The sequence below is a fragment of the Orbicella faveolata genome, unplaced genomic scaffold, assembly GCF_042242905.1.
Source record: "Orbicella faveolata isolate gen_17 unplaced genomic scaffold, um_ofav_v1 contig_13, whole genome shotgun sequence".
NCBI lineage: Eukaryota > Metazoa > Cnidaria > Anthozoa > Scleractinia > Merulinidae > Orbicella > Orbicella faveolata.
In genome coordinates this window covers 5,142,091-5,211,901 of record NW_028301540.1, presented here as the reverse complement: position 1 = coordinate 5,211,901, position 69,811 = coordinate 5,142,091, and the positions used below count along the sequence as shown (strand labels likewise).

At 38.7% G+C, this 69,811-nt stretch overlaps 6 protein-coding genes across 11 annotated transcripts in view; 2 read left to right on the top strand and 4 right to left on the bottom strand.

Annotated features, from left to right (window-relative positions):
* LOC110039900 (KAT8 regulatory NSL complex subunit 1-like) overlaps positions 1–8,144 on the bottom strand; it is a 13,809-nt gene extending 5,665 nt beyond the window's left edge. The window contains exons 1-4 of the mRNA XM_089284213.1: positions 7,901–8,144; positions 4,000–5,776; positions 1,365–2,089; positions 114–219 (exon numbers count right to left, since the gene is read on the bottom strand). Of these exons, the coding sequence (XP_089140339.1) occupies positions 114–219; positions 1,365–2,089; positions 4,000–5,063 (1,895 nt within the window). The 5' untranslated portion in view covers positions 5,064–5,776; positions 7,901–8,144. The remainder of the gene's footprint in view (positions 1–113; positions 220–1,364; positions 2,090–3,999; positions 5,777–7,900) is intronic.
* Positions 8,145–10,718: 2,574 nt separating this feature from the next.
* LOC110040611 (GDP-fucose protein O-fucosyltransferase 2-like) lies at positions 10,719–15,816 on the bottom strand. 2 transcript variants are annotated; one of them, XM_089284211.1, is made up of 4 exons: positions 15,108–15,816; positions 13,900–13,966; positions 12,719–13,025; positions 10,719–11,127 (listed from the first exon to the last, which is right to left on the bottom strand). In XM_089284211.1, exons 1-4 carry the CDS (start codon positions 15,782–15,784, stop codon positions 10,850–10,852), a joined length of 1,329 nt encoding a protein of 442 aa, XP_089140337.1. In that variant the 5' UTR covers positions 15,785–15,816; the 3' UTR covers positions 10,719–10,849. The 2 variants fall into 2 exon arrangements, with proteins under 2 accessions (XP_089140337.1, XP_089140338.1); XM_089284212.1 differs by lacking the exon at positions 13,900–13,966 and adding an exon at positions 13,787–13,853.
* A 236-nt stretch (positions 15,817–16,052) lies between these two features.
* On the top strand, positions 16,053–18,510 carry LOC110040612 (LITAF domain-containing protein-like). Its single transcript, XM_020745871.2, has 2 exons — positions 16,053–16,665; positions 17,817–18,510. The coding sequence occupies exons 1-2, from the start codon at positions 16,352–16,354 to the stop codon at positions 17,923–17,925; spliced, it is 423 nt and encodes a 140-aa protein (XP_020601530.2). The 5' UTR covers positions 16,053–16,351; the 3' UTR covers positions 17,926–18,510.
* A 2,677-nt stretch (positions 18,511–21,187) lies between these two features.
* Positions 21,188–31,599, bottom strand: LOC110040572 (disks large-associated protein 1-like). Of its 3 annotated transcripts, none has more exons than XM_020745817.2 (6): positions 31,335–31,599; positions 30,205–30,787; positions 26,220–26,311; positions 25,702–25,776; positions 24,931–25,014; positions 21,188–24,162 (listed from the first exon to the last, which is right to left on the bottom strand). In XM_020745817.2, the coding sequence occupies exons 2-6, from the start codon at positions 30,497–30,499 to the stop codon at positions 23,923–23,925; spliced, it is 786 nt and encodes a 261-aa protein (XP_020601476.1). In that variant the 5' UTR covers positions 30,500–30,787; positions 31,335–31,599; the 3' UTR covers positions 21,188–23,922. The 3 variants fall into 3 exon arrangements, with proteins under 3 accessions (XP_020601476.1, XP_020601478.1, XP_020601477.1); XM_020745819.2 differs by lacking the exon at positions 31,335–31,599 and adding an exon at positions 31,231–31,301; XM_020745818.2 differs by lacking the exon at positions 31,335–31,599 and adding an exon at positions 31,113–31,186.
* A 56-nt stretch (positions 31,600–31,655) lies between these two features.
* LOC110039892 (serine hydroxymethyltransferase, mitochondrial-like) lies at positions 31,656–43,706 on the top strand. The gene is made up of 16 exons (XM_089284210.1): positions 31,656–31,856; positions 33,531–33,710; positions 34,106–34,185; positions 34,455–34,570; positions 35,191–35,275; positions 35,826–35,907; positions 36,394–36,516; positions 37,073–37,141; positions 37,822–37,892; positions 38,378–38,437; positions 38,863–38,968; positions 39,531–39,630; positions 40,058–40,101; positions 41,024–41,135; positions 41,887–41,994; positions 42,752–43,706. Exons 1-16 carry the CDS (start codon positions 31,671–31,673, stop codon positions 42,880–42,882), a joined length of 1,653 nt encoding a protein of 550 aa, XP_089140336.1. The 5' UTR covers positions 31,656–31,670; the 3' UTR covers positions 42,883–43,706.
* A 538-nt stretch (positions 43,707–44,244) lies between these two features.
* On the bottom strand, positions 44,245–68,830 carry LOC110040598 (E3 ubiquitin-protein ligase TRIM45-like). 3 transcript variants are annotated; one of them, XM_089284208.1, is made up of 16 exons: positions 68,547–68,830; positions 67,264–67,677; positions 66,741–66,851; positions 65,949–66,029; positions 61,026–61,127; positions 54,738–54,974; positions 53,834–54,043; positions 52,878–52,972; positions 52,140–52,540; positions 51,303–51,576; positions 50,644–50,797; positions 49,759–49,824; positions 48,852–49,184; positions 47,959–48,100; positions 47,567–47,688; positions 44,245–46,855 (listed from the first exon to the last, which is right to left on the bottom strand). In XM_089284208.1, the coding sequence occupies exons 1-16, from the start codon at positions 68,748–68,750 to the stop codon at positions 46,553–46,555; spliced, it is 3,249 nt and encodes a 1,082-aa protein (XP_089140334.1). In that variant the 5' UTR covers positions 68,751–68,830; the 3' UTR covers positions 44,245–46,552. The 3 variants fall into 3 exon arrangements, with proteins under 3 accessions (XP_089140334.1, XP_089140335.1, XP_020601511.1); XM_089284209.1 differs by having other exon boundaries at positions 50,710–50,797; XM_020745852.2 differs by lacking the exons at positions 61,026–61,127; positions 65,949–66,029; positions 66,741–66,851; positions 67,264–67,677; positions 68,547–68,830 and adding an exon at positions 55,285–55,808.
* Between the last annotated feature and the right edge of the window lie 981 nt (positions 68,831–69,811).

Here is a 69,811-nt window from a genome sequence, read left to right as displayed (position 1 = left end):
TTTTTCCATACCCAACAAAACTGACCGTGGTTTCCACAATTGCTTAAGAATAGACTGTCTGTTGAATAATGAGAAAAAACAAAAATGACGGTAACCAAGGATAATTGACTTACTTCTTCTCTACTATCTGTGATGTAGTTCTCAATGCTTGTGGTTTGGTCCTCTTCTCAAAGCCACCCCTTTTCAACAATGCACCAAAATGCAACTGGAGAGGAATGTCTAAAAGCACACCAGAGGACACATCAGTCACAATTCAGTTCACTGATTATTCAGCTTTTTTATTCCCTTGAGGAAATAGAGCACTAAGGTTTGCAGTCATCTGATTTTGATAATGGCATTTATGGTTACAAGCCTGAACGCAGCCCCGGTCTGTCTCGCTACAAATTAATCAAATTATCAGCTATATCTAAGGCTTGCTCTTTGATGTTAGTTTGCTATAATAGACTTGCTCCTGTTTTGATGAAGGTTTGGTGTTGGTATCATGAATCTCCTAAGGCCTGTGTCATGCTTGGAACAAACTTGAGACGAACATAATTTGATAACCAAAAAGCACTATCAAATTCTAGTCATCAGTTGACCATCAAAATGGCGACCTTATTGTTTCATGTGTATAACATGTCTACACAGGAAAATCTTCAACAGGCCCATTGGTGATAAAATTGTCAATCAATTGTAGTGAGCTTAAAAAATGTAATTGCTTCACATTTCAATTTTCATTGGGTGTGTTGCAATGTTATGTCCACTACATAATTTAGATTTTCAATCAAATTTTTGGAACAATGGCTTTGGCCAAAATAACTCATACAAGGCAGTATAGGCCAAAGCTGCCTTTAGAATGCAGATGCACCAAAGCCTTGGTCTTATATTGTCACCTATGGTGGAAATCTCAGTTGTGGCTCCCATTTGCATTTGTACAACTGAACTTCCCCATCCTTAGCAGTACTCACATTTAAAGGGGCATAGAAATACAAAAGTTAAGAACAGGGCAATTTGGAGTTAAGTCAGAGAGACATGTTCTGCTCATGTTTTGAATAATAACAACAATAAAAAAAAAATTGGAAAACTAAAACTATATTGAGAAATTCAACAAGATTGTGTCACACACCAGCGCATTTCAATTGCTTAAGACAAATTGTCCATGACATCTCATAAGAATTGACACTTTGGTCTCAAGTATGACACAGAATGTTTTCACACTTTGAAAGAATGACACAGCTGTGTTGTAGTTTGGGAATGAAAGTCTCCAAAATAACACCAACATGCTACTCCCAGTTAATAAAACGTTTTGCAGCAGATCATATGAAAGTTCTAACCTTTCCCTCAGAATAAACGGTTCTATTATGGCTAAATGTTTCTGCCTTTACCTGTACAAAAAGAAAGCACAGGATGGAATGAACCATCCAGGGACGCCACCTTCTCTGCCGTCGTCTGACTGGAACTAACCACCGGTAATGTCCTTGACGAATTAGAACAAATCAAACAAGGTGTGGAAGGAGTTACACAGCCACAGTACAATGAATGAGGTTTGGGCTTATGTCGAATGTGCGATAAGTGTACTAAACGCCGCTTCCTGACTGTATAAACTCCTCTAGTTCTTGCACATTGAGGAAACACATCGTTTGAAGTGGATGGCAAAGAGCCACAGAGCTTGCTGTCTGTAGAATCATTTGGAAGGACTGTTCGATACCGCTTGAGTGGAACATCCTCATCATTCAACAAGGAACTTTCAAGGAGGTTACGCTTGACTCCATTTGGTACATGGTTATCAGACTCTTTTGATGAATCCTTCTTACTGTGATCAACATAGTGTTTAGACTTGGCAATGTCTAAAGCAGACACTGACACAGCATTGTTCTTAATGCCCTTTATAATTCCATTACCATCAATGTCGTTGCTGCCTCGTGCTAAGTTAGCATTTGAGGAACAAGCTTGAAGTTTTACTGTTCCTTTCCTCAACCTTCCTCCTTTGTAAAGATCATCATATCGCCTGATCTGTCTTTCAACGTTTATGATCTGAGACTGGAGCCACGACCAATGGGAAGCTATTATGCCTTCTTCCAGGCGATACTGCCTCCTGAAAATCTTCGCCCTGTTTGCAACAATACAATTAACTAAATATCAATGGTTTACAACAAAATATCGTCGTTGTTCAAGTTGAACAACAATAGTTTGAAGTGGAGGCTAATACTGAGAATGTTCTCAAATACAAATGCATTTAAGCCATTCTTAATTTAAAGCCCATCTTCATTAACCTCCTTTGTAAGTTACACATAAAGAGAATAGCTACTATGCCATTGTCTTAAGATACAACAGTGAAAAGTAGGTACTCAAATTTCAAATCTGCATGATTGCATAACAACATTGTTGAATCGATATAGCAATACCATATAATTTTACAAAGTAAACAGGAATGTCAAAGTTTCTCAACAAGAAATCTCTCTTGCAGGCCTCACTCATGATTTAATTTAACTATTATGGCACAGGATACAACTGAAAATAAAATGTGATAATTCCAAGATCTCAGAACATCTTTCACTATTCACTTAACTTAGCATGTCAATTAATAGTTTAAGTGACTCAATATGAAACAATAATGAAACGAAGCAAATTATCTGACTTTACACTAACACACACCATAGCGATGTTAACTTAAAAATAATGCGACATTCACACACGCAAATACTGTTATATGATAAGAACTTGCTAGAACAACATCTACTATAGGTGCAATAACAAGTACATTTTAAAAACAATTTTTGTGTGTGAACGATGCTTGAGAAGAACACCATTCTTACAATCAACTGGCAGGGTTTATATAGTGTACATGTACCCTTGCATACGATCTTGAGATTTAAGTGAAAAATCCTATAACATGTTTACAAACAAAAGGCATGCAAAGGTGCTGATTTGAATCCAGACAAGTGAATGATTTACACAAACCTACTGAGAAATATTTGCATTGACAATTTTATAAGGTTATACTTGCTGGTCATCAAAAATGTAAATATATAAATAATTTATTTTTCTGTCGTATACACCAAGATTTCAAATATTTACCAGGTACAAAGAAAAGCCCTGATGAGAATAATTCATTCAAAACAAGTACAAACTAGAAAACAAAAAATTTATCTTCTGTAGTAGAAAACAAAAAAGATAGCGTGATACTACAGCTTCCTGAAAATTCACAAAATCAGTTGTAAACATAAAACTGTAAATTTGGAATACATCTCAAATAAAATTAGGATTGGGAAAAAGCCATTCTGAAAAATTAAAAATTTCCTTATATAGCATCGACGACATAATATGCAAATTTTCTTAAAACAGGACAGAAGATGGAAAATAAACAAAATACAACCGAGAAACAACATCTAAAGGCACATTTAAACGTTCACTCCTCAACATTTATCGCGAATTAGCCTAAGTCACTGGTCAATATGAAGTTTTGCGAAGGCCTTGATGTCAGACCAAAACAGAGAAATTGGAATGCAATGTCAGGAAAATACGATAGGCAAACGAATCGCCCAACAGCATTAAAATTCCCAACATAGAAAAACAGCGAAACATTGTTTCAAAAGCTTGTGATCGCTCAGTTTGCGGTAATAATTTGAGTGTTTTCATTGAAAAGGGGAATGAAGATGAAAATGGTAGCTATTTCCCGCTTCAGATCGCGTTATTTCGTTGTTGTAAATTTCGTGCGAGGGAAATTTAAAATGTCATCCACATTGCTTACAGATTTCGAACAGAACTCGACTTTTACGTGAAAAAAGTCTCCCGTTAACCTTAGAAGTTGAATATAACCTGACAAAAGTTCAAAAACAGGCAGAAATCCATAATCCTCCATTAAATAAATTTGGAAAAGTCTCGCTGCGGATAAATTTCGCGGCACAGTTCCGCTCCCACGCTTTTTCTTGATAATAAGCAAGATGCGAAAAGATATTTCTTTTTCGCTTCCAAAGGCGATCATACATACTTTCGACAAGATAATAAAATTGTACTCACCGTTTGCTCCGTAGTTTCGTTTTTTTCGATTCACCTTCTTCGTCGCTTTCTTCTCCGGAACTCGCTTCGGTGGCATCTGAATCATCAATGCTCTCCAGAAATTCAACTTGCGAACTCCAGCTTTCCACTGAATTTACAGCATCGAAATTTTGTTTTAAATCAGTCAAGATGCTCCCTTCGGAGTTGTAAGATTCAGCTGAAATACGCTCCAGTTCTTTCAATACGCTGTCGACACTCGTTGCGTTGTTGTTTTTCGCCCGGCTTGCAAGATTTCCAGGCACAGCTTTGATGTCAACTCGATCTGCTCTTATTCCCGTTGAAATATTCGACGCGCTTTTAGTTTCGGGAATAATCCCGACCCCTGAATTTCCAACTGGTTCGAAATTAGCGGAGAAGGAATCGCGAGATTCACCACGCTTTTCCGCCAAATTTTCCAATTGTTGAAGCACATGGTCACTCAGTTGCCGCGCTTGAAGTTTGCGAAGGCGCGTTTCGATTCGTCTCGCTCGGCCATCCAGTTTTCCTTGCCGTCGAAAAGCCTGTGTAGTCCTTTGAGGAATTAAGGCCTTCCCAAATTCTAAGTTAGCTACCGGATGCTCCGAAACTCGACTCTTCTCTTCATTTTCACAAACAGTATTGCATGTACCAGCCGAAGTCTTCGCCGTTGAAGCACATGTCTTTCGCGGAAGATCAAGGCACGAATTTCGCTTTTCCTCTGTAGCAGCGGAATTACTTGCCATATCTGCGGCACTCTCTTGCAGTTGTTCATCACAATGTCCGTTTGGCATCTCACTTTTCCCTCTCAAATCTCCGGTGAGTCTTGAAACTATGGGTGTGTTCTGCTCCGAAGGCTTGATAGTATTTGTAATGTCTGCAATGTTATTGTCACTTATCAATCGTACAAGTCCGTTCGGAGAAACCAGCTTTAAGTCCAGTGCTCGACCAGTATTCTCTTGCTTAAGTTCCCCTTGTACCGTTGATGAATAGTGACGATCCACAGAATTCTTCCTCGAGGACTCTGGAGACGCGGTCGCCTCGGTCAGTGCGGGAGCCATTTGAGCCATCTACCATACTTCACTTCACAATGACTGCCGATGGCAACGAGGCCCCGTTGAAAGCATTTTCGCGGCTGCTTACAACAGGGAATTATGGCCAAAATATTAAGCACAAGACTAAGTTCACCTCAAAATTTAAAGTTTCTAAAGTCCATTCAAGGGGAGTAGAGAAAACGTTTTTTTAGCGCGACGAGCACGTGACCGCCACGTCTTGGTGGTGCGTGTTCTAATCTCGCAAAAGAACACACCAAACTTGATATATGCAAAAAACACCAAATTTTCGTCTTCTATTTTCCGCGCTGACTCTCGTCGAAACCACACCAGAACACCAAAGAGTCAGGATGGGAGTATTTGAAACCTTCAGGATGATATTGCAGTCCGTTTCACCTCCAAACAGACCACCCTAGAAGCGAGTTGAAATTCCTTTCCCGCTAATCAAAATGGCGGCGTAAGAATCCACTCCGAGCTTCTTGTATCAGCAAAACCCTCGTGCAAATATCACATGCTCTAGGCGATTGCATCAATGCTAAGACCACCCTATACGATGAATTGTGTGATTGGTCGATAAAACAATGAGCGCCATCATCAGACAAAGCCAACCAAGGAGAATTGATTGTCTCATCAGAGAAAAGTGAAGAATAGGATTTCCTGTGCGTGTTTCGAACACACCTCCTTCGCGAGCGATATCGCGCACGGCGCGAAATTCTTCATCGTCATGAAATCTGGAAGAAAAAGAAAAGGAGAAAGCGTAAATTCGAAGAAATTAAGGATTACGTAGTAGCTGATATGAAAACGATTCATGGGAAAATTAGGAGAATTGTGCTCTCGCAACGATAAACGAAGCTGGAACGGACTTCGATCAGTGAATTCACAACCTCAGAAAAGAGAGATCGAAGAAAACAACTATTTTATTAAGAATTTACATTTAAAGCGCTGTTTATACTTAGTATCACACCTTCCACAAGTCGAGAATCGAGCATCGAACGATAAAATAACGGATATTGAGTTCGTTCGATGAATTTTCCTGGTACAAAGCTTGCGTAATTCAGTGCTAAGCTGATATTGTCTTTTTCAAAAGCGATATTAAAGAACCAGGGTGATTATGATATTAATTGTCACTCGGTGTCAAACGCTCATCAGCAAGTGGTTTTATTTTGGCACCAAAGTACAGTTCTTGTTTTTCATGGTTTGCATAGTTGACCTACAAACCGGAAGTAGCTCAGCAAGGAGTATGCTATGCTGTAACGTGTCTCAATTCCTAACCAAACGTTCTCTCTGTTTTCGTGGGAGAAGATACTTATATATAAATCTTAAAAATATATATACATGTCTGAATACTTCCTAGATAAAATGAAAATCTACTGCCCTTCAGTAGAAATTAATGACATACCTCGATCAAAAGAGGAACTATTTAATTAACACTTATATGGCAAGCTCAAGGTTGCTACTTTAAACCGAGAGTTACTCACATCAAACAAAGCGAAAACTTTCTTCAAAAACTTCACCAGAACGAGAAGTTGAATTCATTTTTAAAGACTGACTGGATAGGGCTGCATCTTGCCTGCCACTTTATAATTTACACAAACTGCAGGCAAATCCTTGGCACAAATTGCATTTAATTGGAACTTGAAAATAGGTACATGTATTATGAAGGAAAGACTGTAATCTGTTAACACATCCCTGATCAGTGAATTGGTGAAATTAATACCTATGGTATGTCAAAAATATTCACTTAATCATGCCGGGTATGAGGAAGTCTGGGAATGATCAGAAACAAAGCTCGCATTGTGGCAAGGTCTATGCATACATGTGAGTACAGTGTCAAGAACTAAGCGCTGGGGCACAACTTTGCATTGACCCTCATTTTAATTTTGTACTCAACAACTCCACTTTTTGTCTTGGTATGTTTCGGTGTTTATATTCAATTAAACTCAAAGCAACATAATTTTAAACCAGCATATTTTTCACAAATATTGAGGTTATTATTGATATAATTTCAAAGGTGTGAATTACTTTTATCCAAGCATGTGTGTTTAGTTTGAGAAACTGCTTACAGACTCATCTTGATAAAACAGGTTGGACAGATTTCCTGGAGTCCTATGAAAATTATATACTTTTTTGTATTTACAAAATCTATAATTTGGAGTGGTATCAAATAGTAATTTTGAGACTTTGTAAGTCAGTGAGACTAATAACTTTTCCGCGAGTCTAAGTCTACCCTGAAAGGGCATGAAACAAATTTGACACAGCCAGACTCTTGGAATTTGGCCAAAATTCCCCAAGTAAGCTACTATGTCTTGAAAGATCATGTAACACACTTTTCTTAACAGCCAGCTAACAGATATCTGCATGGTAAGTCATGCAAAGTCAAACATCAAGCAAAATTACGACGTACTATGGCTTTTACTGTGTACAAAACACTTCCCACCCCTACCCCCGTAAGATGTTGTAGTCACGCACTACAGACACGTACCAAGACTTGTCCATCGATCGACGCGATCGCGAAAATTTTTTACACATGCCCGCTTACGATGAATGTCTTTTCCTCACCAAGCATATGCGTTCCCCTAAAATTAAAACCATCTTGGATAATTGAATCACCCAGGATACAAATCCGGACCATGCGAAAACTGTTGAAATATGAAAAAAAAGCAGCGAAAGAAAGTTCTGAAGAAATTTTATGTCTTATCAGCATGCAGGATGCCGTGACTTCTCTTATTGAAGGTCTCTTGTCGGGTTATTGCCCTAGTAGCCTTTCTTAAAAATAATAAAAAAAAAAATTTAAAACTAGCCTTAAGTCTTGCTAAAAAAAATGACAAATAAGTTTCATCGAACAAATTCATTACCTGCGAGAAGGGGAGATCCGAGTTTCGCCAAAGGCGCATTGTCTTGTACCCAGTCCAATCGCTTGCTGCCCTGGGAATAACAACACGAAATTCTTTCATATTCTTCAGATCCCAACATCTAAATTTTTCAAACTCGGTCATCTCTTCCGTTTCGTCAAAAATTACGCGAAATAGATATGTGCGAGCACAGTGCTAAATATTTCCTTTCCAGCAATCAAAGATTATGCCACAGTCACGTACTTTTTGTCCAAAAAGCTCAGTAGCCTGGCCTCTCTATACAAATCCATATATGGAATTTCTTCTCAAGGGACGGGTCGGTGAGTATGGTTCCAGTAACTAACTTTCTTTTTGGAAATTTCTGCTTAATCCAAATCAAAACAGCTCTTTTAAATGTTTCTGACGACTGAATCAAGTTATTTTGGAAATCCTGAGGAGGGCACCTTGCCTTGCTTGGCTGCGGACTGGTCGTAGTAAGTTGTCTTTAATTACCCCTTAGAGTGACACAAAATGTTTAGTTCCAGGAAGGTTATTGAAAATTCTGAGAGGGAGGGGGATTTCAAAAGCCAAAATTCTGAAAGGAAAATATGAAGCTAAATAGGAATTCCCAGAGGAATGGGAGGGTTCAAAACAAAAAAACCTTCTGTGGGAGGGTATGGATAGTTTCTGTAACACCACAGTGTTAAGGAAAAGTGTCAGCAGAAAGAAGCCAAGTCAATCTGGAATGTTTATAAATCACAGCAAGTTAACATAAGCCAATTTTTATTGTGCATTGTGTTCCAGAAAATATCCATACCCTTCCAGTGGACAGACATTTGGTCCCCCCACCGACAATCCCTCCTAGAAAGTCCAGGTTTGGTTCATACATTCTGTTAAAAATTTTGGCTTCTGGGACCCCCCTCCCCCTTGAAATTTCCAATAACCCAGCTTTCCTGGAACCATATTCATCTTCCTAGTGACAATGGCTATGATTCTTCCTGTGAACATTTAGATTGACTACGCGAGTGTCCTCTACTGGGACAGCTAAGAAAGTGGAAAACACTCTTGAACGACTTTATATATTTGGATGATTACTCCTTTATTTAGCAAACTTCCTTACAAACACTGATATTTGCATACAGGCATCCTGCCACCCATAATTTTATTATTAATAGAAACAACAAGTAAAAACTGTTCCTATCAGGGGAGCAAAATATCATGATTTGTCAGTGGGGAGCAGATCAATTATTTGATCAATTCACAATATTTTGCAATAACTGAGTTCAATAATAATTTTGTTTTATCATTTGATTATCAAGTTTGTTTTCATATTTAACTCACTCTCCCACAGCTCTGGGAAGATATCTGCCATTTTTCACATTAGAGTGTGGTTAAAATTATGCATGCACAGAATATTATTTGTAGCAAAACATGTTTAGACTGTACTACGCATGAGGGTAGAGTCTGCTTATGAGCCAAGTGGTCCACTGGGCCAAAGTTTATCCCGGTTTCTGTAGCATGAAGTGACTTAACTCACCCCTGAATGGGATGCTAGTCCATCACAGGGTTACCCTCGGCATTAAGTTTGCCGAGGGAGGAGAGAGGCACTGTGAGGGTGAAGTGTCTTGCCCAAGAACATGCATTACCAGACCATTATTTGTAGGCAGTTATTTGCAGGTCACATGGTGGGCTCTCAGCCATTATAACCTCACAGGCATATTGTAACAACATGGTTGGCTCTCAGCCATTAGGGCTTGAGCACTACTGCAGCCCTCAACAGATGTCTTTGCAAGTGCTCAAAATAGTAAATCAATCTCAAAAAGAATGCACCTGGAGGGGGGGGGGGGGGGGGACTCCCACAGGAAAGGGTTGGGGATGCTCATTGTCTCACTTAGGGGTATAGATCAAGAGGAAATTTTTTTCTGGTCTCAGGGTATTCATGACAAAATGCCGCCATTTTTAACTGTCAAAGTATCTTTTAGGCTGCACTCGATGAGCTGATAATGAAAAATGCTCTTATTTCTGTTTTTACGCTCGATTTCTAACGGTCTCTCAAGTGCAGTCTACTAGTGCGGGCTCCTTTCCAGAACAGCAGCCGGTAAAAGAACCTATTAAGTTTTAAGTGGTATCTTTTAGGGTCTTTTAAGGGTCAAATAAAGCCCAAGCAACACCCAGATTAGTCTCCTTTGGGGGTTTGATTTAAATTTTAAAGTACTTTCAAAACAGGTTATCAAGTTCCCAGGAGGGTCATAAAGTAAAATTCCCTAATCAAGTAGGGTGTTAGGAGAGGAAGAAAATTCGGATCATGTATACTAAAGGCATACGCTGTCAAGTGTCGATCGATGCCCTCTATCGATCCTCAATTGACACTTGATCGACACATGATTGACATATTGGTTGACAGTCGGTGGAGTGTCCACTAATTTTTGCAGACATACCATTTGGTATCGATCAATTTATATGGGTCAGTTGACATTCAGCCAATTATTGACCGACTGTCGTTCGAGTGTCGATTTAGATGTTTATCGAGTGTCAACCGAATGTCAGCCAAGTATCAGTCAGGAGGTTGATCAAGTGTTGATCTAGATGTCAATTGAGTGTTGATCAAGGATCAATAACGGGTATCGATCAACACTCGACTGCGGATGCCTTTAGTACACATGATCCGCAAATCCTAGATGGGCTAGTTTGGCGGATATTTTGTAAGTAAGAATAGCAAGCACAACTGCAAGGATCTGATCTCTTCAATTCACATTGGTATTATAATTTTTTAAAAAAAGTATTGTTTTCCTTTACTCATTTTTGCAAAATAATTAATTATCCACAATCAGTTGAAACCATCTCCCAGAAAATATTTAATAACCTCAATAAATTTGCACAAAATATCTTACTCCTGTCATCAATAAAATCCACTGGCTACCCACCCACTTGAAAATATGCAATTTGAAATCTAGGCAGTAGTTTTGTTACAGTTTAATATACTACTCTCCACCTTGATGGTTGTTCACATTTTCCAATTTTGTTATCGCCACAGAGACAATTAAAAGTCTTGTCACCATGGAAACCTAATATGTCTCTCTCTTCATGAATACGGAATGAAAAAGTAGATTCACATGTTCCAACAAAGTATTGTGCATGGGCACAAATCCACTGATCAATGATGGCTACTCCTCCATCACGGTAATTTTTCAAAATTTCTTTTGGAGGGTCATACTTCACAAGGGGCAGCTTGCTCTTCAAATAATTTACATCTGAAAGACAAGGAATTATTGTTAGTGTTGTCTATTATTCTTAGTGTTGCTTGGAGCTAATTGGAGTGCGCTCTATTCCTGAAGAACTTGATATATTAAAAGCTTGAGAGCAGATTGACAAAATGTGTTCCAAATTGATTGGCATAAACATTTTGTGTAGGACTGAGAAGAGTTGGTTGCAAAAGTGCTTTGAAAAACTTTTGTACTAGGAGAACATGGGCTTCCTACATGATAGACCAATATCTTCAATTCAATTGTCAGTTCAATATTTTCAATCAACAGAGAGAGAATATTGCTTGTGTGGAGTTAAAAGGAAATTCTGATCATCAGGGAAAAAACCAAATTCTTCCAATGAGTATTGGTTAATGATAGTTAAATTTCCAGCAAGTGCTCTTTTAAGCCCTTACCTCCCGAAGACTGAACTTAATAGTACAGTTAAAACACCTTTCAGTCTGTGGATAAACCCTAGTGTGGGACCATTTAATAAAAGGGGCAGCAAATGGTCCTTCAAAAACCACGTGTCTGGCCAAATTTTTGTCGAATTTCCCGGGTCTTGCAGTCTCATTTTTTAGCGGTCATGTTCACCTCACAGTCTTGATTTTTTTGCAAGTTAGACCAAGAAAGTCTTCAAGTACCAATTGTTTTTTATTATATATAAATGATGTCTGAACATCTTAGAACCTGAACTTCTCAAGCTTACATTTAAAACACTTTGAAGTCTCAGTCTTGCATTTGAAGAAGTCAAAATGTCTCAGGGTACGCAAAGAAAAATGCTGGTCACAACTTCTAGCTGAGTGTCTAGCATTTACCATTCACCACCCCTAATAAAGGCTACTCAGGAGCAGTACTTTCATGTGGTACTAACTTTTTGGTTTGTCAATAAACCCTCAGTGAGTGACCATAAAATGAAAGCTATTGAGCAGCAGTTTCATGCGGTACATACTATTTATTGTGCCGTACTGGGAGATTTAAGTAATTTATAATAAGCCCCAATGTTAGTAACCATTCAAATGAAAGCTGATTGGGCAAAGATTTGTTGCAGGTCAGCTGTTACACTCCTGGCAGTCTGTTTTTCTCTCGAAATTCAGTACGGATTATTTGGCGAGACGTTTTGGCTAAAGGGGAATGGGACGAGACATGGGCGCGGCATACTGCCCTTGTCCGGCCTTCTTCCCTACTCGGCCACCACCATACTGCTCTTTTGTGTTCACGATGACTAAACACTCATCCTAGTGACCCTTAGAGAAAAACCGGCTGCCAGCAGACTACTCAGCTGTATGTTTTGTGTATAATTTCTGTAAACTGAATGTAAATTCTTTCATTCACGATTTCCTTACTTCAGCACTATTGAGAATGAAAGGGTTTCAACTGTTTCAGTCCCAAGTTCAAGACCAGACAGCCATATTGTTCTTTTAGCGTCAATTCCGAGAAGTTGGTGGTGCATTGAGACAATATCACTTTGTTCACTTATCCCTTTATTCTTATCTCTTTTATTTGCTTGATAACATGTTGGTGTTCCCATGAGAAAATGAATTTTGAACACTCCTGGAAATTAAACTGTAGTTAGCTGCCAGAAGTGTTAAAGAATCACCTTCTTTATCTGCATCAGTTGCAAGGAAAACCATCTTCAGCTTTTCTTTCTTGAGAATCTCCTTAATCTGTTTCACAGCATTGTCCAGTGACGGGACACCATCAGGGTGAGCATATAGGAAATCAGCTCTCCTCATGTGAACAGCTAGGTACGGACCTCCCTTGGCAGTTCCTTCCTTTTTCTGGTTCTTTGTCCAGTCAGCATCCATGACAGTTGCATCTCTCTCATCATCTGATTTTAACACTTCTCTACGAAATTTGTCTCCTTCTTCTCTTAAGTCCTTGGCAAACACAAGGCTTCTTCTCGCCTGTGACAAATATTAACCCAGATTGATCAACATCTTGTTTGTTCTTATAATACTGGGACAAAGTATATCAAAGGTATAAAATATGCATATAAGCATAGTCAGGGGCAGATATAGGATAAATGATGACCAACTTCAGAAACAACAAGTGCCAAAATGCCAAAGATCTAAACTCCCTTAAGTCCCCTTTCCTGGGTTTCTGAGTCATTCTGAAAAAGCTGACTGATTTCCATAAAATGGTGGGAACTGGTAAGGATCTTCACCCGCTTGTGGCTCATCAGGCCTTCACTTATATCTGGTTCAGCAGCATGAGGTGATCAGGAATATCTCTACTCTCCTGGGTGGGATGCAAGTCCATCGCTTAGTTTCTACCCACCATTGAATTCATCAGTTTGCATTTATACGCCTACACGTGTCCCATCTAAGGATACAGCACCATCATGACCCTTCTAAGCAAACTGTCAGGGAGAGGTACCTGCAATAGCCTTAAATGCAACACAGGGGGGAGGGGTAGCAGATTGCTCCTACACAATACAAACACCTAACAGTATTGGCCACTTAGGCCAAAGGGAGACTTGACCTACTGAGGGATGGTGTCCTAAAAAACCAACAAAGAATGGCTTATTTTGCAAAAAGGTTCAAATTTATTTTAAAGAGGTAGCAGGGGTTTATTTTAAGATTCTAATAAAGAGGAGTTAAGTCAATCTTTTGCAGTAATAAAGTTAAAATTCTCAGGTAAGACTTATTGAAAAATTAGGGGTTACCTTATAAAACTCCACCTGACCATAATGGATGTGCATAACCTTTTCAAATCTGTCAACAAACACAGACCTGAAACAATAAAAACAAAACATCGAAAAAACATAAGTTACACTACCTCCCAGTAATCCTTCTCTCCATAAATGATGTGCAACACTTCCTCAAATCTGTCTACAAACACCGATCTGGAATACAGTGAAAAATAATAAAATACTTTAGAGAGCCTGTGGAGTGTACAAGTGTTAATTGGAGACTGATTGCTAAGCTGCAGGCTTGAATCCAGACTACATGGGAGTCCAGAAATGAACAGTCCATGTATCAAAATATTTCAGTAGCTCCAACCTCACTTTCCTTTGCCGAAAAGGCAATATTGCAGCAACACCCCTCCATGGTTTTTCTCAACCAGCGTGTGCTGTGTACATGACAACCATCAGAAGCTGTTATTAGTGCACCTAAGAATGGTGCAACATGAAGGTGAAATGTAAAATGTTTGGTTTTCCTTTTAAAGGTCATTCAAAAATCACTGCGTCATTGTCATACAAATATAAGAGTCTCTTAAAATCTCTTCTGTCAGGCTCTCATGTTGTCAAATGAAAGATAACATTCTCCAGTTGATAACAATAGTAGATAGCAAAGAGCTGCAATGGAAATTGGTGGAGCAGAACCCTTCATGGCTATCCTATGAACTGTAAAGTAGCCAATTTAAATCTTTTCAGGTTACATGAAGTTTCAAAGAAATGCTACGTATGATACCTTTGTGTAATTGTATAAAAAGAAAACAATGCACAGATCATGTGTATCTTCAATTCGCTGTTTAAAAAGTACCCATATATTGTCTTAAATGTAGACCAAGTAAATAATTTCTCTTAAGCCATTTGATAAATTTTTCTTTTAAAAAATTATAATTTTCGACACTGATAATAAAATTTTTATTCCATAGAAATGAAAAAAATCAAATGGAATCTTCTTTGTTATTTTTGTGTCAAGTCATTATAACAATCATTTTTCAATTAAAAGCAGTCTGTCAATTCACTGACTAAAATAACTTCAGTAATGCCACAAAATGTACACGAATTAAATGAGAACGATTAACTTTGAAACCTATTTTAAGGTTATCTTCCACCCCTTGTGGGAATTTCCTAAGACTAGCCATAACATACCAGTGAAAAACAAAGAGGTTGACACGTGGAATTGAATTCATTTCAAGTCCCTTTGATCTTTGAGCTATCAATATAAATAACTTAACTTCAATGCGACGCAAAATCCAACATGTAATGTACTCCAAAAAAGGTGTCAGTAAAAAATTCGAATTAAAAATAATCCAACCTTGATTTGGTCTTTTCGAGGAGTGTAGGAACCAATATGGCTGCGGTACCCTGGACAGATAGGCATTTAAATTTACGCGCGAAGACATCGTCCATCCCCCAAAAGTACCCGCGATAAAGGCCGTCCTCATCCGTGTGGTAAACAGGTCTGTCAATGCAATCTCTATCATCTATTTTTTCTTCCCAATGTCCGTCTTTCCAGCCCTCGGCGTAGCCCTGTAAATAAAGGATTTCGTCTAAAGCCGGCTCGCCGGTTTCTTTAACAAAGTCTTCGAATTCTATGACAGGAACGTATCGATTCAAGCTTTCCAGGTCGAAAAATGTTCGCCAAGGGAGCGCGTTTTGTTCGATCGGGGATCGCCAGTGGTACAATTTTCTCCACGGTGGAACGACAAGGACCCAGTTCTGCTTCTCTCGAAGGAGTTTCATCATATTTGCCACTCTCATGTACACATCACGCCTGAGGTTGAACCCCTCTCCAGGATTCACATCGTAGAGTAGGTACCTCTTACTGTGTGATTGTGTTCCATTATTTGCTTGCAATGAATCGACATTTAGACCATGCTGACTTGAAGGTTCAAATGCAATATAATCGTCATCCAAATCTTCGCTGAAAACGGCTGAACGGTGACTTAATACTAAAAAGAAAACAGGGAACAACTTCCATTCAACCGCCATGTTGGTATTATCGCGGGAAAAATAGTATTGGCTGGAAGTATTATATAACAACTCTCAAATCTGATTGGTCAGCAAAACAAGGCTCCCTGTCAATTGTCAAGAAAGCCAATAATTGACCAACACGAATGAATGGCATTTTCTACAAATAAAGATATTTTTATTATTTATTTTACATTCAGTGAAATGATAAAACGAATTGATTTCATTCAAGTTTTATATTTTATTTTTCAGTCTTAGGGTAGTGTGCGTGTGCTTGTGCTGAGGGGTTGGGGCGGGGGAGTGGTAAAGGTAGCGGGCCTTATAGAAAATTGATAACATGACATTTATCACCGCAAGAAATATAAAACTGATCCATTAAGATCTTTTCAGAGTTGAAATTTATACTCTGTTTGCGGAATATGATATAACCCGGGACTTTTACGTCGTGCATTCCGCGTTTAGAATATGATGTCATCACGGCTAGAAGACTGGACCCGATGTTATGACGATCAAGCTTCAGTCAAGAAGGAAGACCCATAAACTAGCGTATCCGGACTACGAGAGAGCTTTTCAATTTCATTTACAAAAATGGACGCAGGAAAACAACCAGCTGTTACTCAGCCAGCTCCTCCAGCTTACCCAGGTCCATCAGGATATGAAACAAAGCAGGCAGGAGGTTATCTAGTGCAACCCGGGTATCCAGTGCAGCCGGTAGTGCAAGGTCAACCACCAGGGACGACCATCATCCACACACAGCCTGCTCAACTTCTGGTGGGCATGGGGTTCTATGAAAACCCTGTGGCCATGACTTGCCCTTATTGTCAGGCTAGCATTGTTACAGCCACTACATACGAGCCTGGCTCGTTGACTTGGATCGCTTGTGGTGGTGTGGCGCTTATGGGGTAAGCCTGCAGTTTAATAGCTTAACAAGAAAGTGATTGAAATATTGGGCAACATTCAACAACCATGACAACAAATTAAATTAGTCTCTAAACGAATACTGTGATTTCAACTTATAAAATTGAAATCCCAGTCCGTTAAACGGAAAATTAGATAACGATTGAACGAACCAGTGATCGTTTACTTTATCCTCAAGACTCCAGCAAGATCGAGCACTTCTAGAACGTCGAAACACAGCAAAACGTAAGCTCTTACAAGTTTACGTGCTGTTTAATCCAATATCAACCCAGGTTGATACTTGTCAACAATGATTCTACAAGTCTTTGGAATCTGTGGGTGAAGCCTTAGTACGTTGCCAATGATTCCAATGAAACTGTTGAGCAGTACGTGCTGCATTGTTGTTTACAAATTAAAAAATATGAAGAGGACATTTTATACTATCCACGGAGGTACGAAGCGATGAATTTAATTTTATTTTCCAGTGATAAAGACAATATTTATGAACAAGCGTAGTGAGTGAGTAAAACAGTAAAGCATTTGTGTCTATATAATAGAATGGCGTATTTTTTATTTTCGGCTCAGCTTAGACGTTCCTCCCAATGTAACATATATACAATTTAGTGGCACCTGCTGTTACCCTGCAGGTGAGCAAGAAATGGATATTGACACACACTTTAAAGGCGGTAACACATGTCAAGTCCATATTTTAACCGTTTTCAAAAAAAAAATTAAGATAGCTTTTGTTTGTAGCATTCCTGGAGGAAGAAAGCTGCTAGAGATTTAGCGTAGGATTAGGATGGGTTAGGGTTTTTGGGTGTACAGTATATAGGGGGATTTTAAATCAAGAACACAGTATTTTGATGCCGCAATTGGACCTTTTATGGGTATTAAGTATACCCTGTTTTTCCAAATTTTGGTGTTTTGCATGAATTTGAGGGCAAATTTTGAGCATAAGGGGTTTTTCTTTTCAGGTATATAATTTGGTATACCACTACCTCCCATGGCGAACCCTGTAGGACATTACTGAGACCATCCAAGGGCCCATTGCTGTAATTTTCAGAACAGTTCTCTGTAGCCTGAAAAGTCTCCTTGGTCCCTGTATAATAATTTATAGAAAATTCTAATGTGTTCTTCTTTGTTGTTTTTACTGTAGTGGTTGGCTTGGCTGTTGTCTGATTCCATTCTGTATCGATGCCCTGAAGGACGTTCTCCACAACTGTCCTAACTGCAAACACCAAGTGGGTGTCTACCGCCGGGTGTAACAGCACACTGGAACATTTTAACCTTTATAGCTTGTCACTTAATCAGCATGCACATTTTGTGGAAATATTTTCTTTGGCAATGCACTTATAGCAGTAGCTAAAATGAGTTTCAGAAATGTTTATTTATACATACCTTAACAAATGCATTTTTTAAAATTTAAATGGAAAAAAAAAAAAACAGGAAAAAAGATACTGTGCCAATTACGTTTTCTATGATTGCTTATTTTGCAAAAGTTGTGCTTTCTTTCTTTATTAATCAATATAACCTGTTGATTAATGCTGCTTAGCCTGAGCAGCAAGCATTCCCGTACAAGTGAACTACCGTCATAACCTTCTAGTCAAGGCGAGAATTAGGGAAAAAATCAAGGGAGAAGGGGGTCAATGATTAGTAGTTAGTAGTTGAAATGAAACTAACTGAGAATGAAAAAATGAAATTGATCAGGAATATACCAGTATGGAAGTTGTGCAGTTAAAAATGATTAACCCATGGCTTGTGTCAGATGTATATTTGCATATATTAAGTACATGTTGTTATTTAATGCATGAATGCAGCTTTGGGCTGAAATAAACATGCGTTTCACTCAAGCTTCTTATTTTTTAGTATCCTGTTTTTGTCTCCCATGATAAAACAAATTATGAAGATGTTAGAGCCATACTGTTTTACACTCATTCTGTTATAAAATACCTAACCTTAGGCCCCTGACACAGTCTGCATACAAGCCAAGTGGCTCACCAGGCTGGAGCTTATCCCGGTTTCTGTAGCATGAAAGGACTAGAAGTATTTCTACTCCCCCCTGGATGGGATACTAGTCCTTCACGGGGTTGCCACCAGCATTAAAGTTACCCATTTCTACACCTGCGTGGAGAGAGACACTGAGAGTTAAGTGTCTTGCCTAAGAGCATAACGCAATGTCCCCAGCCAAGGTTCAAACCCAGGTTACGCGATCTGGAGCGCATTTACCACACTCCTGTCTGCAATTTCTGAAAGTTGCTAAGTGTGCAAGCTGTAACCTTCATTGTAACCAACAATTACTTCATTACATTAACCTGCGGTGCAGCTGGACACTCACATATACCAGCAGTGTAGATTGTCTGTGACTCGGGCCACATTATATGGGTAAATTTCTGTCTACAACACAAAAAAATTTGAAGGGTAGATATCAACACAATGTTTCCATAATTTCGATGCAAAAATATGCTCAGATTTGTGTCCTTGTCCTCACAGTTTTCCTTGAGCCATGCTCTCAGAAAACTGCTTTGCAAAACAGGTAATGTCCACAGGCAAATATCCAAGCATATTTTAGTGCCAAATTGGAAGGTATTGTTTATTTATTCACAGGAGATATTGTCCAAAATTGCCTGGTATGCTTGTGGTATGCAGAGAATAAATTTGTCTGTGATTTTCATGGGTCAACAAAATATTCCCTCCATTGAAGATGTAAAACCACCTAATGTATCACTTGAATCATTGGAACTCAAACTTTCCCATTATAGGCTTAAATTATGAAGTGCCTTTAGTTGACCAGATCTTTTGCAGAGGGTTTGGTGAGCGAAGTTCTATTTTTCCTTTTTGTTTTCTTTTTTTCAAATATTTGCATCCACCAAGGAGCTTCGAAAAATTTCCACGATGGCTCCATTTCAAGAAAATAACATTTATTTACTTTGATTGTCATTTTCTGGTTTGTTTTGTCAGTGGATATTTGTTATTGAAGGTAGTCCCTCACCCTTTGGAGTCGGTTCACAGCTCAATTTCTAGGAAAGTCTTCTGCAAAACTGATGGAATTATAAAGGCTCTCTCACAATTAGTATTGACAGCAATATGTGAAGTAAGGAGTGCATTGAAATATTAACAAAATGACAATCAGCTACACTCAAGAGAGCACGGTCATCAGAAAATAACAACAGCACCTGGGTCTCTGGGAATTGAGCCAAGTGTAACGACCAAGCTTGTTAAGAGTTCTTAGTGGTTCAGTGGTCAGAAATGGTTCATACAGATGTCTATTATTCATTCTTAATGGATGTTTATGACCCAGGGGTACTCCCATATAAAAAGGAAATTTTGAAAAAAAATCCCTGAGGTACCAAGATCCTGTTTTGTAGGTGTGGCTTGAAATGTTTTTTACCCCTACTGAGGTACCAATTCTAAAACAACACATCGTCTCCTGTCAAATTTTTTCACCTCAACACCCTAAACGGTACCACAAAAGTTCCTGCTGTGGACCTTTTGAGGCTGACCACCCTAACAGGTACCAAAACTGTGTTTTTAATCCCTAAAAAGTAAAAGCACCCCTATCTTTTTTATATGGGAGCTCCACCAGGGCTTATGACACGGATGATTAATATCATAGATTGGAGTTAAAGGAGCTTGAGTCATACAATAGACCATTTTACAGTTGTCTGCTTGGTGACCTGGCCTTTGAATGGTCATGTAAATGCACCTTGGTAGCATTAGAACAACTTGATTTACACAACAAAAGCAGTGAGGTCTGTATCAAAACAAGGTCACATCCAGCCTTGCTGCCATTCAAAGGCCAGGTCACTGAACAGATAACTGTAAAATGGTCTTAGTATTCAAGGAGCAGTCATACTCATGATTCCAAGTAGACAGATTCAGCTACCATCCTTGTTGCAGCCCAATTCAGACCATGCAATAATTCATTTGCAAGGTTAAATTTGCCACAAGCACTGATTACATGGGAGCACGTATAAAAAATAAAGAACAATCACCGTAACATCCCTAATGAATCATCACATTTTTCGAATTGTGTAGCAACAAGGATGTAAAAACGTTAGCCAAACTGGTATATTGGCCTCACACTGCACGCTTAACTTATGTCAAAATAAAATAGAGTTGTCTCCCTGAATATATCTGGACAGTTCCTATTAGGCCATACTCGTATTCTCAGTTTTATAGAGCTGGAACTAGCTTGCAATGGAGGGAATATCAGGGCATATCATATCACGTGGGGGAATATCATTCACAAGAGACCGCTGTCATTAGCACGCGAAAAGACTCCCCACAATCGCCTCAGTTTAAGGTAGTGTCAGTCTGTTACCAAGAACACGAATCAGAGCACCTTTAGTAAAAATTTGTTTTCTGCTGTCATTTTCATTGTTTTAGTTTTCTATGAAACTTACACTGGAAGGTGCCAATTTTACAAAACAAGGTCTTCAACTTATTAGAATATGACTACAAACCAAACTAGCAGTAAGGTACCTGTTCTCTAACACCGTTTACTGTGAATTAAGACAAAGGGAAGAGTACCAATTCTAACACCTTTATTGTTCTTCTCCACCTATAAGATAAAAGTTATCTTGTGACTCATGATTCCAATGTTGTAAGAATTAAAACTTCAAAAAAGAACAGTAAATAAAACATGATCTAGATGTTCATAAGCACTCTTAATGAAGCACGCACTTCTGCTAATTTTTCAGGATTATTAATTTTAACCATAAATTAGAATGAAAAAAATTGAACTAAAACTCAACTGAGGCAAAGAATTTAACAGTAAGGAAGTCAAAAGAAATGTCTTCAAAAATTACATGAATGAACTTTAACAATGTTTGCTTACATGACAGCGCAAAAAAAAAAAACATGGAAAATTGTTGAATGCAACTTTTAAATGTTCACTTCTACTCTTGGTGTCAAATTTTCCATACATGGAAAATTACCATTGATATAAAACTTCTAATAACAATCTTCACTGGTAAATTTCAAGCCCAACTGAAAAAGGTTCAAACAATACTATTGGTTAGTGTACAATTATAAATAATAAATTATTAACAAACCTGAATTCAATAAGTTATTCCAGCAATTGCCAATAACACAGGTATTTATATCATCAGCCCAAAATAACAATAAATTATTATTAGGTAATACAATTAAATTCTAGTCCAATTTGGGAAAATAGAATTACAAAAAAATTCCCGACTGCTAAAATAGACTCAGCCTGTGGCCTTGTCTTATTCTGTTAGTCCCTGGAGTTTTTTCATCCAATTATTTCCATATTGGGCTAGTTAGAGGTGTGATTACATGTTATACTAAATCCTCAACTTTTAACTTAATTAGGAGATTGAACCAGTCCCTTTCTTTGAACCATTCTTGGCAGTGAAAAACGATCAAACTTCTTTCAATAAAAATATACTAGACAATCATTTCTGTAAGTGACAACATTTTATGTAGTGATACACTTAAAACACGCCTCTCAAATTACTGACAACCTAGATCTGCTTAATGACTAATGGGCGACAAAAATTTTAAGCACAGTTTTCAAATTCTCCTTAAATAGTCAGTATTTCTTGAGAACAAAATCCACAGAAAGGAACTGCTTGGGGTAAATCTTTTTGTTATTTTATGTACAAGAAATAACTTCAAAACAACTGTTAAGAACACCCATCGAGCTTTCATAAGCCTTGCATTGAAAACTCTTCTGTTGGTACTAACACCCTTAAGCATTTACAAATCGTTTAATCTATAAAATATTATCTAAAATGGCACCTCTGTCAAATGATTAGTGAATTTACTTGAATGAGAAAGTACTGGCCTTAATTAAGAGCCGCCCTCGAATGAGTCCTGCACATGACGGCAAAAAGATCAGTGCGCAATGCCCTTGAATAAGTGCCATACCAGGAACAACAATACAGCCTTTATTTGAATTACTTTGGTTCTAGAGCAAAGCTTATTTGAAGGCACTTGTGCCCATATGTAGGTACTTGAATACCACTTTCATAAACTTAGTTTTGATTGTTGTTGCTATAGTTTTTAAAATGCACCAACCTTGAATAAGCATGCCACTGAGCAAGCGCCACATTGAAAAAGTGCTGCATCAAAAATTAAAAAAAAAATTATAAAGACTGTGGCCCTTTTTCAAGTAAATACAGTAATACCTCTTATTCCTTTGCTTACACTTTTCTTTTTTCATCTAATAAAATATGCTCACAGCAAGTTGAGCATTCTATGCACAAAGACATCCTTACAAATACAAGCTGTATGATAAAATGATATTGAGGACAAACTTTGACTTAGAGTCAAAACACTTCAACACCACAAGAAAAATTTCTTTCATTTCTCCACCAACTACAGCAAAAAATAAATAGCAAATTTACAGTTGTTTTTGGTTAATAGTAATACATAAAATTTCATACTTATCAAATTTAACCTAAAACTGTTATTAGAAGCAGCATATTTTCAACCCAAATTCAATGATATTTACAATAATTATGAACTCAATTAGAGTGATTTTACTGATTAATTTCCTCTGAAACAGATCCCAGAGTGAAGCACAATGTTACTTCCTAAGGCTTGGTTTATGCAGGCATTGCAAATGCAAGCAAACAAGTATAGCCTAAGAGAATGGTCGCAGTTTCAAATATGCAGACATAAAAGAATGAAACTTTTCTATTCCTTGTACTTCCATTAATACATGCGTCCCAGTTATGATGTTTCGCGCACACTTATGCTTGCACTTGTGCTACACATGTGCCCAGCCTTACTACATCTTTTGTTTTGTATTGTTTGTTTAGGTAAAATCACTCTAAAAGCCTTCTTTCAGTTTAAAGTTCCATAAGATATCTTCAGTTATCGTAAACAAAACAATAAGCGAATGGCTTGAAGGACCGGCTGCCAAAGAGCACTTACTTCTACAAAATGTCACTTATTACAACAAATATGGCAGGGTGTTCACATGCGAAGAGTTTCTTATATTTAAATAGCTGGAATAACAGTTTTCAGCCCTTTTTTAATAGCCCTTCAACCTAAACATGTCAGTTTTGAAGTCTGGAGATGATAAACAATGAAAATAAGTTAACTTCCTGTGTGATAGACTGAAAGCTTTACAATTTAATTGTTAGATTTATCTTGAATTTTAATATTATTTATTTTGGGCAATTGAAAACATCCTTGAATAATAATAGCTTACTAGCTTCTAACTTCAATTTAAAAATTCTTCCATAAATATGCTTCTTCAAACTATACTCTTTAAGCAATGGTCCACAGCTTTACTTTTTCGGGGAACAAAATATCTCAACATCATCCAAAGATTTGTTTTTCTGCAGCATTTTCTGTCTTGCTGTCCGTTTTGCTGCAGCTAATCTTTTTCTTGCAGCCGCTCTTTGTTCAGCCTCAGTAGCTTTTACTTCTTCTTTTGATTTTTGCCGTCTTATTGAGCCTTTGCCCAGAGATGACTGCCTTGAAAGCGATGACTGACGGGTTAATGATGATCGTTTAGAAAAATCGGTCTGCAGGCATTAAGCAAACATTTCTATTAATTACAAGTTAAGACCCACTCTCCACCCATATCAATGATGAAAAAAGTGGCAGTTTTCATTTTAACCCAAGTTCATTATTGATTCCAAGGAAGGGGTGGTTTTTTTTCATTGCAGATGAAAAATTAACCTGGCCACCTCTCCCCCACTTCAGTGATAGAAAAAATGGCATGTTTCAGTTTTACTGTGAGTTCATAATTTATTCAGGGGGGGGGGGGTGGTTTTATTTCTCTTTTTTTTTCATTCTGACCAAGATGGTAGATGGCCTACCAAGGCTAGCACTTGACTTCAGATATCATGCCATGAAGTTACTGTAATTACTTCTACTCCAGGAAAGGAAGTATGGTGCATTACAGGTTAGACTGGCTCATGGATACCTTACTAATCTGTGTCAAGACATTGACCTCAACAGAGTGACACAACACAGTGACCCCAAACCTGGGGCCCGTTTCTTGAAGGTTCCGAAAAGTTTTCATGCCCGAAAAGCCATAGCAAAATCTCAAACCTTTTGACTACAGAGCTGTTTTATTCACATATTCTTAATACGAACAGAGGTTCTCTTCATACAAGAAATTTCAGGCGTATACATCTCTCCGTCTTTAAATACCGATTAACTAAAATTGGCTTTTCGGGCCCAACAGGCCTCAGGCTCTAATTCAGACCTCTGGACCACTGAGACCAAGAGATGAACATTCAGTAGAAAACCACACACTGCACAGTGATGTAGTAGCTGACAATTACCTCATCTGGAGGAGGCTGCGTTTGTATCCAACCATTTTTACGTAATTCATCTATGCTTGAAAACATGCTATTTACATCATCGACCTTGCATGAGAAAACAATAATGAGGGAGATATCAGTCAGTTTATATACAAACTACAAGGAAAGCATAGTGCTAGGGCTCCTGACAGGGGTTGGTGGTTAATATATCAAGTGTCAGTGTTCTTACTGGGATTTTGCCTCGGGAGCTCTGCAGGAACTTGAAGGGGGTCAATGTTAGTCGTCATCTGTGACTGATCTGTAACACCACATTATTTTTAAAACCAAAGCAAGGACTACAAGGAACAAATAACATGAGCCTTCAGCCCACATGATCAGTTACATGAACCAAGATGGCGAACCAAAATCATACTTGAAAATAAACTGGTTGTTCAAAGGCTTAAAAATGGTACTTTTGATGCATTGTTTTGATTTAATTGTACATGTACTCATTTCCAACCAGAAAAACCTGAAGTATTTCATTGTTGATTGAAAAATTGCATACTAACTCCTATAAGGAGACTCAGATTATTATTTTTCCCCTACACTAGGGCTATATACAATGGACTTTTGCGCAATGCCTGGATTCATGTTCATGCCGATGTATGATAAGCTAGGGAAAGAAAAGACATACAGAGAAAAACAATGAGGAATATCCTTACAAGCTTAGTCAGTATAATATTGACCATTGCACAAAAAGTCAAGGGCTTGGCTTCTGCTAACTGAACCAAGCCATAATGTAAAAGATATTACCTGAATCATGACCATATCCCAGAATCCTGCAAGGTCTCCATTTGTTGGTCTTCTACCATTTGTTTCACCCATGCCCTAACAAAAGATAAAAATTATTACTTGCTTCCAGTTAAGTGAAGCTAAGCTACCCATGCTGTTAAACATTGGTTAAAACTACTGAGAAAGAAAAACTAAATTATATATATGAAAAGTGCAGTCCAGTCGTCTGGGACAAGTAGATTTTCCTGTGGGGCAACCAACTTTATATGACCACTTGCCCGACCAAAAAACACATTTGCCAATCAAGTCAAAAAAAGCAAAACAAAAACAAGCATTCACTTGCCCTGTGCAAGCGAAATTTGAGAGTTACTCATCTGAAGGGCAAGCACAAATTCAAATTTTTTTTAAGCCCTGCATTGAAGTTAATGATTAGTCACTCTTGATCTAGGAACAGGCTCTTATTATTCAAGGGGTATTGGAAAAATAAGGAACGAGATACTTAAATTGACATATGTTTATTTCTAGTAAAAGAACCTTACCAAATTTGTATCACATAGTCCTTTGAATTGTTTAAACTTTTTGTTTACCAAGAGCTTGGCTTTTCCAGTGGCTGCCCGCATTTTCCCACAAGCTTTAAGAAAGAAATCAAAGCAAACAGCACATGACTTGTATGTAAAAAAACTACAAGTGTATTCCCTCTTAAATTTAATAAAATGTATTGCCTAAAGGCTGTTTTCTATAAATGAAAAGGTAAGGAAGATGTTTAAATTGTTTTCAGATATGAAACTGTGTAACTATGTATTTTATCACTGGCACACTGACCAAATCATCTGTCTTGATTCTGAAGAAAACTACTCTTCACCTGAAGTTCAAAGAAGTGAAGTAACCAGGGTATTGGGAATGGGGGAGATGCTTTAGTGCCCATGACTGAAGAAGTGAACTGTATACTGAATTTTGCCAGTTTCCTTTTTTTGATTTGAAGCCCAGCTTATCTGTCTTGGTATTATAAAGAAGAAAACAATCCTCTAGCAGTCTAATGTTCTTAAACTGAACTTCTTTCTAAGAAAAAACCTCTGACATTGATCAAACCAGGGGGGCAAAATAATTGTCATCAAAGCTGGTTGTCATTTTGCCTGGTACCCAGCCCTTTAAAGGAAGTAACCATAAGTAATCAGAGCAATGAAAAGCACAATGAAAAACCTCTTGAAGTGTGAAACTGGGCAACAAAATGCATAGTCAAGAATGTTTAAAAATAGATAAATTTTGGTCTGAAATATGCTAAGAGTGTCATTTTTTCAAGTATTTTAACAATACTTGTGTGCTTGGTTTTCAAAAAATACTGTACCTTTAATAGTTAGCACCTTAAAACTATAGAGAAAAAAACATCAAAAAATGGTCAACACTACCTGGGATTAAGAGGCAATGTACAGATTTAGTTGAACAGATGGAAAGGCCTAACAGACACTCTAATATAAAGTGAACTATCATAACTGAAAGAAGACAGTAGTAAAGAAAGAGTCTACTGATAACTTTGTAGAACTACTGGCCTCCAATTTACTGTACTCAGATGGTTAATGATGATTAATGTTGTCCTCAATGCCCTATAGCAACACTAGGCTGCAGAAAATATGCTCCTACAAATATAATTGCAAAACTTAATAACCTGCATGTTCCACTACATGCAGTTAAAAATTAAATTACTTCTAACCAAAAAAAAAATATTTTGATGGAACCTCATATCCTTACATACACACATGCAATGTAGATATTAGAAAAGGTTCAGAATGTAACAGCAAGTCACGTATCATTCTGGTCATGATGACAAATCAATGTTATTTACATATTTATTATTTTCATAATAAAACGATGGACGCTTATTAGCAATAATTTCTCCCCTGTGAGCTTGAGGTGTGTACAAGGTTTGCACTTTTTTAAATTAAACTGTTAAAATTCCATGACTTTCCATGACCTTTCTTAGTTTTGCATGACCTATGTTAAGCAGTTGTTCTCAAGGTATTGTTAAAACAATCTATTATTCAAGGTATTTTCCCACATTACGATGCATAGAATGGGAGAAAGTGTTTATTTTTTTACTGGAATTAAAGCTGCTTTTCTGACTCGTCTGTTATTTTAATTTACAACTTTTGATCTTTTTGCCTTTTTATTCCCAGAAAATATATTGCTTTTCCATGACTTTCAATGACCAACACTTCAATTTCATGACTTTCCAGACCTGAAAAATGAAATTTATTATAAAATTCCATGACTTTCCAGCTTTTTCATCACCCATACAAACCCTGTATGTAACAACAGATAAATGGCACTGGACAAAGCAACAAGTCAACTATCAAAAATCAATATAAACAAGGTTGCCTTCTGAATAAGTGATATTTAGAAAAGCGCCTCCCTGCGTGGGAACTTTATAAGTTTATAATCTGACACAAAGGAACCATTTCGTATTGTTATGCCTGACTGTTACTAAAAGAACAAGCCTCCTACAGTGAAGTCCTTTTGACTGGTCAAAAATTTTTCAATGAGGCAATACAAGTCTATTTATGGGATGGTTATTAAAAGAAACCGAGACACCGAGAGACCTAGAGAGCAGTCTAATAAAGCCAACCGACTATTTTTGATGGCACTAATGGACAGTTCTATTTATTAAAACTTTTTGGCCACAATGCACAAAGACTGTATCACTCCCAAGAAGTCTCCATCAGATGACAGAAGGTGTCTATGAATGTAGCTGTGTAGCAAATCAGATTGTAGTAGGTCAGCAATTGGCCACTGAGTTATTCCAAGCTGACCAACTACAGTAGATACAAAAGTTACTAACCTGTTAACAGGAAATATTGATTCACTGAATCATGGCAAAAATAATAGCCTATTAAAGGATACTAGACCTACAAACTTACTAGACAAGCCTATGAGCCATTGACCTGGCCTAAGAGTTCTCTACTTCCTATTATGTACAATATTTTTTGTACAATAGTGGCATCTCTTCTTCCTTTTAAAGTGTTAATTTCTAACCCTGTTGACAAACAGGTATCGGGAATATTAGAGTTGCTGAAAGCTCAGCTACCAACAACCATAATATTCCAAATACTAGCTGTGAGCAATAAGTTCCTAAAAACTAATAGGATCTTAACAAAAAAGACCACGTCATGAATTGATTGCCATTGATAGCTTAAAATAGTTTGTTTGGTGTGAAGTCTTGGTGCACTTTCTAGCAAGCAAATTATATAAAGCAACAAAATTGGAGTGGACTTCTCATGTTGTTATCTCTATCACTTTTTTAACATAAATTTATATAATGCAAGTTGAATTGTAATTCCATGTTGAAAACAAAGCTATGAAGTAACACTTTGCAGTAACATGGCCTACTAGGTAGCTAAATACTAAGCTCATGCCAACTTTAGGTGATACTGTGAGAAACTCTTGCCACAAAATAAACACCTAAGTGACAAAAATAGTACATCAGCAGATAAGCATGGTTGTGTGTCATTGTGAGCCCTCAGGTTTCAAGTTGTTTGAGAGAGGCAACATAAAATAGTTAAAGTCTGCTTTGAGATAAATTGAGATTTTTTTTCCAATATCTTTTGCTAAGGTCTTTTAACATAAAATCACAGAAAGACACTTTTATGGATACATTTATGACATGAAGCTTTGCATAAATCAAATAATTTGCTTCTATTCATGATTTCCCTTCCAGCCACATTCAAAATGCCTCAAATTTAATGCTACTGAAACTTGTAAGGAAACAAATTATAAAGAGCTAGAACATTTTATCAATGAATTTGTAATAGGTAATCCTCATTTTGGAACATTTTACATTAGTTCTTAGTTGAAATACAACTGTGCCAACATTTCAAGGTGTGGATAGTTCTAGACACAAACAGCTGATTAAACTTGGAAAATTTCCTCTATCCACTGAAACTCTCCTGCATCTTCCATCACCTCATGTGCATACAAATAGTTTACATGATATCTGCCACTTTTTGCAGCAAGCATGTCAAGCCTCTTGTGAAGGCAGTTAAATGTGGGTGCTTGCTGAGTACATATTAGGAAAAATTCTCAGTTACTTTCAGTCAAAATGTCAGTTATCAGTTGTCCTGAATATGTTATAGCAGCTTAAACTATAATGCTACAATACTCTGCCACCCAATAATTAATCTGTGAATATCTTTCTTCCTTTTAAGGATTTTTTTGGAGGGTTATTTCTTCCCCAGAATCAAAATAAATACCAAGAAATTGGGTTGTTTGGAAAATTAAAAAGACCAAACCACAAAGCTAAAAATTAGCACTGGTAAAACCAGAGTAAACACAAAAAGACATCAGAGCTATAAATACGACAAAAAAATTTTCCTTTGGTCGAATATAGTACACCTTCCCCTTAAAATGAGTTCATGAGGCTTAGCAAGCAACAATGAAGAGGTTAAATAAGTTGGATGCATTTTACACCTGCAAGTAAATTCATAGACGTTCATTGTACATGTTTATAGTAGTTTTTGTCTCGTGATTTCTTACCATCTTCTGGTAGTGATTTACTCGCCATCTCTTGCTCTGTAGCTTGACAAAGCTTTGTTAATCGTTCGCTTTCCCTATCCATTAAATCGAGGAAATAGCGCCCATCTTTCTCGACGTGATTCAAAGCGAGACTCTTTTGAAAACTGTCTGACAAACAGTCCATGTCTTTCTCAGGAGAGACATTTTCCTTGTTCGCAGGAACAGAAGCCATTATAGGTCCATACCGTTTTCCTTTGGACACAAATATTACCAACTCTGATCGCTGACTTCCATTCCCTAGAATACTATTATTCATTTTCTCACGCCACACAAAGTCCGATTTGCCGACGCTCAGTGACACGAGACGACACGAAGCGAGTAGAAATATAAACTAAAATTGACGACTGGATTGCGAGAAGCAAAATGCGTCACGTTTTGAAATGACTTGTACAATTCGGTGACCCAATATACTACGGCAAAAATTTTCCTACGTGAAGCCAATAAACGACTTTCAAGGGTGCTGCATTGTTCAACTTCCCTTCGGGCGTTTCGTAACTTGTAGTGAAGGGAGATCTATGGAATTCCGGTCTTGCGGCTCAGACCCCTGCATGTGAGAAATGAGATAATTCCGTGAATAATTTATCACATTGAAAGACGTACAAACCTAAAAAACAATGTGGCTACTCAGCTGCGGCAGTATACGCCACCATACGGTTTAAAAAATGTTTAACAACATTGATTAATGGGAGACAACTGGATCGAGACAACTATACGTAACATCGTTTCTAAGCCTATTGCATGCAGAATTTTCCCATTAAACAAACTATTTTGACACGAAAAAGGCTTGACGTTCGACGTTAGCTGTAAAGAAAGGTTACTAACTGTAATACTTATGTCAATACTTAACTGCCGAGTAATTATACTCTTACCAAAACTCGAAAATTCTGGGAAGCGATAGCCGAAAATAATTTTAGGAGGGCGAACTGGAAAATATAAGAGGGTTATGAAAGCTACAGAAATTTCCATATATGACTAACGTCCATTGACCTCAAGATGTCCTCAAATCTGTAGCAATCTGAGTCGTGGGTGTCGGAATAAACTATAAGTGGTTTTGGAAATTTTAACGGCCCATTGTCCTTCATTTTACTCACGTAACGCTCGACTTCCCAAGCTGTTTACGACGACACGACGCCACCTGCACCGGCAGAAGACCGCATGCCGTCTAAAAAGCCTCTTGCTTTAATCTTGGGCGACGTCACGAACAGTCTGCACTGTTTACAAAACAGCCTTATTCGTTTGACCTCTTAAGCAAATTGCAAATAACGACGAGAGCTCCAGAAGTTTTGAAACGAATCGTCGAAACTGTCTTCTTTGGAGCGGAAACGATGGCACGGCAGTGAAGACCGGGGGAGAAGAAAGAGATTGGGGTGGAAAAGATTTGTTGGAGTGATGGGGGTGGGGGAGGGGGTTAGTTTCGCGCTCTAATAATGTTACCGCTGACCATTTACACAGCCGTCCTTTTGTTGTCACGGCAGACAGATATAGATATTTTCCTTTTGCTCCTAAATATCCATTCATACTTCGCGTTTTATTTATTTATCTGTTATTCATTCCATCACCACAAACAGACGTCGGAGATGTTTTACCTTTCACGTAAACTTGGAGTTCTTAAGGTGAGTAGATTCAACCTAGTTATGTAAATGAGGTTGCGTAAGTTAATTGCACGTAACGTAGTTTTCCGCTCATTGCGCTATCGGAGAAAAACACGTTGAGATGGTTTTCTTTCGGAATTAATTACTTTGGTGGGGGGGGGGGGGGGGAACAATCGTCATTTTCACCTTTATTGATTGACTTTGTTAAGTAATAAATACTGTGTGATCTCTCCCCATGAAGGGACAATGATGCATTGTAAATTTAACCTTTAAAGGTGAAGTAGTTTCAACAATTGCAACAACAACAAATATACATAAGCACCATGAATAAACGTTTTTGTGAACAGTTTCTTTTAGATATAACTTCTTGAATAAAGCTGTTTAGGCAAGATATAAATGATCTATTACTTGATTCTGATAAAGGGAGAGGGGGTGAGGGAATTCTGGATGGGAAGTGCATCCAGTGTATATACTTAAGCATGTTCCCCCCGAGGGACTTGTCTTGATTTATTGAGGAAGACAATTGAGGCCTGGTTTCCATATGACTGCTGCAATCGCTGTGATTGCTATAGAATCGCTGAAAAACGTTCAGCAACTGTTCAGGGATATCTCCTGGTGCTGGTCCACAATCAAAGGACTGAATCTTTCAATGGATGCATTTATTTCTGTTCCAATCTATTTTACAAGGTTACACTCTCAACACTTATTCCATTTTGAATTAAAGCTCTCACATTAGTGGCTTATACATTCCATGAAATTTAATTGCAACAATACTGCGGTTATATTCTTGAGTCGCTAAACCTTACTGTATTCCATAGCCTTAAAATTTAGCTTATAATAAATTATTCTTTGTTACCCTTAAATCAGTATGTGACCTATTGCCTATGCAATCTGTACTTAAGTGCCACGCTACCATGCGACAGAAACAGTTAGCGTCGCGTGATGTAGAAAATTGACTATTATCAGACAGCAACCTTTGTGTTAACATGGGAACAACTCTACGGCAACTGTACATGTAATTGCAGCTTTCCCTGAGATTTGCTTTAGTTCTATTGCAGTGTTCTTATAGAAACTGCTCTCCAGACTGAGAGATTAGAGAGGTCACTGCTTCGTGCATGATAAATATACCAGGAAACACTGCATCCTGTTTGATCCAGGTCCTCTTTTGAGGCTATTTTTTTTTTACTGACTGTAACAGTCGTAATGATCAAAGGAAACTGGTTTGTAAGCAATACTATAAGCGTCACTCGGCTTTTTCTTTAGCAATAAATAAGGCTCTTTGTCCACTTTTTCCAGATCAAATTGAAATTTAGAAGTGTTAGTTTTCATGGTGGGATGGTAACTGGAAAACCCAGAGAAAAACCCTTCGAACACGGATAAGAACCAACACCAGAATCAATCAACTTATAACAGTAAGCTGGAGATAAAAATCTGAGCAACACTGGTGGAAGGTGAGTGCTCTCACCATTGCACCATCCCTGCCACCCAATCCATATTACAATGATCACAGGGCAGTCCTTGTAAAGTAAAGAGAATATAGAATGGTCTATGATGGATTAGCATACCATCCAGTTGGAATGTCAATTACTGCTTGTCACTTCATACTCAAGACACAACCTATTCTAAAGGGAAAATACTGAAAAACAAGTCCTTGAAGCACTAATTAAAGAATGCGATTCTCATATTTGTTTATAGCCTTGCTGGGACATTCTCTTGGGCAACACAACCCTACAGTCACTTTACCGATCCTCTGCAGTAAGGGCCACTATTTGGACAGGCCAGGAGACACTAGAAGATGATGACCCCGAGATGAATGACTTGATCAAACAGGAAAAAGACCGACAAGTTAGGGGACTGGAACTCATAGCATCTGAGGTATGATCGTCAAGATAATGCAGCTAATGTCAGATGTGCATGATACAGTGGTTTCATTATGGGCTGGGATCCAAGCAAATTGACGGGCTTTGAGGATGATTTTTCCTGCCTGGTTTGAATTGGCAATGACGGAAAGTTTTCTCTATAAATAGTTCAGTTCAAAATGTTTTGCCTGCCTGTGAGAGCCAGAACTTGCTGTCCTGCTGAAAATGTTCCATTAAACAAAATTAATGTTTTCTTTATATGGAGATTCGATGATTAAATCATTCATTCTCTTAACCTGTCTACTTGAATTTTTTTGTGTGAAGGTATTAAAAAATTGTGATATAATCACAACTGGCAATTGAGTATCTTGTTTTTGTTTAAATAATGTCCTTTTTACCTTTCTGGCTCAGAATTTCTGCAGCAGAGCTGCCTTGGAAGCCATGGGATCTTGTTTGAATAACAAGTATTCTGAAGGGTACCCTGGACAAAGGTAAATATGATAAAAATAATGTGACTGAGTAATCTTTTGAACAATATATAACAAGCGGAGTTTGTTCTTTCACTGGAAAATATCAATATTTTACTAACAATAATTATTATTGATTGCAAAAGGTAGGATACCAGGATCTTCACTGATTAAAGTTGTATATTGATTACATTTTCTATTTCTGGTATCTTCTTTCCTTTTGTTTTGATCTGTTTGAGAAACTCATTTCCACTTGCTTTAATTTATCTTTCTTTTCTTTGTGCCGTTGACAGATACTATGGAGGGACACAAATTATTGATAAAATTGAACGACTTGTTCAGAAGAGAGCACTGGAGGCCTTTCACCTTGATCCAAATGAGTGGGGTGTAAACGTACAACCATACTCAGGTATATACAGTTGAACCACTCTGCAATGGTCACCTTGGGGACAGAGGAAAATAGCCATTGTAGAGAGGTGTCCGTTAGTGCAGGCTCAAGTTTAGTGGTGTACTAAAAAATGTTTAATGTAATATGTCTTTAATTTTAATTAATGTGTAGCCTGTGTAAATAGATGCACCATCTTCTGACAATTTTTTTTTCCTTGGTTCAAAATTCAATCCAACAAATTAATGACCAGGTTGCACCAAAACCTCAAAACAATTGAGGCTGCGCCTTTGGTATCAGTTCATTCTTGGATGTCTCTGAAAAAGGTCATTCTTATAACTGATTCATACATACAGGGTTCGAAAAAAGTGCCTTCTGGTTGTCCAGGACAAGAAGATTTTCCTGCTGGGCAAGTAATCTTTCATTGTCACTTGCCTGCTGGGCAACAGATCAGGCAAGCTGTCTGCCAACTAAATCACTGAAAGAGCCAACTAAGACTAGCCCAGGACAAGCAAAATTTGAGAGCTGCTTGTCCCAAGGGCAACCTGGAATTCAAGTGTTTTTTCAAGCCCTGACATACAGTATCCAGTGCCCAGTTTCAAAGTAGAATGCATGTGTTTAGATTCAATTTGCTTGTACCTTAGGGTCTCCTGCTAATTTTGCTGCCTATACTGGCCTGTTGAAGCCACATGACAGAATAATGGGGCTTGACCTGCCCCATGGGGGACAGTAAGTTTTGCATAAACCTTAATCATTTGTACACTCATGGCATATATCTCAGTCTGTAGTTATTCAATCAGTTCCAGGCTCAAACAATTTCAAGTTTTAAACTCAGCTTACTGATTGCTATGAATATTTGTTTTTAACGTTAGCTCTGAAAAGGGGGTGTGATGGCCTTGTGTCCCTTGTGTTGTACTCTGGATTAAATAGTCCAGTTTCAACCCTGGTATGGCTCTCAAGTGCCTTTTGTTCTTGGACAAGACACCTCTCTCTTATGTCCAGGTCTAGAAATGGATACATAAATGTTGGTGCAATCTGACAAATGTATTTGATACTGGGTTATAACAATAATTTTAGTTCATCAATTATTGATGAACTAAAATCTTTTCCAGTGCGAGAAGCAATACTTGTCTCTTCAAAGTAGAATCTAGAATTTAAAGTCATGCCATTGGTGTGCCATTTGACCTGTTAAATTCCAAAGCCTCAACAGGTAGACTCAACAGATAAATTTAACTGGACACTCACGAGACACTGCTATTTGTCTGATCTCTTATTCCAGTTTAACCCATGGCTTTATGACTGACACCAAGAGGATCTCTGCAACATCAATATATTTTGAGTCAATGCCATACAGACTGAATGTAAGTAGCCTTCAGCAATAAAATGATGTGGAAATCATCAATCATCAATTCCTATTTCTCTACGTGGGAAAAATGGTGGGAATGTCAGTGGCAGATCCAGACCTCGAGCTAAGGCGGGCGCGGGCGGGGGGGTTGCTTGTCCTGCTGGTTTTTCTTCCTTCTGCGATTTTTTTTACCCAACATAGGTGGTCCCAGGCTCCCTGGGCCCCTCCCCTGAATGTGTAGCAGTAACAATAGCAGCAGCAGGAGGAGCGGTACTGTTGTAGTAACAGCAGCTGTAGCAGTTAGTAGTACTATAGGTATTTGTAGGACAAGGTTCATGAATTAGCACTTGGTTGGTTTGGTGTATTATTTGCACCCACCACAACACAAATTTTAATAAATAATCCCATGTTGGTGCTTGTAGACATTAAGAAAGCCTGCATGTTATGTACTCGTGATTGTCAATAAGTAATTTATTAACAATTTGTTTGAATGTGTTTTTAGGAGGAGACAGGCTTGATTGACTATGACAAATTAGAAGAAACTGCTCGTCTTTTCCGCCCTAAAATGATCATTGCTGGGGCTAGTGCTTACTCAAGGCTTTATGAATATGAGCGAATGAGAAAGGTACTTGTCTTGCTTTGGACATCTTTCAACTGTTCAGATTAATATTGATCAATCTATACCTTGCTTTACAGTTTGTAGGTACATGTGTTTAATTGAAATCTGAGAAATCTTTGTGAATTTTTTTTGAAGAAATAGTTTTAGGCCAAGAGGCATCAGACTTAAGTGGGAAACAGAGTTAGCAAGTTTGTCTGGTACACGCTGTTCTTCAGATCATACACACCCTTTGTTTAACTTGTAATCCTTGAGACTTAAAAGTTGTGCAAAGTTATGTGTAATAGTTGATTGACCCTCTATTACTAGTTAAAGTCAGTGACTTGGCAAATACATATATGACAGTCTTTACAAGTTGTGTTGTTAATAGACCAATTCCGATATATTAAAATTCAGCCTAAAACAATAGACCTCTGGGGAATAAACCCCACAAACTCTGTAGTTATTCCCCAGAGCCTCATGCTGAGGTCTATTGTGCTAGGTTGAATTTTAATATATCAAAATTGGGCTATTTGTTAATAATTAAATGCCCTGTTGGTAATGGTTGAGTTCTTTTGTATTTCAGATTGCTGATGAGCATAAAGCTGTTTTACTGGCAGATATGGCACATATAAGTGGTCTTGTAGCTGCTCAGGTAAGCAGGCAATATATCTTATTAGATGTTTTGGTGTGTAGTATTGTTTTTTTTTGTTTTTTTTTTTGCGAGTTGTGCCGTATTTTGACGAGCCTGTAGGGCGGGTCAAAATACAAACAACAAGTAAAAATATAAAGCAATACTACATACCAAAACACCTAGTAAGAGATTTATTATCCAGCTGTTGTAGTCAATAAATTTATCAATGAAAGGGGTAGAGTGTGACAGCTTCGCATGCAAGCGCCGACCTGCACAGCAAACAGGTTTTCTACTGTACAAATAACTGTACAATATCGCTATATATTTGGATTGTTATTTGGATCATATTTGCTGCAGTTGGATAATAATCCATATTATGAAACACCATGGTAGATATAGTGGGGTTGTGGGGAAGGGAGAGGATTCTCATAAAATTGTGAAAAATAGAAGGCTTAAAGGTATAAAGTGTTTTGTCCCTCTTTTCTGCATTGAAGATGGAAACATCAACTTTCACTCCAGCACCACTGTCCTCCCCAACTTTCTGTTTTTTGAGCCTAGTAAGAGGGTCAATCTGTGATCATTTTGGAGCAGCTCTAGATGTGCCTCCGATTAGTTCCAACATGACAGATGAAGGATCCATGACTTTGTGCCTCAGCACTTGACTCAATTTGCCTGATTGTCTTTATTTTGTTTCTGCACAGGTTATCCCTAGCCCTTTTGACCACTCCCATGTGGTTACAACAACAACTCATAAGACTCTCAGAGCAGTTAGGTACTGACAATATTAATTAATTATCCTTAAGTTTGTGGTCTTCATACTTTTCCTATGCATAAAGTTACAAGCTCCATTGTCATTAGTACTTAGGAGAAATACAGTCCAGCTGTGAAAATGTTTTGTAGTAACAGGCATGATAACAGAAGTAATAGGCAGGATTAGCCAGGATTATAAAACTCCAGTGTGAAGTAGGCAGCAAATAATTTGTTTTAGACAACAAAATAGGCTGTTTTTGGTACATTTTGTCAGGACTGAAACTTTTGCCTATGCAACAGTTCAACAATTTCTAGTTGGTGATAAGGCCATGTATTCTTTTGTCCTGCAAAACTGCAGTCCAGGAATTTTAACTGGAATGTAAATGGTCAATTTGAATAACTGCTGTTATGCTAAAAGTCATTTAAAGTACACTGGACCACGTGGTCACATATCAACACACTTTTTTGTGAGATTTCATTTGTTGTTCTGATTCTGTTCTCTTGCAGGGCTGGCTTAATTTTCTACCGTGTTGGTGTCAAAGGAATTAACAAGAAAACAGGAAAAGATATCCTTTAATTTGCTGATTAAAGAAAATATTGTGCCAAGTAACAGTGCTCATAGTAACACATTTGGTTCCACTGTCATCATCATTCAGTGGCCTAACCTTCAGTGCATGGGATGATGTTGAAGAGGTTTGAGTTGCAGCCCTCAGGTTTTTTTGTATTATGTTTTAGGAAAGACACTTTGCTCTCATAGTGTCCACAGCAGTCAAAAGCACTCTGCATGCAAATTTCTCTCCATCTTCTCTGCCAAACTGCCACTTTATACCAAACCACATCCTAACTCCTCCATTTTCATCCAAAACGTTAAGGCAGTCACTGAAAATGTTTAGCTTTGTTTAACTTTATTGATAATCACTGCCAGGTTACATTGTTACACAGTAAGAGAGGTCTTCAGTGCAATGTGATTTAATCCTTGACCTTCTTCCAGAGATCAAGTATGATTTTGACAAGAACATTGACTTTGCAGTGTTTCCATCACTCCAGGGAGGACCACACAACCATTCTATTGCAGGCGTAGGTGTGGCGCTCAAACAGGTGAGTAGCACTTGATTTTCAATCAGTTGGTTATCCTAGATTGTTAGGCCCTTTGCATTAACCATTCACTTTGATTGGCTAAGGCACATAACGAGAAAGAACAGATAATTTGTCATAGTATGGCTGCTGGTTACAGAGAGGTTTAAAGCATCGGTTTACAAATTTGATTACAAGTTCAAAGCAAAGCAATAACAAAGGAAGGAAAATACAGAAAAAGACATGAAAAATACAGACTGAGCACCGATCTACCACATACAAACAAAACATTATTTGTGTATCATCTTCATCTGTCAGTTTTACTTGTACAATTTAAAAAAACTCAACTAATATATAATAGCTTTTTACTAACATTTTGACAAAGGGTCTACAATAATACATAGTGGTATTTTTGTGCTAAGTACAATGATTTTACAGCAAGGAACTTTTTGCAAGGCCAGCATTGAACATAATTTGCAGTGCAAGGTTAATACTGTTTTGCATTATTATATTTATCTAGAGCTCAGATTTTAAGAATAACTTACAGTATGATGGTAGAGGTAATATTTAGCAATTAATGTTTCAGGCACAAAGCCCAATGTTTAAGGAATACCAGCTTCAGGTATTAAAGAATGCCAAGTCCATGGCAAAAGCTTTGTCAGATTCAGGATATTCTATGGTGTCTGGTAAGGATTAGCAACCTTAATATTTTGGGTTAATGAATGAATCTATAAATTAAACAGTAAGATGTTCATCACTGGTATAGATCAGATTTTAAATCTGCATAAAGAAGTGTAAACCATGTATTAGGCCAGGGCTCTCAATAAGGGAGCGGTAATCCGTAACAGCTGCTATGGTTGGGTATGTTTGATGGGCCCTTTGATGTTACGGGTGAACTTGCCAGTAGTTGATACAATTCACCCATTTTGTGAAGATCAAGGCTACATGTGAATCAGACTTAATGACAGCCCTGTAGGCTGTCATAAAACACTCCAGTAATTTGACATTCCTCTTGTGCTCTCAAATTCCTGTTCTTTTTATGGCACTATAATACCTAGTCTTGACTTCTTTATTGGTTTTTAATTAAATATTTTGCTGTCGTTTGCTTGACAGGTGGAACAGACAATCATCTTGTTCTCCTTGACTTGAGACCAAAGGTGAGCTGGAAAAAACACAATCCTTCAAGCACGGTTCGTTCTTGGGGGGGGGGGGGGGGGGGGGGGTTGGGGTGGAAACTCCTATGTAAAAAAGGACAGTTGTACTTGTCATATTTTTAAGGGTTGAAAAAGTGGCTTTGCTACCTCTCGGGGCATTGTGCCTCAAAAGGTTGATAGTGGGAGCTTTCACGGTACCTTTTAGGGCGTTGTGCTGAAAAACGTCAGTGTCAGTTTGTGTTGTTTTAGAATTGGTACCTCTTAGGGGAGAAAAACATTTCAAGCCACGCCCACAAAACAGGATCTTTGTACCTCTTAGGGTTTTTTTTTTAAATTTCCGACAAGCACCCCCGTCGTTTTCATGTAGGAGTTCCCCCCGGAGGTTCATTATTTCTCCATTAAAAAATTGTGGATTGGCAATTGGGGGTCTAAATCTTGCCTCTGTGATATGCTGATGAACATTCCTTGAGAAAACGTTGCAAGTAGTTTTTACTGGTAAAGGTAGAAAGCAAATGCCAAGGGAAACGATAACTAGGCAATTAATCGGTACTGCTTCAAGATTGTAGTTGTTTGTCAATTTGGATAAATTGCGAACAAGCGCTCTCTCTTGAGCTGCCAAGAGCGCTTGCTTGGGTGCTTGAAACAAGTAAAGTGACATATTGATTGCTAAGCAAGTCAATGTGTTTGTATCTTTGCATTAAATTAAACAAAAACAACTTTTATCCATAGTGTCATAGATTACAGTGACCAGGCCATACCTTTGGGCATATAATCCATCGTAGGCCGCTCATAGAGTCACCCTGCTGTTTCCTTGCAGTATTAATTTTAACAGTAGGTGAACTGTATGTGCCTTACCAGCAGTACTTGCCACGCCTTTGTGAACGGGAACTTTTTGTTCAAAGCAGTGTTACTTTTTATTTCTCAGGGAATTGACGGAGCCCGTGTAGAGAAGGTTCTAGAAATGGCGTCAATAACTGCAAACAAGAACACGTGTCCAGGAGATAAGAGTGCTTTAAAACCCGGAGGACTCAGACTGGGTGTGTGAAATGTTATCCGGTATTTTTTTCATGTCTGGTGCTGAAAGATTGCGGCGTTGAACACGGTGCAAATTTGTTAGCCTTTGAAAAACATATCTGCACTTAGCAATTCAAAATTCTAACCGTGCTTTGAAATGTTTCATAGCATTTCCAACGGAAATAAATTTTTCTCACGAAACAAAGTTAACTTTCCTCAAACCATGAGCGTCCATCATTAGATTATGCACGTTAACGTGTACTGAGGCCCCGTCACTTCCCCGGATTTATTTCTACAGTTAGGCCTTCAAACGCTCTTCAAACCGGAGGAATTTGAAAACGCTGGCTTTTCGTCTTCGTGTGGACGGAAAACATTTCGAAAACGGACCTTTTCGAAAACAATGGCGTCACGATAACCATGTGATTTCCCTGACCGAGTTTTCCTCAAACCCAAATCCAAAATGACCGGTGATTGTTGCGTTTTTTAATTCCTCCGGCGTAGTGTGGACTGAACCTAAGTTTGATAGCGCGACTTTGCTAGTGATACTACAGTTGCAAATTCTTCTGTTCGTGAACAAAGTAAATATGTCAAAGTAGCAACTCTCCCCGCTGATTGCTATAAGTTCTTTTATTTGCGGTTCTGAGAATTTAGTGCTATATCAAGACAACATCATAAGCTGATGATTTTCTTTATTTTCATCACTTGTCTGCGTTACAATGCAGTGATACTGTGAGGAGAAGTTAAGAGTTGATCACTCATTCCTTTGTTTTGTAGGAGTACCCGCTTTAACATCTCGCAATTTTAAAGAAGCTGACTTTGTTAAAGTTGTGGAGTACCTTGACAGAGGAGTAAAGATTGCTTTAGAGGCGCAAAGCGCAACAGGTAAGAAAGTACAGGTCTGTTGTGAGAGGACGGTACCAATCCACCGTAAAAAAAAAGATGGCGGCTGTACATTTTACCACAATGCCTCGCGAAGCTAACACAGCCCTAAAGGCACAAAGAAAGCTTTATAATTACAATATTTGTCCCTGCACTAAGGATATTAAGTAGCCTAGGTTTGAAGATTTTATAACGTTTCTGAACATTTTTATGAACGTTGTTTAGGTTTAAGTGCACTAAGAACTATCGGTAAATGTACCAGTCGCCATCTTTTTTCCCACGGAGGATTGGGGAAGCCTGTCGCTTTCTCGACTCAATCTCTGTCTCACAGACATATCTTATATTCATTCTTTGACTTAGTCTTAGGGCACAGATGTCTAAAAAACTGAAACACAATTGTGTATTTCCCCTTGCAGTTATAGGTGACCTGTACAATCGTTTGCCCAGTATGTTAGGTTTACAGACCGGTGTAATTAGTTTAGAAATTAAATCAATTGAAATAATTTGATTGTTATACAATGGTGGTGTTTCACATTATGGTGGCAGCCATTTCAAATTTGACCGAAGATCACAAACTAGTGACAAAACAGTTGAATTATGATTAAGGAGACATCGATGATGTCTGCAATGCTTTGAAATCAACTTCAATTTGTGCCCATATCTTTGAAGCTTATAACTATTCTGTTGCGACTTCTAATAACAGCTGAGAAATGCTTTTATTTACTGTTTTGTTTTTTCGTTTCTCGCTTCCTCCTTCAAGGTGACGTTATGAAGGACTTCCTCTCGCACATTGATTCCAACACAGAAATCAAAGCAAAGATTGATACTCTCAGGGGAGAGGTGGAGAGCTTTGCCAGAAGTTTCCCAATGCCTGGATTTGACAATCACTGAATGACATGAAAATGAGAATATGAAATTTACCTGTTTAGCTCTACCCCTCTTCCTGTCACGTGCGTCACGCCACTGATTTTATGGAGAAGTGAGCTGTTGATCTTTCGGGAGTTGAAAAGTTTTAAAATAGTCATGAATGAAACAGAGACAATACTAATATAAATGATCAAAGGTAATGGTTGCTATAAAAACCGTCTTGCTGCCCTTTAACTTGTTGAAATTGAATTGAAAGGTACTGTATTGACAAAGAGTGAAAATTTTATCAATTTACTGTTAAGCGCTATGTAAATGCTGATGTTACGCGATTATCGTGTTTTTAGTCATCTTGAACCTGACTTTTTTATCCGCTTTTACAGCAGTAAAACATCTCGTAAGCAACTGCTAACACAGCCCGCGTAGTAAGCATTCCCGTACAGAGGATAAGGCTCTTTTTCGCATTCCGTACCCCCGTCTCTGTCGACTTTTTTCCACAATTTTCGCGCGACCAACAGGCCAGAATCTCTTTGCTCGTACCGGAACGCTTGCTACGCAGGCTGCTTCTAAACAGTTTGGAAAGCGTAGGATTACGACAAGAGCACGATACGAGCTGCGTTAGGTCCTGTATTGATAGGTAATCACATCGACAATTCTTGTCCGTCTGCGAAGTGGTAACTTTTGGTAATACCACACAACTTACAATGTTGTACCAAAATACATCCATGGAACAACCCGAGAAAGAGTAACTGCCAAAAGAGACCCATTCAGGACAATCGAACAGAAACGTAAGTTAAGGCATTAAATGTATGACTGGTATAAATTCTGACAAATAAAAATTGAATAAGCTGTTTGTGTTGAATAAGTGATCAAACAGTTTTCGACTCATTGCGATCTCGACGAACTTACGACAAAATGGAGGGTCTGTGCGTGGACGGACTAGTAGGAACGACGACCACACCCATCATATTAATAGGGGAGTACCTCAACCCCTGCTATAACAAGGGAAGATCTTACGATCGCAACATTTCAACGCAACATATCGCAACGTTGTTGGGCGCAACATGTTGCGCGTGTTTCACCACCCTGTTGCGACGTGTTGAGTGATGTTGGCTCAAGTTTGAAAATGGTCAAATTTTCATTCCTCAGTTGTGGATGTTGCATGATGTTGTACTCATTTGGCCAGGTTCGTGCAACAATGTTACGCCAGGGCATGCGCACTAGTTCGATTTGCAACACCCAATATGTAGCAAATGTCGCTACGCGTCGCAGTAGGGTGGCCAAACGCGTTCAACATGTGGCGCCCAACAATTTTGCGATATTCTGCGTTGAAATATTGCGATCGTTTGGCCAGAGCTTTAGAAGTAGAATCTAGCTAAAAGGCAACGCTTTACTTCGCATTTCTGTTTATTGACTAAGCATTGTTCTACCTAAATTATGATACAGGTGTATTTATCAAAGTCTTAATTTGTAAAGACATCAAATAGCTGAAAAGCAAACGAATTTACTTTTCAAATTACATTTTTTTGACTTTGCAGTACAAACACAATATATTAGAATTTGTGCGGAATTTGGAAATGGTTAATTATAAATTGTTCTCTCTCAAAAGCTTTGATGAAACTTTACTTCTTGTAATTTCAAGGCTATTACTTCACAATGTTTCTAGCGGTTTGACATAAAATCAAATCAGTACAGTGAAAGGAAGGTTAGAAAGCACCATGCTTCGTCACTGCTTAGGCTCCGTAAACACTACGCCGGAGAAATTTGAAAACGGCGTTTTCACGAATATTTTCCCGGTTCACACTACGCCCGAGAAATTTCTCAACGCAACAAGCACCGGTCGTGACTCGGGCAGGGAAATCACGTGGTTATCGTGACGTCATCGTTTTCGAAAAGATCCGTTTTCAAAATGTTTTCCGTCGATACTTAAATTCAAAGCCGGCGTTTTGAAATCTCTCCGGTTTGAAGGGCGTTTTCGAAAAGTTCCGTTTTCGTGACGGGTAAGTGTGGACGATAGACCTAACCTCGGAAACAAAGTGGCGCTTTCAGATTACGTGTTATAATTGTCATTGCTATTCCAGTCACAGGAAGTTTTCAACAAGATATGAGGTTGTTCTAACAGTAGGATTTTAAACGATAATAAAACTTGAATTGAATCAGTTTTAAAATTGAACTAAAACGGGTTCAGTTGTTGTTTCCGCTAGGAAAGCGTTCAGAAAAGATATTAGAAAAAAAATTCCAACTACAATTGTACTCTCGTAAAACTAAAAAGTCGCCAATCGGGTGATTGTGCCGTAAGCCTGATTTACAAATGGTCATTTGGCTTGATGTTGAACTAACATCGGCCAGCGGCATTATTGATACTAATAGCTAATTTTAGTAATTTTTAAAAAGTAAGTTACTACTCCTCTAAAGTTCAGGAAACTCTTGATAACAAAATATGAAATAAAAATATCCTCTTACAAACAGCAAAAAATAATTAATACAAATTTAAGCAAAATTACTTTCAATCGGTGAATTAACTCAACGAAAGGGCGTGTTGGATGAGCAGTTAAAATCCAAACGTCATTTCGATATTCCAAACGGTGATGAGTAAACAAAGAAATGCTAAAAAAGATAATGTTCAACGAATTGATTGAAATAAATTTCTTGTTTTTTACACTACACTAACCCTCATAAAAGTATGCCAAAGGCTAAAAAATAATACAAAATATATGAATTCTGAGGCAATAAAAGTAACTTGAAATAATAATAAGTGTACAATTTAAATTTTAGAAATTTAAATACGTTAATCTTTAATGAGGAAATCTAAATTACAAAGTGGTTTGCAGAAGAGTCCAATTAATTAAAATAATGAAAAAATGTAAATGATCAAGGAAAATAATTATGAACTCACAAGAACCTAATACGTAAACTAGACTATTGTAACTATTAATAGATAAGAATAAAGAAAGGAAACAGATAAAGTTAAATTAATTTGCATATTATATACAATAACGTTTTAAAAAGTACTGTGGAAATGAGGGAGAAAACCGGCCGCGTATTAAGACATGCGCGGACAAGCACTTCTTTGGTCCACTGCGAAAGAGGCAGCTGAAATTTGAGCCAAAAAATTCCTTAAGGAGAAAATCCAATGCATCTTATTGGCTGTGATTTTTTGCGCCAAGAAAAAACCAGTAGGGAGGCTCTCCCACGCGCGGATGGAAAGCCGAGGGTCGCGCAACTTCGCCTGAATTTTTTCTGGCTATATGGAAACGTGTGAACTGAGATCATCTTTCGCTTTCAAGCGCAGTTGCAAACTCTAGAATGATGCACGAAGAGAGGTAACGCAATTAAAATCAGCGAGGGAGAGAAGCAGCACCGATGAGCCCACGAATTTAATACGCGACACTATTTTCATAGTTTAACAAAGTATACAGCACCTGCTGTTGAGGGACTGTAATAAACCAGTTAAATTCAACAGCTACTTCACATCTCAACGGTCCGGAAGTAAACTACTAAAGGAATGAAATGGTAAAACATTTGGAACACGTGCCCATGGCCAACCAATCACGGTGCCGACAGCGAGCCAATGACGATGCGCATTCCAAATAAGGCAATATACGATACTGTCTTTTTTTCTCCATTGGCCAGGTGACTAATTTTCTCCGGTGTGTGGAACTTCTAGCAGTAAATGAACGTTGCAAAGGTTAACTTTTTACGCCGGTTGCCCGAACAATTGAACACGATTATTACGAAAGTCTGCGACAATTATATTTCCCTCTGGCGTCAATGCTAGGCCGTGAGGATCATTTAGCTGCCCGTCTCCGTCCCCCTTGGTACCAAACTTTGTAATAAAACGCCCCTCGCTAGAGAAGACTTGAATACGATGATTGTCTCTATCGGCCACTATGATATTTCCATCGTGCCCCACGGCTACCCCTGTGGGTCGCATTAATTCCCCGTCCTGACTACCCTTGCGGCCGAAATTGAACAAGAAACGACCACGTGAATCAAAAACCTGGAAAGAAAGTAGCTTTAGTTCAGTTATCATAATGTTTTTTCCTTTATCCAACGTAACTAGTGATTAAAAGCCTTAAGGTCCTCGTCAAGCCTGCTTAACTATTGTGGTGATTCCATTTAGTGTTCCGGGCGCATATAAACGGAGGGGGCTTTAAGAGGCATGACATTTGTTGGGGGCAGGGACTTCACTATCTAAAAATTTGGTTTCATCTCTTTGGCTTCTAAAACTAAACTTTCGAAATTAAATCGTGCTCGACTGAAAAGTAAACTTAACTTAGGACTCTGATGAGCGCTAACATGGCAAGTATTGCAACCTTAGCTTTTCTGGACAGTAGAGGTAGATAGCACTTTTAAAAGGTTGTATGTTCGTCTGACAGGGGTTCCTTATTGGAATCATTGCTGGACTTATTGCAATAGAGCGGTTTCCATTTGAATGTCCAAAAGTAATTGGTTTTGCATAAACTACGCTACACGATTGGCTTAAAAAACTCGCGCCACTTTTTCATCCAATCAGAACTAAAACTAAAATCAATCATGATTCGTTCGCACGCGTTTTCCCGCGCTTTGCGTCGGCTACATGCAATTACTTTGAGTTTTGATTGGTTCACTGTGTCCTTTGTGGTTTGCTCGAGTGATTACTTTGGTTTTGATTTTACGATACCCAATAAAAAAACGCTCTATAGACACAGTGATAGATAGGGTGACAAACCTGAATACGGTGGCTGTGCATGTCAGAGACAATAATGTGTCCTTGGGAGTTCACCGCAACGTAGCACGGGTAATTCAGCTCACCATTGCCGTCGCCAAATGAACCAAACTTAAACGACTGACCTGGAGGAAGAAAGTGACAGGTTAAATAGCAGACAAAAGAAGCAAAAGCAGCAGACAAAATGATATCTGGAATTGAACTCAGGGAACGAAAAGAAAAGGGAAAAAATAAAAAGAAAGAGAAGAAAGAAAATGTTCAAATTACTGCTGTTTTAAGAAGCGTTTTGCATGCTAATTCAGGGCCGTAGCTAGTAACAGGCAAATCGAGGTACTTGCCTCGGTCACTTCTTTCGTTTCTATCAACAAACAAACAAACAAAAAACATTGCCTCACCTGTGTCCAAAGAAATAACGTGAATACAACGATTTGCTGAGTCAGCAACAATGATTCTTCTGTTTGCATCCACTGCCAGCGTGGAGGCTTTCAGATCTGGAACCGAGAACTTGTGAAGGAACATTCCATCTCGGTCAAAAATCTGCAAATGCAGCAAAGTAGAATCTGTTGATTAGAGAGGCAGAAAGAATCCTTCTGTAGTTGTGGAAGTAAAACTGCACAACTACATGCTTTGACAAAGCGCTGACTTTCAGTTGTTTTACGCGGGCAGTCTACAATTTTTGATCAAACATATTACATGACATTGTATTATAGATCATTTTAAACAACTTTACAAATTGCGCATTTGCTCGATGAAAACGTTGCAATTGCGGCCAGTTTAATTGAGGATTTGATGTTTTGTTCTGGTTTTCTGACGAACGGTCGTAAAATCTAACCAAAAGTACCGGGCAAAAGTACAACATTTATCTCTACATCTGGCCAATCACAACGAATATAGATTAACTCAAGGAGCCAATCAGAACGCAAAGCAAAATCTTTATTATTATCATAATCACCAAAACTTAATTAACACGTCAGTCTTAGTTACACCCCTCTTCTAATGGGGAAGCTTAAAGCCTACTAACTATCTATAATGCACCCGCCGCTAGAGCGCGGGAAAACCAGCAGCCGCTAAGAACCACGGGAAACAGGTAACCGGCGCCAAGCCACGGAGAAAATTCGAGTCATAAGAGCTTTTGGTTTGCTCCCGATTGCTTAAAATACAGAATACAGAACGCTTACGTTGATTGATATCAACACTTTGCAATAATTTTTTTCATATGAGCCAATTTGAGGGATTTTCCGTTTAGTTTTACTTTTTCGGCAGACATTAGAAATCCACTCTTCATTACCTGTATTCTGCTCCCCAGTCTTTCACAGACAACAATCCTTCCATCAGGATCCACCCCGACCCCTGTGGGGCACTGGAACTGTCCGCTGCCCTCTCCCTTACGTCCAAACTGGAACATAAATCCGCCATTTTGATTAAATACTTGTACTCTGTGATTGTGGCAGTCGGTGATGATTATATGTCCTTCATCGTCCACAGCAACTCCGAATATACCATTGAATTCTCCAATTTCTGTTCCCTTCCTGCCAAACTTGAGATACGATTCCCCAGTGTTGACAACGTTGACTTTGAAAGGACTCCCTTGAATGTGTTTGTCTCGCACTGTCACTGAAACCTTAAAGCAAAAGTAAATATTTAAGTTCGACTGAATTGCTTTAAACGAAGCCAGGTTAAAGTTAGTAAAGGCTCCAGGTTCAATCCGACTTTAATTTACTTCCGGGAACGAAGGTTTTTCGCATTACTTGTATAAGAATTATTTTACAATTTTTGAAAATCTTTTGCTGTTGCTCTTTAACTGTTCACTGTTTTTGCCGTGGTTTAATCTTCAATCCGCTTTAATGATCGAGGCACGGAAAACTTCAGTGGCTGGAATAGTGCCTGTGATACTTCACTAATACTTAAAAGATCAAGACTTATTGACGAGCGCCTAAGACCTTCAAAGTTGCGATAATTATTTTAGCTCGAACAATTCGATGGCACATCACTGGAGACAATATCCTCAATGATTTTTTGGCGGAAAGTTGACGAATTAGAAAAACTGAAATTAGTTTTAAAAGAGTTTACAGAAATTCATGCAGTGCTTTCTGATTTGATGCTTAGTTGGACGCGCAAAAAGTCGACTTGAGAGGGATATGACCATCGAGGGACAATTCTTTGCTCATTCAACCTTTGCTTGAGAGAGTAATTACCTTGTGCATTCCGGCATTGAATGGACTGTATGAAACTCCGTAGGAACCATTTCTATTATCCTCGACCTACAAAAAACAATATAATGTCACATCAGAGAAAGCAAAAATAACTCTAAAAACATTAATAAATACCCTGTGAGAAAGAGATCCCCTCGGGCAGACAGAGGAGGGAATCTCTATCTTGCAGGGTATTTAGAAAATCGATTAAGACAAGTTATCTAGAGGTTATTAGAAAACTAGTCAATTACTTTAAAGCCACTGGAAAACCAAGAATAATGCTCCATTTAAAGGGCAACGCGCCCTTGATCCTGCTTTACCAGAGGATAAACAACGATAAGAGAGCCAATCACATTCGTGAATTTCAATAGCACACTTTGAGCGCCAGGAGCTCATGGTCATGGGCTCCTGGCGCGACTCCCATGCATGACGCTATGCTACAATGTAGTCTCCTTCACGGTAGTTATCTAAACGATCACGCAATCCTCCTCCCCCTAACAACTGGTGAGAGATTTGGGTGACTCTTCAAATAACGCCCGCGAAGACGAAACTCACTCGTTACATAGAAACAAAACAAACCACTTGGAAAAAGAAACATAAACGTGTCAAGACAATGATGACAATAAAGTCAAAAATAAAAATCAAGTGCAGACGCAAAATGTACTGTGCGAAAACAACGAACCGAACATAAAACATGTACAGCCAAACTGACTGACAAGACTCCCCCTTCGCAGCTGTTGTTTGGGTCGTAACGCAACGCTTCTCCCCTAACGTTGCGTGACAACCGAAATAATGGTCACGAAGGAGGCATAAAACTTAAGTTACTACTGTGCGCATGTATCATCACAGTCATTCATGCCACACGTGAATCTCAAATGAAATGCTAACATTTTGTGAGTTGTAGCGTGAGAGGAGGGCATGTGAAGAGCCTGGGGAGGAGCCAAGCGGTCTTACTTCGGCAGGCACTGTTCTCCCGTCAGACGTGTACACGTCAACCAACACATCCTCACCGCCGCCACTGCACTGGGCCCCACTGTGATCACTAAACACATCATAACAAGGTTAAACGCATTACGTATATTCGAAGTAGTTAGTCAGTACAGCGACGAGTTGGAGCCACTAGGCTACTAAGGGTAGCTTAGTCTAACTGATTGATTTGATAGTTGAGTGACTGAATCACTGTCTAATTGATTTACTAACTGGCTGACTGCATGATTGTTTAATTGTCTGTCCGTCCGTCTTTCTGTCTGTCTGACTTATTGACGGCAGAGGAACTGACTGACTGAGTCACTGTCGGACTGATTGTCTGTCTGGCAGCCGAACGAACTGGCAGACGGACGAGTTTGACGAATCGTGAGACCTGCCTGACTGACTGACTGTCCGTGTGTCTGTCTGACTAACTGGCGTTATGACTATTAGATGGACGGGCTGACTGACCGACTGACCAACTGACTTACTGGCTGACCAATTGACTCTCTAATTTTCCGCTTTTCGAAACAATAACATTACCTCAGTCAATTACATTACCTTAGTAACACCAGACTTACCGAGTAAGAACCGTGAACTTGGATTTCTTGCCCTTTGTGGCGCATTTCATATCATCTGCTACAGTGCACATGCCAGGGAATGCATTACTTGTTTTAATCTGCCCCAGGCCTTCAAGAGCTTTCAACACGTCATCCTGATTGGCCACAAAGTAGATGACGTCATTTTCTTCAGGTTCGCCTTGAAACTTGGATGAGATGAGGTCATTCAATCTGTCACAGAGCTGTTTCTTTATTACAAGGATTTCCACCGAGTTGCCATGCCTCAGTACTTCCTCTGAAAGGAACGGCACCATGAAAAGTATTTCACAACTGACATTCAATTTCAAAAAAGCCTCACCAATAGCACCTAGTCATCTAGTCACAACAGGCATTTTTCACTTTTTCCTCCAATCAGATGTAAATCGGTAAATAAAACCAAAACCAATCTTGACTCGCTCGCACGCGTTTTCCCGCGCTTTGCGTCAAATACATGCATTTGCATTGAGTTTTGATTGGTTCTCTAGATTTTCAGTGTCCTTTGCGATTGGTCAGAGTGATTACACAGGTTTTATGACACTTGATTGTAAGCTACTCTGTAACCAAATTTAATTGACGCATTTTAAAATTCTTTTCGCCCTAAGCTGATCCTCTACGGATTCTCTTACATTTCTTTTAACCGAAGTCCTACATTAGGACGAGAACAATATCCCTAAATTGATACTTCTTCATTCTTATCGCCTGTTTTAATGACAAGATATTCACCCATGGAAACTGTAGGGTGCTAAATCGAAAATTTCAACTGGGGCACTTGCGTAAAGACGCCTTGCAGACCTACTGTAAGAAGGGCTTTTAACTCACCGGTGAAGTTACAAGTTGTGGTGAGTCGTTTCAATTCATTTTCCAACCTTTCTTGTTGCAGTCCCAAGACTTTCGACTTTCTTTGTACCGTGCTTTCTACTTCAGCCATCATGGCTTTCTCTCGATCTTGCAAAGCTTTTAAAATTCGAGGAAAGCATTTCTGAATCTCAGACTTTGCCACTTCGGCGCGCGCCTCGAGACGGCACGTCACTTCCTCCACGTCTTTAGTGGATTGCGTGACAACTGGGACTTTCCTCTTGAGTTTATCTGCCAGTTGCATGATGGTTTGAGTTTGCTTGTCGATCGTATCAGTGAGCTGTGTGTATTTGTGACGTTCAGTTGAGTGTGACGTCATTGTGCACTCGCGGCAGATGGCTTGTTCGCAGCTTTCACAGTAGTACCTGCAAACACGAGAACAATAATCAGATTTTCATTAAAGACTGAATCCCTGAGGTTCTCTTGGAACTTCTTCGATTTTACAGCCTCTTTTAGGGCGTAATTAATTTGATTACACTTGCTGACCTCTATTTTTGATTTAATGAAAACTTATGCAACTGGAAACACTAGTTTCCTTTTTTTTTCCCCGTGCTTACCATGATAGCTCATAGCCTGGGGAAAACGCTTGTCGTTATCTCCAGGCTATAGCAAGAAAGGAAAACTAGACAATTTTAAAAAGAGATTGAAGTGCTGCGTTCTGCAGTTTTAACTTATAAACGAAAAATGATCCTAGTACAGTACCTTAGTTTTTCATGAGTGTGTTCCATGCAGAATATTGGTCGATGGAGTAAGTCTTCAGGTCGTGGGCTGGATTTAAGTTCATCCAAGGATACAACCTGAAAATAGCAGTAACGTCTTCAAATGAATTTTCAACAATAGAATACTTTTACGCAAAATTGCTTTCTAATGTATTAGTGCTGAGCTGATCCGGTAAAGCCTATCGAATCCATACTTCTAATTTAAACCACCACTTCCTCGGTATATTCCATTACAGCCCTCGCAATCAATTCGTTTCTGCAGAATATGAAGACCAAGAGCATTGCTGCTTTCCCTACATGGGAAACTTGTCCATCAAAGGGAACTTCCAGCAATTTTTTTTTACATTGTCCTAACAGATTGCCGGTACCCATTTATACCCTTGGTTGGAGAGAGGCACTTTGAGAGGAAGGGGTCTTGTTCAACAACACAGTGATCCTGGCCAGAACTCGAATCCGGAATGCTCGATCCGGAGTCTAGCAAGCTAACCATTTGGCCACCGCACCTCCCAAAAAACACAATACGCAGTGACCCTGGCGGAGGCTCGAACCTGAATATCTAGATCCAACGCCTAAACGCCCCTCCTTATCTGTAAAGTTCTGTCCAAACGGGAAATTTTTGGCGATCAAACACGATCAAACATTGTTTCGTGACCAAACATTTTCCCGCTTAGACACTGTGTTTGATCGTGTTTGACGAAATTTGAATGCCGGCAAATATTTTATCAGACACTGTAAAACATCTTGCTCGTAGGGACGGTGATCAAACATGCTTGATACCGTTTGGCCACTCAGTTCAACATCAACATGTTTGGTCAACAAACAATGTGTGATCGTGTTTGGTCGCCAAACATTTCCTGTTTGGACAGGGGTTAAGAGTGGATTTGATAACAACGCAATGAATAATCCAAATGATTAAGGGAGCAAACTGAGAGCACTTACTCTGTGAGTCTTGGTTAGCCTCAGCCTCATATGTGCGTTTCTGCAGTCATGACAAAGGAAGTCCATACACTCGATACATCGCGCAGCCGCAGGAAGCTTGTCTTCACAGCTACTGCACATAATTGGGTTCTTGTCGTGCGCGCGCACTGCCGCTACGTCCATCATTGTGGTCACGACGAAATTTGGCGGGAAAGCGCCAACACCACGCTCCTGGAAAAAAAGAGTTTCCGCGTGATCGTAGTTGGCACTGTTTTTTTTGTGTGTGTGTTTTTGGTAGTTAAAACTACAATGAATTGATGAAGAGCAACGAATCTCTCTGAGTATAAAAAATCTACATTAAAAATAGGTTTTATTGGTCGAGAATTGCGCCTCCTTAAATGACCGGTCCGTTTTTCTGTATAGTAAGACAACTTCATTGAAATATGTATACACTTGTTTTCCTCTCAGCCAACGATGGCAAAACCATACAATTTGAAGCAATCACAATGTGCAACACCTGTCATAAATCTGTCCTTGAAACGTTATTGAAATGTTGCACGCACATTTCCGAAAGCAGTCATCTCCTTTATTTTGACTGAAAGTAATTATCAGACTTTCATTATGCATGAAATTGAAATTCGAGACAAAGAAAAATAAAGAAGTTTTATTGCTTATGATAGATAAAAAGAGAGAACCGTGGAACAGTAAATATATGACCATATATAACCTTTACAAAGATGGCGGTACACAGTAAGTTCCGTGCCGGTTTATATCTGAGACAAGGCTATCTGGTTAATTGCGATTCTTAGACGAAGTAACCGACCTTTGCTGGAAAGATATTTATACCTCTCAAAGGTGAAAGGGTTGAGAGAGTCATGATCAAAATAAAAGAAAAATAACAAAACTGCTAATCGTTTGAACTTACTGTGAGAGGCACATCTGTTCTACACGCCGGGCAGCTGAGCGCGCTTGACCTAGGCACGACAAGGTTCTCCAAACATCTTTTACAAAACGTGTGCAAACAGGGCAGAAGTCGAGGGTTTACAAACATTTCATGGCATAAAGGGCAGAAGAGATTGACAGAACTTCCTGTCGAGAAAACTGGATTATCCATCATCGGATTCATGTCCATGTCGTCTCGAACGGAAGCCATCTTGTGCTCCTGAAAATAGAAAACAGCAGACTTAATATCTGGCCATTTTCACAGCAGGCTGTGAGACAATAAATGAGTCATTGTGAAACAAATACTCAGTAAAAATTGCGTTTTGCGGCCAAGGAGTAAATTAAGCGATATTTTAAAACGGAATTAAACCGTCTAAAGTTTCATTACAAGGGATTTACTGTATAGACATTTCTTCTCGAGTAATCTTTCGCGAATTGCAGCCGTTAATACTTGATGTGTGGCTACTCCCAGCCGAAAACGTTTCAATGCGCTAACTGTAGGCGTAAAGCGGTCAAAAAGCGTTTCTCACCGTCTCATCCCCTTGTTTGACGTTTACAGCATGCTCAGATTGAGTCGACATTTTGAGAATTAGAATTCTCCTCCGGTGATCGAGCTGCGTGGCAACCGCACAGCACGCAACGAAAGAGGTTCAAACTCTCACTGATTATTCATTGATTTCATTCTTGTTACGCACAGCGAAATATTAATAAGATCTTTCGGGCAGCCATGTAATAACCGAAATGGCAAGACAAGAGAATTCGGTCGGCTACACAGAAAAGACCGGCTGCGAAAACGTGAACAGTTTCCGCTTAGCAGCGGCGAGCAAAAGGCTGAGTTGAGGCTGGTTTAAAGGAAGAAAATCGATGAACGAGACATGTTATTTTGCCCACATCAGGCGCCATAAAATGCTGGGTGCCATCCAATTATCGGAAAATGTCATTACTGTTCAATTTTTCATGCTGTGGCATGAACGGACCAATTATAAAGCTCAATTTCTTCAACTTATCAAAAGTGTGCTGATTACGTGCGTTATTTGCACTGAACTTGAAAAAACGGCCGCAAAAAATGAATTGTAATTAAGGCCTACATTTTTACTTGCATTCATTTTATTCTGAAGGCTTAATAATCGCGTCAATGTCAGCTTCATCTGATGTAATTATTACAGTCAAAGTTTTCAGGTGCGCGTTTATGGTTCCTCAGAAAATTATTTCCAGGTATAAGAAGCAATTTTGCGTCACGAAGGAAATAAAAAGTCGTCCAAATTGGGTAAGAAAAGAAATTGGTTCCATTTATCACGTATTATTACTTTTCGCTGAATAACGGAAAATTAGTTATAAACGATTTAACAAATAAGTTATGTTATACATAAGTTCCTAGAGGAACCACCGAATCAGCCTTTCATTTTCTCGGTGTCCTTTTCGACCGCGTATTACGTTTGAAAAGCAAAATCAAAAAACAATGCTGACTTGTGGTAACTACAGATCGACCACTGATAAGGAAATCCATTTGTGGTTTCCAGACTGGACTTAAAAGGAAGAAAATTAAACAATTCACTTTTTCGACTTGATCATACTTATTATTATCATTATGCTGAGGCCCCGTCCACACTACACCGGAGAAATGTCAAAACGTGAAAACGGAAGTTTCACTCTGAAAACGCCTCAAATGTTTTCCGTCCACACTACGCCGGAGAAATTTGAAAACGCAACGATCACCGGTCATTTTGGATTTGTGTTTTTGGAAAACTCGGGCATGCATAGGCTCGATTACCAGCCGCTGTTTCGGGAAATGAGCCCGCGCTCACCCCCCGACGGAACGCCACGTTTGAACCTATTCGTCGAAGCAAAGCTCTTTTTTTAGCTCAGTCTTCAACAGTTTTTCCTCCTCTTGAAGTTTCTCAAGACGTTTGATCTTCTTGTAGCCACGATCGTTGCACAAATATCGCTCGACGTCGACGGCGCTTATGTTTATGCCCAAAACAATGGCCACCCTTTCAGCCAGATCTTGTACTTTTCCTTTCAAACTTGTTCTTTTTCGTGAATCAGTTTGCTGTGTACCGCAAAACAGGCATCCGGAAGAACTTGGAAGCCGAAGATTTTATGGGTGTTTCACCGCTAGACTTCAAAATCGCTTCAGCCATTAAAATAACTACATGTGAAATTGTAAACACTGCGCGGAAAACATTGAGTAGTCGTTTTAAACGCGTACAGCACATGTTTGTTGGCGCTTTAATAACAAACTATGATCAGATTTGGCACGAGATAGCATATGTTTGGTATCCGATGACATTTCCGGTGACCGGTAACGATGCATAAATTAAATTTTGAATTTACGTCACAGACACGATCGGTCGCTCACGCGTCCAGCCGTCTGTTCTCGGGGAGGCACGCGGACCCGAGAGAGCGGTGGAAATCGAGCCTAAGGCATGCAGGCAAATCACATGATTATCGTAACGTCATCGTTTTCGAAAAGCTCTGTTTTCAAAATGTTTTCCTTTCACTCTAAAACGCAAAGCCGGCGTTTTCAAACTCCCCGGTTTGAAGAGCGTTTTCGCAAAGCTCCGTTTTCGTGACGGATTAGTGTGGACGGTAGGCCTAACCGTAGCAATAGATTCCTTCGGCGTAGTGTAGATGGGGCCAAACTTACGCTCTAAATACCGACCGTCTTCCTCTCACCCCACCCTATTGAATTACAGCGTTCCTTTCCCTAGGCTATTCACCCACTTTTCGATGGCGGAAAAACCGCCAAATGAAAAGGCTACGCAAAGAGGAATTTTAAATATTATATAATTAAGGATAAGCCATTACATAGGTAAGCCATATCAGATGTGGTCGGTTTAAACTGGGTCCACTCTCTCCTCTAAGTTACCATCATCACCACCGAGGGATTTCATTTTTCCCTACAGTAACAAGTGCGCAGGCTTTTTGTTTCTTTTTTCTTCAAACGGCAGCATATCAGTGTATCAATTCAAGGATGGGATCCAGTGGTTACCTACATTTGAACTAATACTGAAAGATAGTTTTGCGAAGTTTTTCTAGCGTTAATAGAGAAGAATGGTTATGAAGCCCGGCAAACATCAAAGAAGCAAACAAAGATGGCTAGATTTATGTTGGAAGGTCCGCGACCGTGAGCAATCTTTTGCTTTGAGCTCATACACTACGTATGAGTTACGTAACTGACACGTTTCTATTGGTTAGTTTCTCAGTCAGAAGTAAACAACAGTTTTGGTTTATGCACGGTCAAGGTCAAAAAAGAGAACAAAAACATACAACAAAGAGCTTTGTCGGGTTTCATAACCAGTCCTATGATTTTTCCAAGTAAAACTACCAAGTAAAGTAGTTTTTGGCCGCCATGTTGATGTAAGGCGCAGTATAGAACAACATGGCGGCGCCCGTTAAGTGCTCTAATCCGTTTTGGAAGTTTTATTTTCCCAGTCAGGTTACTAACAACACTCTAAGTTCAAGACATTATCAGTTTTCTCAAAATAGCCTATCCTGTGATGCCACATTTCAATTTCAAAACTGACAATATTCGTGTCACTTAGGACCCATCGTGGCTGGTGTGGTGCGCACGCATTCTACAGGCCCAGACTTAGCTGCCGCTGGCCTCCAGCGAAACCTACTTTACAGATTGCTTTACAGACATTGTTCGGTTTCCAACTGTTTGTTTAGATGCAACCTCTCAAAACGAACCCTTCGATGGTCGTAGTTCATATAATTTCATTCCCTAACTTTCTGTTGCTAATTCGCTTGATAATCAGATAAATAAATCTAATCAAACAAGTAAACAGTGACTCCGTATAAAAATCTATATAACCTCCGTGGTAGTGACCCCTACTGTGGAACATGAAATCACTGAGTGAGACATTGATATTTCTTGCGAGTAATGGTTAAATCTGGCGAAATTTGCCAAGGGTGACCATGTCCTAATTTCTCATTTCAGTGCCAGTTCGCTGTCAGGTAGACAGGTAACTGGAACATAAGAACTCATCAAATCAATGAACTGCCAGTGATGCCTTGATGTGTCTAAATTCGTTTAAAACTAACAGTGAACGGAAGTTTTGCCAGGCTGTACGTAGCGATGATTAATACTTACAGCTTGTGTTTAATTGAAAACTCTAGACAAATGCGTTTTATTTCTCATGTTAAAGAGAAAATTAAGCGCAACTGGAACAATTCACGACCGTAATCGAAATGTTTGACACTAAAACAATGCTAAACGAGTAAAGAGGTTGCCAAAATAAGAGAATAGTGTTGAATTTAAAACAGGCGATACAAAGGCGGAATGGTATTCTCGTATTGTATACATGTATGTTTTTCAAAAACATCACAAAGCGCTATAAAGATCATTAATTATATTTTCCTGCGTTCAAATAATCCAGGAACAAATTGTGTGTTAATTGACTAAGACACATTTTTCTCTTTGGTTTTATTAAATCAGGAATGAGATTCTTATCAATATCGTTCCCGTAGGCTAAAGTTTTTTCTTCGCTTTTTCCTTCCCAAACGATCGCCCAAGATAAACGAGTTCCCACTGAATATTTCGTAACTCAACTGTTTGAAGGTCCATTAGATTAAAGTGACATTTTCAAACTCGGTTTAGGAGGCTATAGCGGTAAATAAACCGGATACGCAAATGTCTAGCTACATCAAAATTACAATATTATGAACACGGTTATTATACGTTTCCCACTCACGTAATGTTTAAAATTTCAATTCACAAACCTCGTATCTGACCGAGCGCGTCTGTCTTTGATACGAGCAGCATCCTTCGTTTGTCCGCCAGCACATTAGTTCTTCTTCAAAATAAGTCATGGTTATACGCGAAAGGGAATTTGAATTCATGAGGCAGCTCTAGTGGGGACATTTCGGTGAGACCCCCGGAGAACCGCGCTAAAGCGAGCCACCCTTGCTTGGTGTAATCTCGGGCGAAAGATAAAGCGACTTCTTGGCTAGCTCTTTCTCTCCTCTCTAATTTGTATAACTTCGATTGGTCTCGACTGAGGGTTTATGAAGTGAATGAGAATATGAAAATAGAGGCAATCAATAAATTTAATCAAAGAGGAAGGTAGAGAAACAATTCCAAATTCGTCTGCTGTTGTTATGAATTCATTATCACCGTCTGTTGTGTTCCCGGGGTTGTGTTATCATCTATTCTTATCAAAGCAACCATTAAAAACGCTATATGGGAAAATTTCCCCTGGTTTTCCTTTAAACTGACATCTATTTTTCTTCAAAAAGGTTTTTCAATAGAGAAAGGTCATTTATTCATTCATTAATATCTGATCGGGACAAAATGAAACGGCCAATGAAGGTTTCGTTATTTTTTTGTTACAGCAAATTGATGGATTACATTTTCGTTATTAATCACTTTAGACAAAAGAATCAACCATAAAAGAATAAAAAAAAAGAAAGAAAAAACAGTTCAATAACAGGGAAATTAAACATTGTCAGTACACTAAAATTAAAACGTAGCTTTTCAAAAATTACAAATTGTTAATGAAAATAAAAATTAATTTTCGTACGTCTTGTACGTATGGCTTGGATTGCAAAATTCTCGCAATGATTCCTCGAGCACGCGCGCATAAAACCATTATGGTCCCTCAGGGAGGGGGTGGGGGAACATTAACTCTAAAGCACGTGATGTTTCTATTGCGCAGTCGCCAAGGATACTCAAAATCACGTGGTGATATATCAGATAAAATTTTCCAATCTTTTGGGGTTAAGTAACGATTCAGTGAAAATAAGTTATTCTCACTTCTTTTTCCTCGTAAACACTCTGTGGAGTTTTGCATCGGTGGCTATTTATTATTAAGTATTTTTCATCAACGCGTTTTTCCAAACAAAACCCCGCGTTTTTCATTAACTCCGTCGATGAAAAATGTCTCCTCAACTGACCACCAAACAGTTATATTTTCCCTGATCAGCCCGGGGGAATATTTTACCGTCTGTTTTTGTAAGAAGCAGGTTTTGCCAACCTGTTTTAATTGTTCCGCACGTTCAAAAACCCAAGGCCTAGAGTCATCAAGTCGTAGAACTTTCATAAACTAGAAAATACAGAGTTACTAAAAACAGTCGAAGTTTTATAATTACGCGCCAGACTTAGACAAAAAAAAATTATATATTGAATTTATCAGTTTTGCGGAGAAGACAGAGCGGTATTCAATACAGAAATATATAATAGAACTGCAGTGAGGAAAATATGGCATACAATCAAGCCGTTTGAACTTGTAAAATATTATTTAAAAACGGAAATTAACTGTTAACTTACAAATTCCGCGAGCTTTCGCGTTGTTGTGATTCGCCACATGGTAGAAGGGTCTTCTCTCAAGTCGTGTGTAGCTGTCGGAAGTTGTTTGCCTAGCGGAAAATCCTACAACAGTCAAAATATGAACTGAGTTTCGTCCCTGTGCTTGAAAGAAGCAAGATGTTGGATAAAATTGAAATAAATATGCTTTATAATTGAGAGCTGGGGGAGTAGTTATGGGACAACGCTGCAAGGATCCCAGGCTGCGGTCAAATTAAAGATGAAAAAGATTAAATTTAATTTCTTTAGGCTACTTGCTGAATAATTCATGATAAAAAGGTTCTTCCAAGCTAAAACGAAAGCCAAATAATGTACTGTTTGAGTATTATATTTATCCTTGAGTTGTAGTACATGTAATTGTAACATGAAGTGCCTAAAAAATGTCCTACACTACGTAATGGCATTTCTATTATGTATCGCTAACTGTTCATGAAACATATCTTTCTTATTTCTCAAACAAAATATTGCTTTTCTAAAAACCGCCATCTTTTTTCAGGATATTTCGAGGGTTAATTACGATTTTCAATCATGAAACGCAAAACAAAATGTTGACAAAACAAATCGCTTTCTTAATTTAAACAAAATTTGAGAAACCCAGTCTAGAATCTTCCTCTACGTCGCTTGGCCCAAATAGCGCCAACTGTGTTAATGTCAAAAATAAAAAACAAACAATCCGGAATAAAAATATTTTCGTTTTCGTTAACGCCAGAATCTTATTATGTATAAAAGAAATATAACATTGAGTATATTTGCTGAAAATCGTGAGTGTTAACGGAGTGAATAAATCGGGTAACGCAAGCAGCTGTGTTGCATGATATGGATTTGATCAACAAGAGACTCAAATATAACCTGTTTCGAATTCGTAGATACAAAGTAGGCCGAAGAAGGATAGCTGCTAGCAGACATCATTAACTGCTATCGAAATTTTGTCTTACTAAACTATTATGACTGCTCTCAGTTTTGAAAAGCAAAAAGGTAACGTTATGGATGACATCAATTCGCACCAATCAAAGCGCTTGGCCGGCTCCTGGGGCGTAATATTGCGATGAGATAAAGAGTCAAGGTCCCCAAGGGCTGAAAACTGATAAAATCCAATGGCAGCTTTTAATGACAGAATTCGTTTTTCATGCTATGAATATTATTACTTACTTGTCTAATATCTTCAGAATAACATTAAAGAGTAAATAACATAAATGTACAAGTCAGTTTTTATTCAAGTTCATTTCAGCACGATTCTATCTTGCGGGAGATTCATATAGGTTGCAAGAGTTTTTTAATTACTTTTTTTCGGAGGCAGCACTGTGGTCAAAGGGGATTCTCCAAATTTTTAAACATTATATTTCCCAGGAGAGATAATAGAAATATTAAGTCATACCAACATGTATTAAACTTTGTTTCCAACTTATATTCTCAAATGACAAAAAAGTACCAAAGAAGTTTAATCAATATAAAGCCAAAACGAACAGTGTGAAACGAAAGAATTTCAAAACGAAGAAAATACTCAAAAAAATGTGCTCCAGTAGTTTTTTCATCGACTATCAAAGACTCCACGTCAAAGTGAAACAAAATCCTAAGGGATTGTTTAGATGATTCTACAATTTCTCACAACTATCACTTACGAAAATGTAAATCAATCGTTTAGGAGAATTAAAACCTTAAGCTTAGAACAGATAAGATAGGAAAGTTAAAGGAAGATTATATTTATTAGAGATACGAAGAATTGAAGTCAAAACGGCTTAATGCAGCTTAATGATCAAACTTATTTGATCCCGTTACGCTCACGATCTGTGACATCTATGGAACTTACTGTTTGCAATATACAACTACTGTGGAACCCCGATACAACGAAACCTCGTTATAGTGAACATATTTTGCCAGTCCCTTGGTCCGTCGTTTAATATATCGAGGTTCCACTGATGTGTAAATAAAGTTTCTTTTTTAGGGTTCGACGAGAACAGAAATCCTCGCTTTCAAGTTAAGGTCCTGTTTTCAAAGCGAGGCTCGAGGAGGGACACCTGTTCTGTGGACCTAATGAAGAACGAGTACGGGTGGAGAGAACAAATAAAATCGAACTAATGTTGGCGTATTTTGATCTGACTTCATTGTTATTACTATAATCTATTTGAGAGCGGCATTGTTTGTGGCCCCGAGTGATCACACAACACAACACCAGATGAAAACTGACAAATGAATTCTAATTAATAAACACTGCGAGTCTAAAAGTTTCGACGGTTCACCATCATTCGGAAATTACCGCATTCAAAGGATTTTCCACAATTTATTTCGAGGAAACCAACAATATTTTAGCCACAGCTTCGATTCACTTTGCAGGAATAAGGGAAGGGTGGTAGTTTGTTCGCAAATACATCAATTAGGGAAAGACGCAGGTGTGGAGGCGACCATTGGTCGCAGGAAATTGAATCATTTCTTTCTCGGGGCAACTCTGAGAATAAAAATGGCCAAACAATATTGTAATGCCGTTAAGAGCTGCGCTGTTAGAATATAAAAATTTCTCCATGCCATTTTGCGGCTTTTCGACATTTCAAGCGATATTCATCTCAATTTAATTTTCTTGTAACCAAGACGTAGAAAGCAACTTGCAAATGACATACATTTTTCATTTAGAAAAGTTAAAGCACATTGAAGCAAATCTGAGGATACTGTAATAAAAAGCAATCCGTTTAGAAAATTCACTTGTTCAAGATCAGCCCGACGTTTCAGGGAGAACTCAAGTTTTCTTCTTTTTCTTCTTCCTCCTCCGGCCGAAAGGAAAAGAAACCCTTCATTTTCACATATGATTTAGTGAGCATTGAAGCAACCCGATCGAAACCTTAATTGATGATCTCGGTAGTAATAACTCTGCGAATAATAAAAAATGTTTCAATTTGCTCTCTCGAAACTTTGATTGAACTCATTGCTTCGTGGTTAAAATAACGAAAAAAAAAGAGACCTCACAGCGAATCTTTCAATATTTGACAAGGATTCCAGGAGCTTTGTGTACATAAAAGAATACACATGTTAAATATTTTTAAGTCTGAGCGCCGTTTGAACATGAAGATAGAAAGAGATTCCGCATACAGAATCAAGCGACGAAAAAAAAATATAAATCAATTCTTTAAAACTCGAGCGAAAGTTTTCGAGAGTAAGGTTCCATTTCGGCGTTTGCGACTTCCGTTCTTTAAATAGATATACACTCGTACAACAGTGCAAACAGTAATATGGTAAAAATCAAGATTGAAAATATACCTTGCCGCGAGGTTAGACGCAGGCCATTTTGCTCGTATTTCCTTGAAAAAGTGAGTGAATGGAAAAAATTCCTCTGCTTTCGCGGGCAAGATCAGCTTTCCTCTCGCATTGCAAAACAGCGCCAACTAACATCCAAAATATTTCCTCTTCTATCCGCGGGCAAAGACCAAATGTCTGTTTCGACCGAGATAACTCCGGTTAGGTCAATTTGAATAACAATGAACTCATTTGAATACAACGCCAAAGTAGGATTTTCCGATAGGTAATTTCTGAATGAGCGAACTAAATTATGGAGTAGATTTTAAGCGCACACAATGAAACATAGGCAATAATGATAGTGAGAGCACCCTATTATAATTTATATTTTTTAGTTGTTTTTTTCTCTTGTTACAACACGTAGTTTTGCGTTATGTACTTCTACAAATCAATGAGCCTCGAGCACTTTTCACTCTGGTAAGCGGTTGGCCAGCCAGAACATGAGGTTGTAGAAGTAAACACGAGTAAAGCACGAGTTAGGACTGGACCCTAAGGTTCATCACCATTCATAGTTTAGCAGCTGGTTAATAGCTCTTACGCGTTTGCTTTTGGTGTGTAATTATGGTTAAAAACAACCTCCCTTTAGAGGAAATTTATCGTGCATCGCATACAGAGATTTTCTTAAAACTGTCAGTGTGAACATTAACTGCCCACGTACCAAGGAAATTGTGTTTGATCCGTTTTTCTTCAATTAATTTTTGCTTTCTCGTTTTCACCTGGCTAGGATTAAAACGAGAAAGCAAAAGAAGTTGAGTGTGAGGAATTTTTATTTCATGGCTGTCCAAAGTCACCAGCTATTTTATTAGCGCGTCGCATTTCGTGTTTGTGATCAGTGAATGTAATCTTCCTGTAGAGTGGGTGGCTAATCAGCCACAGCCATATATGCGGAGAGTTGTCGCACCAACAAAGACATTAAGAAACAGCACCGACGATGAATGAACATTTTACGCCATATAAATAGATTTCCTCACAACTGTAATGCAAAATTTTTGATGAAGTAAAAAAGAAATTGGTCGGTAAATGAGAGCGAACGCAATATTTATCGATTGTGACAGAAATGCCAATAAAATGGTACCTACTTGAATATTGTCGTGATTCGGAAGACAGATACAGGAAATTTCTTGACGGCTTTAGTTACTTTTAAGAGCATCATGTGTCATACTGAATCAGTCATTTTGCCATGTCTTTTAACAATTCTGTGAATTGTCACCAGGGCTTCTCAACTGGTTTGAAAGCGAGGGGCTAACTCGCCCTTAAGATGAGAGCGATGATATACAAAATCAAAGCATCGCCATCTTCTCGTGTCCAGGCCTCTTACACCACAACCGTAAAATCCTAAGCGGTTGAAAAAGGAGATACTTTCCTTCGCCCCGAGCTCCAACCCCTTACCCTTTTGTATACCAGAAAATTTCCCCTTTCGTATGCCTTTAATTGAAAAAAGGTACCACATGAACATGCTTTCACAACTAGCCCGTGTTATATTATGAATAAATCGCTAAAAAAGGAAGTCTTCTTGTCGTTTTCATGTAGTACCAGGAGTCCATTACTGTAATGGGCTCCCGGTAGTAAGGAAAATGCATCAGGCAAACATCATACAAAACTCACCTGTTTCATTATAGCGCCGCCTTTGCAAGGGTGACCATTTGTTCCTGCCTCTTCTGTATACAGTGATGCTTCCTTTTGATTCTAAAACAAAAACAGCGAAGAAAGACATTTATAACATAACTAAAGCAAAACGCGCGCTCTGATTGGTTAATTTAGCGTCTACTATTTGCCCACAGGTGTACGCTGCTGACGTGTGTGCTAATGTTTACAACGCAAATCTTTTGACAGACATTGTTTCCAAAGTAATGGCCGACGTTCTTCTGCCAGAAATGCGAAACTGTCTTCACAGTTAAGTGTTCCATTCATTAACGGCATTGTAAATAAAACGCTTTTGTCCCCAGGAGCGACGGGATGGAGGCTTACAACATAACTTCTTATTTATGTCGTGACTAGACCTGTAAAGTAGCTTTTTATGTAGTTAAGAGTCAGTCACTTTAATAAAGTCCTACTACCTACTGCTACTTGGATAAAAGGTGCGTTCACATTACTGCCCAGCGAGAATTGTACTAGGTCACCGTGCTCGGGCACCAGGTGTGAACATAGTCTAAAAGCAAATTTATTTACACGCACTGTGATGCTTTCGAATGAAGCCGAAATTCACGAATGATTGGGTCGTTGTTTGATATCATGATTGTAGCATCAACCGATATATAGTGGTTATAATGGTCCTTCAAAATCTATTTGAGAGTATTATTTGAAACTGGGAATGGGAGAGCATTAAACCTCATTAAAAGGCGCGAGTCAACCCCGATGTTGTTTGAACAATATTCTCCATTTCCTGTAAAATTTTACCTGTTGTGAAGGAGTTTTTGTCTTTTGGTCTTTGCTGTGAGCTTGTAAAGCGTCTTTTAGTTTCACCAATGAAGACAAAAATTCAGTTTTACCGGATGAGGTAGCTTGTTTCTGAAATGAATGAAGATACAATCAAACAATTATAAACTAGGCATGATGTGTGTTAACGTGGACTTGTGCAACAAATTAGAGAAGGTACTATCTTTTGTTCTTAGGCGTACCCTACGGCTCTTGCACGTCCCAAAAATATTTAAAACCTGAAATTTGTTTGGTTCAGTAAGTTCCGTTGATTGTCAAAATATACGAAGAGTAAATATTACATCGAAAGATAAAAAAAAAAAAATTACCGGTTCATGCTTTTAGCTGTGCGTATATCGCGTTATGGATGCGCTCGGGAAGTTTGGAGAGCACTCAAGAAGCTAGAATTGCTCTCGGCTGCCGCTTCTTTCGTGCCCCCCAAACTTCCCTCTTGCATCCATCAACTGTAGCAAATCTTTACACCCCTCCCCCTTTTCAAATATACCTGTGATTTCCCTGAACATTTCTCAGTGTTTTGGTGCGGAGGTTGCTCCACCGTTTCTCGGCTAGGAAGTTTGTTTCTTTTCGGACCATCTCTTGTGCTTTCAACGTGGCGACCATCACGTTCTGTTCTCTGCGTTATATCAATTTTCGCCTTGTGCCTTAAGCTAAGCCGAGGGCACTGTTCCCTCTGAATACTTCGGTATCCCTCGGAGCCTTTGAAACTGTCTGCAGCTTCTTTTTTCCGGTCGATGAGGACATTTTCCCGAACCTTTCTGTCAGTTTCTTCGCTTCTGCTGTTATGTGCCCTGTCTACTTTTGGATGTTCTGGAACTTCTCTACGGCTGTGGTAAGCCTTTATCCCATGTTTGCTTTTCGTAGGAATTGCCGACTTTATCACAGGTTTTTCTTTGCCAGCCTGTCATTGATGAGATCAATACTTAGGCTAAGCTATAGAGCTCTATTAAGTTCTTACTTAGCTCAGATTTGCAGTGTTGAAGATTTTCCGCGAAGATTTTACATAGCATCACGCTATTTTGCAATTGCTTTCTTTTTACCTTCTATGCACCCAGAATGTGACGATAAATAGCTTCAAAAAAATAAAATAAGCAGTTCCAAAAAATAAGCAAAAAAGTGATTGTTGCCTTCAACGCATTTGAGCTGTACAACAACGTTTCAAGTTTGGTGACCAACGCAAACATCGCGCCAGGCGAAAAACACTGGAAAAAGGGCAGGAAATAGAAATTTCCCGCCCGTTTTGGCGGGCAGCGGAAGCATTTATATGTCAGTGCGCTTGAGTGCTTTTGAAGAAAACTTCTCGATGTACATTGCTCGATCAGTTTTCAATCTCGTTCTTCAGGTCGGTAAAAGACAAAATTTTCTTCGGTCAACTCGAGATAAATTGGCGATGCAAATAACATATCCAGACCGGCGTAATTTTGAACTGCATCCGAGAAGGAGTCTGGGAATATACACAGACAAGACAGCAGGTATTACAGGTTGTGAATAAATAAAAAGCGAACAAACGCACAAAGGATTGATCGCCACCTAACTTCCCAAATCGGGCTTTTTAAGTAAAACAGAAACTACAACAAAGTAGTATTATACAAGTTCTTTGAAAACATGTAAGCTTGTTTTTCATGGTTCTACTGTATTAAGATTATAATGGCAAGCAACCATTTCTGTACCTCGACATCTTTCTCATGAACTTTAACGGTTAAACGAATGTCGTATTAACAAACTATGCGAAGTAGAAAAGTAATCATACAACAATTATCAGAAACTCACCCTTTCAACACGAGGAGGAACCGTTTTGTTCCTTTCACGCCGTGTTCGTGTCGAGTTATCTTGGTTCAAAGTGTTAATATTTTCGTCACCTTCATCTGGCAGGTTATGAATTCTCTGTCGTATTTTAGCTCGAAGTTTTTCCCGCATGGAGCCTTCCGCGCGGGACAATTCCCGTTTGCTTGTGTTGTCAGTGGTTTTCAACATTTGGGAATTGTTATAACGCTATTTGTATGAAACGTTTTCAAACACCATTTTCTAGACTAAACAATTTAACTTAAAGTATAGGGGAAGGTAAAAACTAAAAACAGAACAAGTTACCCAAATGCGATGTGACGCCATAACAGGAGCTGTTAGAGTAAAGGGGTGGAGTCACAGTTTGGCCTGTTGTGATAAACATCTGACTTCTCCTAAAACATTATACACAATAAAGCTCCCAGCTAAGGAGAATTGGGAAAATGATCATCAATGGAATTTTTTTTTCTACATCGACTCCATCCGAAAGGAAATATTTATCCTACAATTCAAGGCCGTCTTTCAAAATCTGCTGCAAACTTTCCTAATCTTAATTTTGGTTTATTACCTCCGTGGGGTTTTTGTAACCCTTTTTGTCGTGGCGGACGGTCCATAAATTTACCCTTATTCTTACCTCTCTACAAAGGCCACCTCTCCACAACGGCAAGGCCACTAAAACGCGTCCCAACTGCCAAAATAACCTCTCGAAAACGGACAGTTAATCAACGAACGATGAACGACGTATACAAAACCCACTTTTTTTTTTACCGCGCATCGCTAATCTCTGTTTCTGTTTAGTGTCTGTTTATCAATATCTTGATTGTGTTACGTATCTACATGCTACAATAAGCATTTTTTTAAGGACAAAGGACAAAAATGACAAAAATGCTGCACTCGTGAAAAATGGTAAAGGTAAAGTCTACATGTGAGCCAAGGCCGGAGCTTATCCCGGTTTCTGTAGCATGAAGCGACTAGGAGTATTTCTACTCCCCCTTGGATGGGATGCTAGTCCATCGCAGGGTTACCCCCAGCATTAAGTTCGCCGGTACCCTTTTATACACCTGGGTGGAGAGAGGCACTGTGAGAGTAAAGTGTCTTGCCCAAGAACACAACACAATGTCCCCGGCCAGGGCCGGAGACGAGCGCACTAACCATGAGGCCACCGCGCCTCCCTAAAAAAAAAATGAAAAATGACAGCTGTCTTATTACATCCCTAACTCCCCATAACGGCCACCTCTCCACAGCGGCTACTT

What these genes read in the sequence shown, in the direction of transcription:
- LOC110040611 (XM_089284211.1), bottom strand. Translation starts at nt 15,784, where the DNA reads ATGGCGGTTGAATGGAAGTTGTTCCCTGTTTTCTTTTTAGTATTAAGT. An exon ending in GAGAGAAGGATTACTGGGAG is followed by an intron (nt 13,026 to 13,899) that starts GTAGTGTAACTT and finishes TATTTGTCACAG; the next exon opens with GCGAGAAGAAGCCTTGTGTT. An exon ending in AACTGATGCAGATAAAGAAG is followed by an intron (nt 11,128 to 12,718) that starts GTGATTCTTTAA and finishes CTTGTCTTTCAG; the next exon opens with ATGTAAATTATTTGAAGAGC.
- LOC110040572 (XM_020745817.2), bottom strand. Translation starts at nt 30,499, where the DNA reads ATGAATAATAGTATTCTAGGGAATGGAAGTCAGCGATCAGAGTTGGTA. An exon ending in TAAATCACTACCAGAAGATG is followed by an intron (nt 26,312 to 30,204) that starts GTAAGAAATCAC and finishes TCTTTCTTAAAG; the next exon opens with CTTGTGGGAAAATGCGGGCA. An exon ending in GGGATATGGTCATGATTCAG is followed by an intron (nt 25,015 to 25,701) that starts GTAATATCTTTT and finishes TTCTCATGCAAG; the next exon opens with GTCGATGATGTAAATAGCAT.
- LOC110040612 (XM_020745871.2), top strand. Translation starts at nt 16,352, where the DNA reads ATGGACGCAGGAAAACAACCAGCTGTTACTCAGCCAGCTCCTCCAGCT. An exon ending in GGTGGTGTGGCGCTTATGGG is followed by an intron (nt 16,666 to 17,816) that starts GTAAGCCTGCAG and finishes TTTTTACTGTAG; the next exon opens with TGGTTGGCTTGGCTGTTGTC.
- LOC110040598 (XM_089284208.1), bottom strand. Translation starts at nt 68,750, where the DNA reads ATGTTGAAAACCACTGACAACACAAGCAAACGGGAATTGTCCCGCGCG. An exon ending in TCAATGCCGGAATGCACAAG is followed by an intron (nt 49,185 to 49,758) that starts GTAATTACTCTC and finishes TTTTGCTTTAAG; the next exon opens with GTTTCAGTGACAGTGCGAGA. An exon ending in GACTGGGGAGCAGAATACAG is followed by an intron (nt 48,101 to 48,851) that starts GTAATGAAGAGT and finishes CTGCATTTGCAG; the next exon opens with ATTTTTGACCGAGATGGAAT.
- LOC110039892 (XM_089284210.1), top strand. Translation starts at nt 31,671, where the DNA reads ATGTTACCGCTGACCATTTACACAGCCGTCCTTTTGTTGTCACGGCAG. An exon ending in GAAGGGTACCCTGGACAAAG is followed by an intron (nt 34,186 to 34,454) that starts GTAAATATGATA and finishes TGCCGTTGACAG; the next exon opens with ATACTATGGAGGGACACAAA. An exon ending in TAGGTGTGGCGCTCAAACAG is followed by an intron (nt 38,969 to 39,530) that starts GTGAGTAGCACT and finishes TTAATGTTTCAG; the next exon opens with GCACAAAGCCCAATGTTTAA.